Here is a 72,089-nt window from a genome sequence, read left to right as displayed (position 1 = left end):
GGTGGGAATGCAAACTAGTACAGCCACTATGGAGAACAGTGTGGAGATTCCTTAAAAAACTGGAAATAGAATTGCCATATGCCCCATCAATCCCACTGCTGGGCATACCCACTGAGGAAACCAGAATTGAAAGAGGCACATGTACCCCAATGCTCATTGCAGCACTATTTACAAGAGCTAGGTCATGGAAGCAACCTAGATGTCCATCTGCAGATGAATGGATTAAAAAGTTGTGGTACATATACACAATGGAATATTACTCAGCTATAAATGGAACACATTTGAGTCAGTTCTAATGAAGTGGACGAAACTGGAGCCTATTATACACAGTGAAATAAATCAGAAAGAGAAACACCAATTCAGTATATTAACACATATATATGGAATTTAGAAAGACGGTAATAATGACCCTATATGCAAGACAGCAAAAGAGACACAGATATAAACAACAGACTTCTGGACTATGTGGGAGAAGGCGAGGGTGGGACGATTTGAGAGAATAGTGTTGAAACACGTATATTACCATATGTAAAACAGATGACCAGTGCAAGTTTGATGCACGAAGCAGGGCAGTCCAAGCTGGTGCTCTGGGACAACCCAGAGGGATGGGGTAGGGAGCGAAGTGGGAGCAGGGTTCGGGATGGTGGGGACACATGTATATCCGTGGCTGATTCATGTTGATATATGGCAAAAACCACCACAATATTATAAAGTAATTGGCCTCCAATTAAAATAAATTAATTAATTTAAAAATATCACAGTGGGATATCAGTTCATACCCATTAGGATGGATATAATTAAAAACAAGCAAACAAAAAATAAGTCTTGCTGAGGACATGGGGAAATTGTAACTTCATGCACTGATGGTGAGAATGCAAAATGGTATAACCATGGAAAACAGTATAGTGGTTTCTCCAAAAATCAACCGATGAATGTAATTTAAGAAAAAAAGGTATATACATACAATAAAATAGTAGTCAGCCTTAAAAATGAGTGAAATTCTGACACAAGCTATAACATGGATGAATATTAAAAATAGTATGCTTACTGAAATAAGCCAAACACAAAAGTATTATTCCTCTATATTCATTTCAGTCATGTCCAACTCCTTGCAACTCTATGGACTGTAGCACACCAGGCTTCCCTGTCCATCACCAACTCCCACAACTTGCCCAAACTCATGTCCATAGAGTCAGTGATAACATCCAACCATCTCATCCTCTGTCGTCCCCTTCTCCTCCTACCTTCAATCCTTCCCAGCATCAGGGTCTTCTCCAATGAGTTAGTTCTTTGGCATCAGGTGGCCAAAGTATTGGTATCCATAATAGGCAAATTTATAAAGACAGAAAGTAGAATATAGATAACTAAGGGTTGGGGGAAGGGAAGAATGGGGAGTTATTGTTTAATGGCTGAAGTGTTTCTATCTGGGATGATGAAAAAGTTCTGAAAATGGATAGTGGTGATGGTTATACAACATTGTTAATGTACTTAGGGTTACTAAATTGTACTTTTTAAAATGGATAAAATGGTAAATTTTATGTTATGTATATTTTATCACACATATTTTAATGGGAGAAATTTGAAAAAAGTAGGCTGAGCAGTACTCTCAGCTAGTATTTTTGGCTGCCTGCCTAAGATAGCTTTAGAAAGTTAGGGTTTTAGAAAGTTTGATGAGCTGAGCTTAGTTCAAGGAATTCATCTTCTGTGTAAGTCACAGTGCCTGTGTGCTTTCCCTATTTTTAGTCCCTGTTTGGTTTTGACCCTGGACTACTGCACAGGTTCTTCCTCTTGCAATTTCACAGCTCTTACTGTAATGGAAACAATGTCTTAGCTTTGGCTTTCATCTTAGATGTCAATTCTCTCCCATAATCTTGCTGATCTTGTGACATGCTCCCTAGTTTTTCATAATATATAGCCCAAAGGTGATAAATCCAGTGTTACCACCACATGACATGATTGCAATAGTTCAGTGTTAGGATTCATAGAATTCACATTCATATAAATGTTGGTTAAAAAGCAATGTAAGTATAGAAAGAAAACTATGGACATAAAGCTTAGCAGTTTTTCTTCAGTGGACTCATGCAATCTATATCAAAATTTGAAACCAACTTAAATATTCCCATGAGTTTTTAATGAATGATACTTCATTATTCGATAAACACTCAGACCATTTCCCTGAAATGATGTTTAATTTTTTATTCTTATGTTGAGACCGAAGATCAGAGACTATATCTTATTCATCTTTGTATCTTCCAAGTTTAGCAAAGTGCTCAATAAGTCTTAATTGACCTATGCCACCTAATAAAAATAAAAATATTGTACGCTTTATACATTTTCACATGCATTACTTGTTTTAACTGTTAAAAGAACTTTGAAAGTTAGACATTATTATTATTTAGATATGAGAAAACTTGATCTTGGGTAGTTTTGACATCTTGAAGGTAAAACATCTGAACAGTAGAACCAAACTCTTACCAATAGCTTTTCATTTAAGAGTTGATGCATGTTTGGTGTGGAGAAGGCAATGGCACCCCACTCCAGTACTCTTGCCTGGAAAATCCCATGGATGGAGGAGCCTGGTAGGCTGTAGTCCATGGGGTCGCAAAGAGTCGGACACGACTGAAGCAACTTAGCAGCAGCAGCAGCAGCATGTTTGGTGATAATCGCATTTGCCTCCCCAAATAGCACTGTTAAGAGAGAACAGATCATCCATACTACTCATGTGTATTTTCACATTAAGGAAACTGAATTTATTCTGCCTCAAAGGAAAGACTATGATTCACTCGACTGGTCAATTTGAGGAAAAAAGAATAAAAATTAAGTATGCTCTTCTCGTTTTTCCTCTGGGAGCCAGATGCCGGCATATAGCACAAATTCTCCTCAGTACTTCTAACCTGTAAGTCTTACTCAGGTGCTTGAATGTGAAAGCGAAGTCACTCAGTCATGTCCGACTCTTTGCAACCCCAAGCACTGTAGCCTACCAGGCTCCTCCATCCGTGGGATTTTCCAGGAAAAAGAACACCAGAATGGGTTGCCATGAGGGCTTCCTCAATGGCTCAGCTGTAAATTGTCTGTAATTCAGGGAAGGCGGGAGATGTGGGTTTGAACCCTGGCTTGGGAAGAGTCCCTGCAGGAAGAAATGGTAACTCACTCAAGTATTCTTGCCTGAAAAATCCCATGGAGAGGACCCTGGTGGGCTTCAGTCCAAAGGATCATGAAGAGTCGGACATGATGGAGCGAGCACAAATGTGCAGTTTGGTTAGGTATCTCATTCAGGTCTTATGCCAAGTACATTCTCTGATAGAGTAATAAAGTAATATATACAATAATGAAGCTGATATTATGTTCCCCATCTGCCTTCCTCTTTCTTATCAATTTGTACACATTCCATGCAAGTTGTTTAATTAGACTGCCATAAAGGACACAACAAACTTTTTGAATAAGTCAGGCCATTTCAGGGATAGTGAGGAAGAATTCTGAAGCATATGTAGCTCTCCATCACAGGCATGGACATTAAATCAGGCAGTTCAGTTGCTCAGTCATGTCCGAATCTTTGCTACCCCATGGGCAGCAGTAAGCCAGGCTTCCCTATCCAATACCAACTCCTGGAGCTTGCTCAAACTCATGTCCATAGAGTCAGTGATGACATCCAACCATCTCATCGTCCTTTGTCCCCTTCTCCTTCTGCCTTCAATCTTGCCCAGCATTAGAGTCTTTTCAAATAAGTCAGTACTTCACATCAATGGCCAATATTGGACTTTCAGTTTCAGCATCAATCCTTCCAATGAATATTTAAGACTGATTTCCTTTAGGATGCACTGGCTGGATCTCCTTGAACTGCAAGGGACTCTCAAGAGTCTTCTCCAACACCACAGTTCAAAAGCATTAATTTTTCAGTGCTCAGTTTTTTTTATAGTCCAACTCTCATATGCATACATGACAACTGGAAAAACCATAGCTTTGACTAGATGGACCTTTTTAGGCAAAGTAATGTCTTTGCTTTTCAATATGCTGTCTAGGTTGGTCATAGCTTTTCTTCCAAGGAGCAAGTGTCTTTTAATTTCATGGTTGCAGCCACCATCTGCAGTGATTTTGGAGCCCCTGAAAGTAAAGTCTGTCACTGTTTCCATTGTTTCCCCATCTATTTGCCATGAAGTGATGGGACCAGATGCCATGATCTTCGTTTTCTGAATGTTGAGTTTTAAGCCAACTTTTTCACTCTCCTCTTTCACTTCCATCAAGAGGCTCTTTAGTTCTTCTTCATTTTCGCCCATAAGTGTGGTGTCATCTGAATATCTGAGTTTATTGATGTTTCTCCTGGCAATCTTGATTCCAGCTTGTGCTTCATCCATCCCAGAATTTCTCATGATGTACTCTACTTAAATAAGCAGGGTGACAATATATAGCATGGACATATCCTTTCCCTATTTGGAACCATTTTGTTGTTCCATGTCCAGTTTTAACTATTGCTTCTTCGTCTGCATATAGATTTCTCAGGAGGCAGGTAAGACAGCCTTGTATTCCCATCTCTTTAAGACTTTTCCAGTGTTTGTTGTGATCCACACAGTCAAAGACTTTGGTGTAGTCAATAAAGCAGAAGTAGATGTTTTTCTGGAACTCTCTTGCTTTTTCAATGATCCAGTGAACCTTGGAAATTTGATCTCTGGTTCCTCTGCCTTTTCTAAATCCAGTTGAACATCTGGATGTTCCATATACTGTTGAAGCCTGGCTTGCAGAATTTTGAACATTACTTTGCTAGCATGTGAGATGAGTGCAATTGTGCAGTAGTTTGAGCATTCTTTGGCATTGCCTTTCTTTGGGATTGGAATGAAAACTGACCTTTTCCCATCCTGTGGCCACTGCTGCATTTTCCAAATTTGCTGGCATATTGGGTGCAGCACTTTCACAGCATCATCTTTTCAGATATGAAATAGCTCAACTGGAATTCTATCATCTCCACTAGCTTTGTTTGTAGTCATGTTTCCTAAGGCCACTTGACTTCACACTCAAGGATGTCTTGCTCTAGGTGGGTGATCACACATGGTGGTTATCTGGGTTATGAAGATCTTTTTTGTACAGTTCTTCTGTGTATTCTTGCCACTACCTCTTCTTAATATCTTCTGCTTCTGTTAGGTCCATACCATTTCTGTCCTTTATTGTGCCCATATTTTCATGAAATATTCCCTTGGTATCTCTAATTTTCTTGAAGAGAACTTTAGTCTTTCCAATTCTATTGTTTTCCTCTATTTCTTTGCATTGATCACCAAGGAAGGAGTTCTTATCTCTTCTTGCTGTTCCTGGGAACTCTGCATTCAAATGGTTATATCTTTTCTTTTCTCCTTTGCCTTATGCTTCTTTTTTTTTCCCTCTGCTATTTATAAGGTCTGCTCAGACAACCATTTTGCCTTTTTGCATTTCTTTTTCTTGGGGATGGTCTTGATTATTGCCTCTTGTACAATGTCACAAACCTCTGTCTATAATTCTTCAGGACTCTGTCAGATCGAATCCCTTGAATCTATTTGTCACTTCCACTGTATAATCAAAAGGGATTTGATTTAGGTCATTCCTGAACGGTCTAGTGGTTTTCCATACTTTATTCAATTTAAGTCTGAATTTGGCAATAAGGAGTTCATGATCTGAGCCACAGCCAGCTTCCGGTCTTGTTTTTGCTGACTGTATAGAGCTTCTCCATCTTTGGCTGCAAAGAATATAATCAATCTAATTTTGATATTTACCATCTGGTTAAGTCCATGTGTAGTGTTTTCTCTTGTGTTGTTGGAAGAGGGTGTTGGCAACGACCAGTGCATTCTCTTGGCAAAACTTTTGTTAGCCTTTGTCCTGCTTCATTTTGTACTCCAAAGCCAAACTTTCCTTTTACTCCAGGTATCTCTTAACTTTCTACTTTTACATTCCAATCCTCTATGATGAAAAGTAAATCTTTTTTGGGTGTTAGTTCTAGAACTTCTTGTAGGTCTTCATAGAACTGTTCAACTTCAGCTTCTTCAGCATTACTGGTTGGGCATAGACTTGGATTATTGTAATACTGAATGGCTTGCCTTGGAAATGGAAGAGTGATCATTCTGTTGTTTTTGAGATTGCATCCAAGAACTGCATTTCTGACTCTTTTGTTGACTATGAGGGCTACTCCATTTCTTCTAAGGGATTCTTGCCCACAGAAGTAGATATAATGATCATCTGATTTAAATTTGCCCATTCCAGTCCATTTTGGTTCACTGATTCCTAAAATGTCAATGTTCACTCTTGCCATCTCCTGTTTGACCACTTCCAAGTTACCTTGATTCATGGACCTAACATTTCAGGTTCCAGTGCAATAGTGTTCTTTACAGCATCAGACTTTACTTCCATCACCAGTCACATCAACTACTGGGCGTTGTTTTCACTTTCACTCCATCTCTTCATTTTTTCTGGAGTTATTTCCCCACTCTGCTCCAGTAGCATATTGGGCACCTAACGACTGACCTGGGGATTTAATCCTCCAGTGTTCTATCTTTTTGCCTTTTCATACTGTTCATAGGGTTCTCAAGGCAAGAATACTGAAGTGGTTTGTCATTCCCTTCTCCAGTGGACCACATTTTGTCAGAACTCTTCACATGACCCATTTGTCTTGGCTGGCCCTACACAGAATGGCTCATAGTTTCTTCAAGTTAGACAAGGCTGTGTTCAATGTGATCAGTTTGATTAGTTTTCTGTGATTGTGGTTTTCATTCTATCTGCCCTCTGAAGGATAAGGATAAGAGGCTTATGGAAGCTTCGAGATGGGAGAGACTGACTGTGAGGGAAACGGGTTCTTGTTCTGATGGGTGGCGCCATGCTCAGTAAATCTTTAATCCTGTTTTCTGTTGATGGGCGGGGCTGTGTTCCCTCCCTGTTGTTTGACCTGAGATCAAACTGTGGTGGTGGTAATGAAGATAATGGTGACCTCCTTCAAAAGATCCTGTGCATGTGCTGCAGCACTCAGTGCTCCCAACCCTGCAGCAGACCACCACCGACCCACGCCTCTGCCAGAGACTCCTGGACATTCACAGGTAAGTCTGGGTCAGCCTCTTGTGGGGTCACTGCTCCTTTCTCCTGGGTCCTGGTACCCGCAAGGTTTTGTTTGTGCCCTCCAAGCATCTGTTTTCCCAGTCCTGTGTAAGTTCCTGGGGCTGTATGGTGAGGTTAATGGCAACCTCCTCCAAGACCCAGGTCTGCTGCATCCAGAGCCCTTGCCCCTGTGGCAGGCCGCTACTGACCCATACCTCTACAGGAGACACAAACACTCATAGGCAGGTCTAGCTCAGTCCCTGTGGGGTTTCCTGGTGCACTCAAGGTTTTGTTTGAGCCTTCCGAGCATCTCTGGTGGGTATGGGGTTTAATTCTAAATGCGATTTTGCCCCTCCTACCATCTTGCTGGGGCTTCTCTTTTGTCCTTGGATGTGGGGTATCTTATTTTGGTGGGATCCAACATTCTCCTCTTGATGGTTGTTCAGCAGCAAGCTGTAATTTTAGAGTTCTCACAGGAGATGATGAGTGGACATCCTTCTACGCTACCATCTTGACTTGCATGCCAAGGACATTAAATGGATACTCAAAAATAGTGTTAGGTAGCCAGGTGATCTTTATTCTTTCTAATAGAACTGAGAGACACAGGGCATCTTACAAAAGAAATTTATAATTTAGACATTAAGGTAAAGGAGAAGGTAGTGTTCTTTCCTACCATCCAAGCAATGGATTCCATGTACATAAAAATTACATTAGATTTTAGATGTTCATAATATCTGATTTTTAATTTTTAAACAAGCTGATGTTTTATTTTTATGAGAAAACACATAGAAAAAATCTAAATGATGTTCAGTGAATTTTTTCTTTTCTGTAGGAAATGATAACACATTGTCTGATCAGTGTTATGGATAAATTCTTCTTTCCTCTGACCATGACATTATTTCATTAATATTTTCTTTTTTTCATAAAGTCTCTTTCCAAAATACTAGTTGAGTCATTGTTCAGTCACTGTTGTGTCCAACTGTTTTTAACCCCATGGACTGCAGCATGCCAAGCTTCCCTGTCCTCCATTGTCTCTCAGTTTACTCAAGTTCGTGTTCATTGAGTTGGTGATGCTATCCAACTATCTCATTCTCTGTTGCCCTCTTCTCCTTTTGCCTTCAATATTTCCCAGCATCAGGGTCTTTTCCAATAAGTCAGCTCTTCGCACCAGGTGGTCAAAGTAGATTTATGAATAAACCAAGTTTATTTTAAAAATAAATACTAGACATGAAATCAGTTATCTAATTTTATAAAATATTACTGGTTTAATTTACCTGTTTTTTGCTAAAAATATAAAAATGTGGCCACTTCAATTTATATAATATAGCAAATTTCTTAAATTGCCATCTTAGTTCAAAATTGTCATTGTTTCTGAATTACTCAGTATATTTAATCCTAAACTTAATGACTGATTTTTCAGCAACAGGTTTTTCATTTGTTTAATATACTTGACTTGTAACTATCAAAGGAGTTAATTTAGAAACCCTGCCAGTTGAATGAAACCTTGCTGGGGACTTAAAACTCCTCATTTAAAGCTTAGTGCAGGTGACAATATATTTAAGCAAGTGCTTTTATGTACAGATATAAAATCTAAAAACATTTTTTTTCTTTCTGTTTTACTGTTATTTGCCAGGATGGACTCCACAGAGGTTAGGAGTCATTCACATATATATGTAATTTATAAATCAGGGTTTCAAATCTTTTGAATTAATACATTAATTGAATTTCCTTACTGCAGGACTACACAGAATTATTTATAGACTAATGCTTGCAGTCATTCTCTAAAAAGAGATAATTGTGGGGATCCTCCAAACTTTTTTGACCAAACGTCTTGAGAGACAAACCTTGACAAAAGTTATTTTAGAAAATACTGTTCTAAATCCTCAAAGAATGAGAAATATTGACATGTAAATCAAATTTGTTTATCAATTTCGAGTGTTTCAAGAAACACTTAAAAGCTAAGTGTTTAATTTTGAATTGTATACACTTAATGATGCTATTCTTTGGCATGGGAAATAGATGGGGAAACAGTGGAAACAGTGTCAGACTTTATTTTGGGAGGCTCCAAAATCACTACAGATGGTGACTGCTGCCATGAAATTAAAAGATGCTTACTCCTTGGAAGGAAAGTTATGACCAACCTAGACAGCATATTCAAAAGCAGAGACATTACTTTGCCAACAAAGGTCTATCTAGTCAAGGCTATGGTTTTTCCAGTGGTCATGTATGGATGTGAGAGTTGGACTGTGAAGAAGGCTGAGCGCCGAAGAATTGATGCTTTTAAACTGTGGTGTTGGAGAAGACTCTTGAGAATCCCTTGGACTGCAAGGAGATCCAACCAGTCCATTCCGAAGGAGATCAGCCCTGGGTGTTCTTTGGAAGGAATGATGCTAAAGCTGAAACTCCAGTACTTTGGCCACCTCATGAGAAGAGTTGACTCATTGGAAAAGACTCTGATGCTGGGAGGGATTGGAGGCAGGAGGAGAAGGGGACGACAGAGGATGAGATGGCTGGATGGCATCACTAACTTGATGGATGTGAGTCTGAGTGAACTGCAGGAGTTGGTGATGGACAGGGAGGCCTGGCGTGCTGCGATTCATGGGGTCGCAAAGAGTCGGACATGACTGAGCGACTGAAATGAACTAAACTGAACTGAACTGAATGATGCTATTAAATTTCATGATATGTTATTTATAGTTTGCAGAATTTGATAAATTCTTAAAGAATCTCAGCTATATGTTACCTTTCTCATTCCAGTTTTCATGCAGCCAAATCAAAGTTAGAGTTATAATGGCTTTTAACAAAAGAATAAACAATGTAATAAGAAAAATTCATTAAGGAACAAACTGATAAGAAAAGTAGTATGGTGACCAAAGAATGTACCCTAAATTTAATATAATATAAAAGCAACTAATCCTTGAAACTATTTTGCTTGATCTAACTTGATTACTTCAGACAGATATCTATGCCACTTTGTAAAGTATCTCTTACAAAATGTAAAAACCAACACAGTGGAAATACAACTACCATTTAAATATTTTGCACATTTCTCTCAATATGGTTTTTAACTATCTAAGTGTAGAGAAATGTATTTTTTTTAAGATGTTGTTAAACTGGCTTTTTGGGCAGGTTGTTTGCCCATAAATCTATTAGCAGATTAGGGAACAAATAATTATACATCTTATTAATTATGTGATAAATTTTTCTCCTAAAATAATTATGGCAAATAATTATGGAAAAAGCAAAGTTAAATTATTTTGTAATTTATTTTGATATAACTATCTGATAAATGAAGAAAATATTTTCAAATAACTTTCTACTTGTTCTCTGAGAAATGGCCTAAAAATTCTAAAATGTTACAATGTCTATTAATTGAAAAAATCTGGGGTAGAGAATTTATTTGCTTCCAGTTCTTACATACATGAAAATAAAAAAGTCTACACATCTTAGGCTAGTGCTATATTCCCTGTACTCTCATGAAATTAGAGGATAAATAGGAAAAGCACTTTATGGCTATCAAAATGCTTATTACTAGATATATATTTTTATAATATAAATGAATATGCTGTAAAAGCAAACAAATAAAAACACAAAATTCCCCTTATGGAATTCCACACTTTAAAGTAATTAAATACATTTTTAAAGTATAAGACCAAAGACCTAACAGCTCTTTAGTAGAAAAGTGAAAGTGAAAAGTGAAAAGTGAAAGTGTTAATCACTCAGTCAGGTCTGACTCTTTGAGACCCTATGAACTATAGCCCGTGAGGTTCCTCTGTCCATGGAATTCTCCAGGCAAGAATACTAGAGTGGCTTGCCATTCCCTTCTCCAGGGAATTTTCCCAACCAGGGATCAATCCAGGGTCTCCTGTATTGCAGAATTCTTTACCATCTGAGCCACCAGGGAAGCTCCTCTAAGAAAGGATAATAATTCAGAGCATATTCTTTGAGGCAAATACTTTTAGTTGCCAAGCCTGGCTCTGCTACCATGGATCTGTGTGACCTTAGGCAAGTTACTAACCTATTTGAGCCTCAGTTATTTCATTTAATACATTTAGTATAAAAATAGTTATACCCTTTCTTCAGATATTACTGTAAGGATTCAATGAGATTACAATAGTAAATATCAATCATACCATTTAATTTATAATTACTATTTGTCAGCCATTATTTAAGATATAATAAATATAAACTACTTAGCAGATTGGCATACCTATGATAAAAGAAAATTTATTGAAAGAATATGATTTAGTATACAATTAGAATTATACTCTTTCAATAGTGAACATGTTGAATAAAACAAATATCATGTATTGCTATCATTTAAAATACAACTATTCAGTTCAATAATTCCAAGTCTGGCTATCTACCCAAGACAGAGAAAATTAAAACAGGGACTCAAGCAGACATTTGTATACTATTGTTCATAGCAGCATTACGCAGAACAGTTACAAGGTGGAAACCACCTAAATGCCCATCAGCTGATGAATGGATAAACAAAGTCTGATGTATCCCTCTGTTCAATCTTGCTTCCATAGATATTGGAATCTGGCACTCCCTGCTAAACTTCTGATACTCTAATCTTCATCTATTCATTGAGAAAAAGAGAATACCTAAACAGTCCTAGGTCACTGGCATAAGGTCCTTGTTGAGACTGGATGCTGGGGAACTGCAGTGTTCTGACTGATGAGATGCCTGTTGAAGAAGAACATATAGGGCCAGGCACTAAATGGAGTTCTGGATCTAGTCCACAACGGTCCACTCAGTTCATGAACCCACCCAGTAATGTCCCCATTTTGCAATATTAAACTTGAAATGGATATATCTGGTAATCGGCACAACATCTATATCGTTTTCCCTGCCTGAGTCCTGTAGTAATGTGAAAAGTCAAGGGCGGCCTCTGAAACTGCTTTCCCAGCCAAGACTGTAAATCAAAACTGGTATCATTTTGCAGGAGAGATGGCAGAGATGAGTTCCCCTAAAGAAGGCAAGACTAGTGGTCCCAACCTATTTCCATTTAAATCTTAAGCCTGGCACCTAGAACATCGAAATGCTTCCTGGATGCCAAGAGTCAAACTCAGTCAAGCAGTAGCCCTCATTGCCGTTGTTATGTAGATGTGCTGTCTTTGCCAGTGCAGATAAACACAGCTGCAGGTCCACGGTATAAAGCCTTTGATCTGGAAAATGTGTTCCTTTTTAACCCCTTTCAGAAAAGAGGGACAGAAACAGTTATCATTCACTTGGAAGTGACGATAGTATACATTTGCAGTCTTGCCCCAGGGTTATGTTAACACTTTCTCCCTCTGTCAAAGAAATCTGAACTGGCTGCTTATCCTGAAGACTCATCCTGAAGAACATCCTGCTGGCACATTATACTCATAACCTCATGCTAATAGAACCAAATAAACAAGAAATGACAACTATGTTAGAGACTTTAGGAGACAAATATGCTCCAATGGACAAGAAGTAAGCAAAGTTTCAGGGGTCCGCTGCATCTCTGAAATTGCTAAAAGTCTGGTTGTCTGAGGAATGCTGGACAAACTTCTTCAAGAAAAAAAAATAATGATAACCCTTGCATCTTCCACTCCAAAGAAAGAAACATGATACCTGACAAGCTTCTCTCAGTTCTAGAGGAAGAATATGCCCCAGCTGGGATATTACTCTGGCCCCTACACTGGATGATGTGAAAAGCTGCCCATCATGATTAGAGCATAGAACAGCACAGGAGTTCACCCTAGACCCTGGCTGGAATGAAGGGACTGCTACTGCTTAGGACACAGGATCTGTAGACCCTGTGATATTGCAGGTATCTGGAGTGAGAAAAGATGATGTGTGGAGTTTATGACAAGCCACATAGGCTACTTACTGTGGCCCTCTTTGGTTCCGAAGCCACCTCAGAGGAGAATAGTTGTTCTTTTGAAAAAGAGTTCCTGGCGTGTTTCTGGTTTCTGATAAAGATGAGCTGGATCTATCAAGCCCACCAATTCCACAAAAGATAGTTGACTGTGATCATAAGAAGACATGGTTGTGATTATAATGTAGTTATAGGAAGAAATATGTTTATCACCTAGAAGGTCCCTTTGGATAACTCTTGGGTTATTAAGATAGTTCTTGGGCTTACCTGGTGGCTCAGCGGTAGAGAATCCGCATGCCCATGCAGGAGACACGGGTTCCATCCCTGATCCGGGAAGATGCTACTGCAGAGCAGTTAAGCCCCTGTGTCACATCTATTGAGCCTGTGCCCTAGGGCCCAGGAGCCATGTGCTACAACTACCGAAGCCTGCATGCCCTAGAGCTGTGCTCTGAAACGAGAAGCCCCCACGATGAGAAGCCCCTGCCCTTACTCACCACAACTAGAGAATAGTCTTCACAGCAACCAAGACCCAGCACAGCCAAAAATAAATAAATAAATAAAATTATTAAAAGAAAAACTTCTTCAATTCTAGCAGTTCAAGAACCATCATGACCTGTCCATAAGATATTCGAAGATAAGGTAACTTGTCAATAAGTGAACTGCTTAATTCATAGTAAAGCATTCTTTGGATTCTTTAGAATTTACATATAATAAACATTCCACTTTAAAACAATCAATGCTATCATCCTCTTTCATTCTGTTAGTTGGTGACAAAGCACAAACTCAAAATCAGATTTTACTGTGTTCAGGCAAAATTATAGTTAATATTTCTATTGTTATTATTAGTTACTGCTTATATTCCAAGCACTGGTTTAGGCATTACATGTGCAATAGCTTTAATCTCAAAATAACATAGCAAGAGACGTTGTTAACTCCAGTTAACATGGGTGAATACTGAACCTCAAAGAGATTAAGCACTTATACATAATCACCCAACTTGAAAATGGCAGAGCAAGTTGGAACATAGTTCTATAAATTATACAATCCTCTGAAATGTTCATTTCTTTTTAAAATAAAATTTTTTTCCTACCCAAAAATAACTGAAATAGTGCCATTAAAGCACAAAATTTACTTAGATTATCCAGATCAGCAGTTATGGTGTAACAGTAGAAGTAGCAAAAGCAGAACCAGATTATACAAAGCTAGAAAAAAAAACAAAAGATAGTGAAAAAGCTACAGCTTGAGTAGAAAAATTTTCCAAGAACTCTAGCTTTGTGGATATCATATGATAGCCAGAGAGGAATCTTGGGTCCAAGAAATCTATTTGTAGTTATGTGAGCATTTTGTTTTATATTTTGTAACATTAAAAAAACTAAGATTATGGCAACTGGTCTAATCACTTCATGGCAAATAAAAGGGGGAAAAGTGTAAGCAGTGACAGATTCTATCTTCTTACTTCCAAAATCACTGTGGATGGTGACTACAGCTACGAAATTAAAATCACTTGTTTCTTCAAAGGAAAGCTATGACAAACCTAGACAGCATGTTAGAAACCAGAGACATCACTCAGCTAACAAACATCCATGTAATCAAAGCTATGATTTTTCCAGTAGTCATGTACAGATGAGACAGCTGGACCATAAAAAAGGCTGAGCCAGAAGAATTGTTGCTTTCAAACTGTGGTGCTGGAGAAGACTCTTGAGAGTGCTGTGGACTGTTAAGGAGATCAAACCAGTCAGTCCTAAAGGAAATCAACCCTGAATATTCACTCCAAGGACTGATGCTAACGCTGAAGTTCCAATACATTGGCCACCTGATGCGAAGAGCTGACTCATTAGAAAAGACCCCAATGGGTTCAAGATTGGGAACACGTGTACACCCATGGCGGATTCATGATGATGTATGGCAAAACCAATACAATATTGTAAAGTAATTAGCCTCTAATTAAAATAAATAAATTTAAATTAAAAAAAGAAGACCCCAATGCTCAGAAAGACTGAAGTCAAAAGGAGGGCAGATGAGGATGAGATAATTGGATAGCATCACCGACTTAACGGACATGAATTTGAGCAAACTCCAGGAGATAGTGGATGGCATACAATCCTGACGGGCTGCAGTCACAAAGAGTCAGTCGCAACTTAGTGACTGAACAACAACAAACAGATAAATGGAGTAGACTATGCCTGAATGGTGATCCGAAGGATTTCCCAGTAAGTAAGAGATTGAAAAATAGAGAAATAGAAGGAAGGATTGATGAAACAAGATCTCTAAGAAGAAAGAAAGGATGGGATGCAGTATATCTTTGATTCAGAGTTAGACTTCATCACTGCAGTAGTTCTCATAGTGAGGGATCTAAACAAGCAGTATTAACATCACTTGGGAATATTAGCTCTGCAAATTAGCAGGTTTCACTTTCGTGCATTGGAGAAAGAAATGGCAACCCACTCCAGTGTTCTTGCCTGGAGAATCCCAGGGACGGGGGAGCCTGGTGGGCTGCCATCTATGGGGTTGCACAGAGTCGGACACGACACAAGCGACTTAGCAGCAGCAGCAGCAGCAGCAGCAGCAGCAGCAGCAGCAGCAGGGCCTCCCTGGTGGCTCAGAGGTTAAAGCGTCTGCTCGCAATGCGGGAGACCTGGGTTCCATCCCTGGGTCGGGAAGATCCCCTGGAGAAGGAAATGGCAAACCACTCCGGTGTTCTTGCCTGGAGAATCCCATGGATGGAGGAGCCTGATGGGTTACAGTCCACCGGGTCACAAAGAGTCGGACATGACTGAGCGGCGCGACTTTCACTTTCATCCAAGACCAACTGAATCATAGTGAGTAGGGGAACCCAGAAATCTAGGGTTTAACAAGCCTTCTAGGTGATTCTAGTAGACACTGCATTGTAACAAATAGATTAGAAAAATGGTTAGGTCAGACCTAAGTGGATTTGCAGATTTGGTAATAGAAAGTTGACATTTTCCTTTTATTATACTTCTTGACTTTCAGGCAGCTTCCACCTTAAGGATTTTCTCTTTCTCAACCTTCCCCACCAAAAAGGTAAGGATTTTCAGCTGACTCTTGTTTGAGAACAAAGACTGAGAAGAGCATGAGAGCCAGTCCTCATGGTCACTGGTAAAGCATTCAATAACAGGTTAGATAGGCACCAGGTAAATGGACAGAGCAGAGTAGATCCCAGACACCAAAGCAGGTGTGAGCACCACTTTTCCTTTAAAGTGATGCTGTTTTAGAGAGAATAGAGAAGGTCCCTTGATTGACTGGAATTCTGAGAAACTTTATTTAAAGAGAATAAACATTACATCTCTCTTTAACGAACATTACATCTCTCTTTAAATTTAAATAAAAACATTACATAAGCATCTTGTTAAATTTTGCTCAAATTAAAGTTAAAACCAGTTGGACAAGGTTTTCCCTGATTATCCCCAAAATAAGGACTTTTATGTTCAGATTGCAAGTGAGCAAAATAAAGGGACTGTGTTTTGCCTTATTTTTAAATTGTAGTGTAGGTATATTAAAGTGTAGTATACTTTCTTTATTTATTTATTATAGTATAGGTACATTAAAGTGTAGTGTGATACCACTTCACATATTAAAGCAAGTAACTTCTTATTAAATTAGAGGGTAATAAAAGAAAGTTTTATGCCCATTTTCAAGTTTATGCCCATTTTCACCATGATATTCTTAGCAAAACTATTAACATGAATTAAAGTTTATTGTATATTATTGTATACCTAATGAATACAAAAATCTTGTAGACAGTGAAAATAAATTTATTATTTTATTCTGTGACAGAAAGATAGGCAGTAAAATGTAGCAGAGAATAGAAACTGCCTAACTCAATGGAAGACATTTAACTTAGGTTAAATGATTAAATATTTTTTAACTTAAAAGGTTAAATACTCTGGGATTCCTTTATCTTGTTGCAATTATACAAAGCACAAATACTATGATATGCTTAACAAATTTGCTTATAACTAAAAAGCTTCATTTGTGTATTGTGATATTATATGTATATAAATAAATTTTCAGCATGGAGAACTATCTGATTTAGTTTACATATTTACACATCTATTGTATATATATCTGATATGCATATCAATTTAAATGGTTATACATTTTTAAATATTTGTAATGCATGTTAATGTATATGCATTTCTACACAGAGGTAAGCAACAGTGTTAAAACCGGGTCGATTCTATGAAATAGGCTATGAAACCTATTATAGGAAGGAAGAATGAATGCAAGATTATAAAATTTAAGGGATTGCCATTGCTTTAGAAAAATCTAGCATATTAAAACCGGAACCTTAAAAAAGATGCTTCTGTATCAGATTAGAGCATTTGTCTCTTGTAGAGGGTGAAAATACATTTCTTATTTAATTCTGTGACAGAAAGATAGGCATTAAAATGTAGCGGAGAATATAAACTGCCTGACTCAACGGAGGACATTTAACTTAGGTTAAATGGTTAAATATTTTTTAACTTAAAAGGTTAAATACTCTGGGATTCCTTTATCTTGTTGCAATTATATAAAACATAAATACTATGATATGCTTAACAAATATGCTTGTAACTAAAAAGCATCCACTCCAGTATTTTTGCCTGCAGACTTCCATGGACAGAGGAGCCTGGTGGGCTACATTCCATGGAGTTGCAAAGATTCCAACATGGCTGAGAAACTAACACTTTCACTTTTCATATTATTTGAAACCCAAAGAGTAGGAGAGAAGGCAACATTTCATATACAACTTGACCACCACTTATTTTCTAAACCCTTCCTTCCCTTCAAATTAATTTGCTACATTTGATTTTTTTTTAACCAACTTGGATGGATTTATAATGCATTTATAATTGCATTTGTGATGTAATGGGTTGAGGAAATTCTGATAACAGAAAAATTACACTATCTAAAAGAGACAATAAAATTATATGTTGTTAATACCCTGCTGCAATCTTATATCAAGCCCCTTTGAGCTACACATGCAACTCCTATTACCACTAATTGCAGTTTCACTACACAGGAACATCAAAAGAAAAGACACAGACCTTCTTTGTGCTGTGGATTTTGTAATTCTTTTATATTTTACTGAGATCCAAAACTACTCTCACAGTTTGGATACTGGATGCTTTTTTTTCCCAATATTTACCCATTTCCAGTTTTCCCCTTCATTCTTTGAAACTCCTAGGAGTGTTCAGATAGATGTATTAACATGAAAAGAGCTAATTATATTTTTCAAGATATTATTCTTGATTCTAAAATGAAAAGAAAAATTCTTGTGAGATTATATGTCTTTTTAATCTTTAGGATTAGTATAGTTAGTATAGTGGGAAAAAAAATAGCTGGAACTTGAGATTTATGGAGGAATTTATTTAACACCATAAACATTTTCAGAAATTAGTTCAAGATTTGTAGTTATAGGGATGTAGCCTTTTCTAGTAAAAAAAAAAAAAATACTTATTTAAAATGAGCAATATAATGGTTCCTATGCAGAGTGGACTGAAGTGAAAGCACCTAGACTCTGTTGGGGCTCTGCCCTAACCAAACCTTTCAAGGAGGTTTGTACAAGGAGATATCCCAGTACACAGAGGAGGCAGAGATCCAGGCCACCCCCTTCTCTGCTCCTCTGCCACGATCCCTGTCAGAGATAGCACCAACACCCATTCTACTGCACAGTCTAGGACCCTGAGAGGGCTCCCCACATCACCTCCTCCGTCCTGTGAAAAAGTGAAAGTGTTAGTTGCTCAGTCATGTGCAACTCTTTGCGACTCTATGGATTGTAGCCTGCCAGTTTCCTCTGTCCCCAGAATTCTCCAAGCAGGAATAGTGGAGCAGGTATCATTCCATTCTCTAGGGGATCTTCCCACCCAGGGATCAAACCTAGGTCTCCAGCATTGCCGGCAGATTCCTTACCATTTAAGCCACCAGGAAAGCCTCATATTTCCTCTCTATCACAAACTCTGGGTAGTTTTCTCCTGTAAAGAGCTCATGAGTTCAACAAATTTTCTTACTGCTATCATCCAAGGTCATCCAACATCTTTGGCCTCATTTCTAGATTATCTCAGAGACCTTTAACCAGGATCTCTGCATATACTCTGTTCCTTTCCTCTCTTCTCTCCATATGAAGAAAGATCTTGCTAAAAATGCAAACGTCATTATACTTCCTTCCTGGTTGAAATATTTCAGTGGCTTCTCATGGCTCACCAGATAAAGTCAAACTGCTACAAGGCTCTGGCCCAATCTACCTTTCTTGCCACACTTTGCATTTAAATCACCTTTGGCCTTCTTTCGCTTCTTTTTTTGGCATGTTATGTTGGACCACAAAGCTTTGCACACACTCCCGGCTCTTTGTAAAACTCCCTGTTTCCTCCTTCCTACACAAGCACACACTCTCTCTCTCCTTTAACATCTCATTCATCAAATTTGCAGTTCAAGTAAGACTTCCTCAAATATCTCTGATTTTGCCTATCAGGTAAATAAAACACATTTTCACTGCACTCTGTACTTCCCCTCAGAAGCCCTTCTTCCTTCCTCTCTTTCAACAAACATTTAATGAATAATTAAATTATAGGATAAGCAGGCGTGATTCTAGGCATTTGGGAATAACAGTCAATTAGTCAGATAAGATCCCTGCTCTCAAGAGCTTCTATTCTAGTGGGATACAGGCAAAAAAAAAAAAAAAATGCAAGTCAACAAACAAATAATTGCTATGAGGACATTCTAATAGGGTGGTGTGCAAGAGACTGCTGAAGGGAGGAGGCCACGCCTTTAGGGAAGATGCAGAGGGGTTTTCTAGGAAGACATTTTGCTGGTGAGTCAGTTACATTTTCTCGTTTGATTACTAGATTAGTTTCTGTATTTCCCACTCAGCTGAAAACTCCATGATAGCAACAACTACAGCAATTTTGCTCAGAAATTCTATATCTTAGAAGATCCTCTAGAAATATTTTGAATAAATAAGTAAATATAAATATCACAATTTTAAACTCAAACCTGTTTGAATTCAAATCTTTGTTCTCAACTTCAAATTGGGCACACTATTAAAACTTCTAACCTTCAATTTCTTCATCTCCTAGTGGGGAAAATAACACCTATTTATCAAATAAAATTTTATACATATATCAATAGTCAACTTGTGGTTTTAACTGCCACAAATCCAAAGGTGTGGAGCCTTCATGTGGTATTACTCCTCTTAGGTCTGAATCAAGAATATGATTATTAAAAATTTACTGAAAAGTTCTGGCATTTACTTTTCTCCTTTGTTAATTAAAATAACGATACCTATGTCTCATGGTTCTTTTGAGAAATAAATGAGGCATTAACCTAGGAAAGACCTTAGTTCAGTTTCTGGAGTGTTATATTTTCATTTATATTACTATAAAAACTTTTCAGACTACACAAGAGGAAAGACACCATATAAGTTCACAGAACTGAATTATGTTCAGACAAGAGTTTTAAAAATGATTTTGCTGTGAAGAGAAGAAATTGATTTATATTCTTACAGTGTATGTGTATTTATATTCTTACAGTACATAGATAAGTGTATGTGTCTTAATACACATACATCTGTATGTCTGTGTTCCTGGGCAATATTATTCCTGGGCAATATTATACATAATTAACATTTACATAAATTACTGTTTACAAAACACCTCTGTGAATATTCTCTTGTTAAACTCAGCAACAAACCTGTGAGGTAGGCAGTACAAGGTATAAAGAAACCTCACGTGGAAAGAGCTAACAGGGGGTGGCCAGGCTCTCAGGTTACACACCTTATCCTGTTACTAACAGTATGCGGTGCCCTGATATGTCGGCAGGTGTTAGTAGAGAGGGCTCCAACTCTGAGCTGCTGAGGAGGCAGAGGAAAGCAGAGGTAACCTCATTGCTAATGCCAGAGTATGGCATTGGCAACATGATCAGTTGGTGGTGGAAGATAGATTATTTTACCCTTATATTCTTTTAGTCTTTTACAGTTCACTGCCTAAGCCTGCTTGGAACTCTACATGTATTTAATCCTTCCAGCAGAGAACAATCACTGTGAGTTTCCCCACTGACATACTTTTATTTGCTGAAAGTTCATTCTTTGCAGGTTGAGCACATAAAAATTTAAAGAGATAGTGTTAAAACTAACATAAATCACCTATCCTACCCATGGAAAAATAAAGTACCCCACCTTAAAGAATATTCTCTTTAATAACTGAACACTTAAAGGAAATAAAATCAAGAAAAAAGCTAACCTTGCATTTTCACTTATCAAAATGTTCATTCAAGTAGTAGTTTCAGAAAAATAGCTGAGTGTCTATGACCCAAATGATGCTACATTCATCATGTTCTCCTCAGATCTGAAATAGAAGGGTTGTGATGAGAGTAAAATTGTCTGGTTGACCTCATTTTGAGTTTCTGTGATAATGTCAATAAAACTCAATTAATCTCTAGTTTTAAGCACTTTTAAATAATACCATTTAAGACTGAATGCTTACATATCTGAAAAAATTTTGGATAATGGAGAACAAATTGCATTTGTAAGTAGAAGGAATTGGACTAATGCATTTTTCTACTTTTTCTCTAATATTTCAGTGATTTTATAATACCTGGTCATGTGATTAAATTTTACAAACTTTTATGGTTTTGATATCTCAGTTTAAATAAAGTATTAGAAATGACAATAATATTGTAATATTTTCTACAAGTTGACATCAGAGGGGAACTTTGGACAATTTTCTCTTGGTTTAGGCTGAATTTAAAATTCCATGATGAGAATATGGCAAAGGTGAATGGATTTTACAGGTGTAACTAAGGTCCCAAATTAATTTTGAGTTAATCAAAAGGGAGATTATTGTAGGTGGGCATGGGTTAATCAGTCAAATGCCTTAAAGAAAAGCTATCTGACAGCCTTGAAGAAGCAAGTTGCCATGTTATGAAAGGTCCTGCTGGCAGCCTTTATCAGATGAGAGGGGGTCCCCAAGAGACCAAAGCAAGAACCTCAGCCCTACAACTGCCAGCAACTGAATTCCGCCAGCAGTCACTTGGAACAGCTTGGAAGTGGTCCCTGAGCTCTTAAAAAGAGTGCTGCCCACTCACACTTTGTCACCTGATGAAGCCCATAGCAGGAGATCTATGTAAGCAGTGCCTGGACTCTGACCCACAGGAACTATCAGAAAATAAACATAGGTTGTTTTCATCTTTAAAAAAAAAAAAAAAATCAATGAACTGGGATTCTTCCATGAGTTACGTCCACATTAAAATCTTATATTTACTTACCTGATATTTACTAAGTAGCCATTGTGTTTCAGGCAGTGTGCTAGGAATAGACAGAGTGGTAGATACTGAAGACTCCCTTTCTGGGTTTAAGAGAAACTAGAAAACAATAAGCATTTCCTTTCTGACTCAGATGAACACAATACAAACATAGCAGTGTGATGTAATAAGAAATATATATTTGGCTTCTGCCCCTGATTCCTGGCTCAGAGTTCCTAAAACCCTTGTAATTTCCTGTTTGAAAAGGGTGCTGGGAGCATCTTTGTTTTAATATTTGGTCCTTGGCCCCAATTTGAATCCTGATACAGAGCTCCTAAATCTCTTGGAATTTCCTGGATGATAGGAGAAAGTTTTGTTCTAGTGAGGAAATGTCTGATGGGCCTATGGATGAAGGCTGGGCACCAGAAAGAATAAGCCATGATTAGAAGTTTGGAAATTTCAGCCTCACTCCCACATCGTCCTTGGGGAAGGGAAGAAGGACTGGAATTTGAGTTAATCCTCCATCACACCTGCATGATAAAGTCTCTATTGCCCTAAAGGACAAGGTTTGGAGAGATTACAGGTCGGAGAGCACGTCCATCTGCTAGAAGGATTCACATTCCAACTCTGTGGGGACAAAAACTCCCACACTCAGAACCACTCTGGACCTTACCCTATGTACCTCTTCATCTGGCTAGTCATCTGCATTCTCTATAGTAGCCTTTGCAACAAACCAGTAAATACAAGTGAATGTGTCCCTGAGTTTTATGAGTCATTTAGGGAGCAAATTATCAAACCACAGGAGGAGATTTTGAGAACACCCAATTGAAGCCAAGTTCAAGAGTGTGTGGGTAATCTGGGGATCTACTACTTGCAGTTGTCTGAAACGGGGGGATTCTGGTGGACATGAGCCCTTAATATGAGGCATCTGTGCTCACCTGAGGCAGTGTCAGGATGAACTAAACTGTGGGACACACAGTTGGTGTCACAAAGAACTGGAGAAGTGTGTGAGGTGGAAACCCCTTTAATTAGCCTCTGACTAATCTCTGCTCATCTATCCCTACTTCACGCCCAGCACATCTGAGTTCTCTGCCCTGGCATCATGAATGTCTACCTTTGGGACTTTTTTACTTTGCTTCAATTATAAACAACAGGAAATATTTTTAAGGGGCAGAGCTTGCATCCTGGATCACAACACAGACTTTTTACTATCTTTTCAATTTCTTAGAGGTTTACATGTTAAAAATGCTCACAGGAATCTAGGATACCTACTTTTTTTTATCCTAATGTAATTTACTTCCTTGATTTAAAGAGTTGCTTTTTGCACTAATGGCTCAAGACTTCCCTGAGAAATTCAATCTCTTTCCTTGGACAGAAAATCTTACTGGTCGAGTCCCCCTGAAGCTGACTTCCTGTCCTGGGGCCCCCTTGTTAACCTGTCCTTTTGCCTCTTATGCTGCCTCCGTGTTAAAGTCTATTAACATGAGTCATTCATTCCTCAGTCCTTTGTGGCTTGTCATTAGAAATTGCTTGCAGCATTTATAGGAGATGGGAACCAGATATATCTTAGTTACATCAGACATTTCTGCTTATGAAACTAATTTTGAAGCAACTTCAGCATAGTATTTGAGTTTGGTCATTTCTCTAATAACATGGGGGTTTTGAAATAATAACAAGTTTTGCATTTTTTTTTCTTCCCTATATTTCCCCTTTCTTCCTTTTGCCCTAATCACCCCAAACATGGGACCCCTGTACTTCTTTGCCCTAGCGGGCATTTGAAGCAGACTAGGAAAAGAAAAAAAGAGAGAGAGGCATGTACTTCCCTTTTAACTATTTCCTCTGAAAGCTTAAGACCATACTGGAATTTCTGCACATAGTATTAGGAAGATAAAAAGGCTTTGTCTACACTAGGAAGAGATTTTTTCAGGGTTGAAGTGAGGAGAGCTAAGAAGGCAAAAACTGTTAGTCTTGGGAGCAGAGGGAACACTTTGCAGTGCCACCAGGAAACTGGTCTGTTCTCAGTGAGAACTGTGTGAGCAAAGGCATTTGGTAGATGGGACCAAAAGCAGCCACACAAACTTCCTGTGCTTGGAGAGCAGCCTAGAGGCACAGGGTTCAACCCCACCTCCACCCAGTCTTGACCAAGCTCTTCCACCTACCTTGAATGTCCTGCCTTCTATTAGACAGTGCATATCCCTCTCCTCTTCAAGCCCCTCCTAATCCACTAAGCCTTTCTCTTAACCTCATGCCCTTGTGTGCGATCCTCCATTGAACACTCCCCCATTTTATCAGTGTCACTCATTCAGCACTTAATCCTACTGCTTTCTAGCCTGCCATCTGATGCCCTGTATTAGTTCACTTTTCATCCATTCATTTATTAATCAGAACTAAATTACAAATACTTTGAGTTAGGAACAAGGTTTTAAAAATCTCTCTTTTTTACAGTAGTACCCACAAGCAATTTATGGACATAATGTACAATGAAAGAATATTAAGGATGTTCTAAGATGGGAAATCACACTATTCTAGCTCCTAAATCAATCTTACACTATCTATAAAATAGAATTTTAAGGTCAAGATATAATTATATTAGGGTTTCAGACATAACAATACAATATTACAGAATCTTATCTAGTGGTATGAGATGGAGCAGAGGGGAATTTGGGGACAGTGAAAACATTCTGCTTGATATATGGCAGATACATGGCATTATGCATTTCTCAAAATCCATAAAATTGTACAACACAAAGAGTGAACCCTAATGTAAACTATGGACTTTACTTGAGGACAGTATATATTGATATTGTTTTAACAAATGCACCACACTAATGCAAGATATTAATGACAGGGAAACTGGTGTGTGTGTGTGTGTGTGTAGGTGCATGGGTGCATGGAACTCTCTGTACTCTCTGCTCAATTTTTCTGTAAACTTAAAAATACTCTATAAAATAAAAGTCTATTAAGATAAAAAATACACTACAGAAATCACTCTGCTCTAGAGGAACACTATTCCAAGAATGTATAAAATCCAATCACATAATCTTTTAAAAGCAGCAAAATCTGAAAATTGTGTATCATGATTTTTTTTCCATTTTAGATGGCCCCTTTTCTCTCAGTGTTGAAATGGATCTTTTTATTAAAACAGCAAGATAGCAGCAGTTGTTCACTCATGGACGACCAGATGTGGACTACAGTGGGATCATCATATCTTATTTTTACTTAAAAATCATGCCTATTACCTGCTAATTGCCATGTATTGATTTACTTAAGCATCCATGGTTGCTGTATGAGAAAGATAACACTTGGCTCTAGGGGGCCTGGAAATTCTTTACACTGTCAGTGACCTTGACAGAAAAGGGTAATTAATCTGAACCTCTGGATGGAATTAAGAGACTTAAACCTTTCATTGTTTATGAAAAGCTTCATCTTTAGCCATGTGAGCACACAGTTCTATTTACTGAGAAAACATCTTATATTAACTTATCTCCTTCTCTTTTATGATCAGCTACCAGATTGCAGGTTTTCTATATCGAAGGAAGAGAAGAGGAGACAAAAAAGACTTGTTTATACAGCAAAGAATTTGAATTTTCTCTCAGTCTGTGTCTACTCATCCACTAAGTAGCCCCATGGCAATGAACAGGCCATTTTATTTTCCTGCCTAGATTTTTCATTTGCACAATGAAATAATAAAAGTTAGTACTTTTATGAGACTAAAATGAAATAATAAATATTAATTTTTAAAACTGTGTTATAGATCCAGGGTGGTTTTTTGTTTGTGTTGTTTTCACAGGTACAGAGGCTGAAGGTTAAAATATATCTAGGATATAGATATAATCCTTCATTTTTTAGTCCTCATTTGTCTCTTGGCTTCTTGCAAGAGATATCAGACTGTGATGTCAGTATGAAAAAAAATTTCACACTGATAACAAATCAGACAACATACCTATACTTTTAAAAAGGTAGAAATGTTTTGAGATAACAACTGTCCTTTAATGTGTTCTAGTGACTGCTGATGCTGAGTAGGAAAATGCAAATATAATTTTTCTTTTGGTAAGTGTTATGTATATACCTTTAGTTCAAATGATAGTTGTAATTTGTTAAATGATGATTGTCTTTCAGTATAGAATTACTGATTGAATTGCTTCTAGTCAGGCAAAGGAGGCATAGGGGACATTGTAATGTGATACCTAGCAGGAAATGTCTTGACTTCCAGATCTTCTCAGGCAATTTACTTTAGTCAAACTCAAGTGCATTCCTACTCATTTTCTTTACTGATCAGCAAGCTACCAAGCTAAACGAGGATTCCATAGCTGTAAGAATTCTGGAATAAGACATCTTCCTCTCTATTGTGTATTTTCCTTTGTAGAGCTGACACTTCTGTTTCTTTATCAAGTGCCACTTCTAGAACTGCTCTCATCTTTTCTCTTTTTATTTCCCTCAGGGCTTCCACAAGAGTGTATTTTTGCACATGTTCGTGTACATGTATAATTTTTCTCTTCCATAATAAGAGTAAATAGCTACCAATGGATAGTGGGACTAATTTCCTATGGAACAGCCTAACATACTCTGTACCTGTAGAAAACACACTGACATTTATGTTGCATTGCGTGACTGAACAGTGAACATCAGAGAATAAGGTTATGGGAAATGGGAGCATAAGCAGTAGGCTACCAACAGTCTCAGTTTTTAAATTCAGCACATTGTTAGCAGGTAGAACTAGGTCCCTTTAAATGTTCCATACATGAGTTGAGGACTGCCAGACATCGGTGAGCCCTTCCTTTTCCATCTGTGGTTCTTTCGAGTGAGGGGAGTAATGGAGGACGGAAAGGGTGGAGGTACGCCAGAGGAGGCAATCACTGAGACAAAAGTAAAGATGCAATAGTTAGGCAGTCCTCAAAGGAGACCTCTGCTCTCAGTCTGTCTTACATGTTTCAGTTTGCATAGCCTTTGATTAGCTTCCTCTGTACAGATTGCTAATGTAATAAAGAAGAGTAAATGCCTGTGTGGAGAAGCACAAGTGGGATAAGAAGAATCCTGCTTCTCCACAATACCTAGTTTTTATATCATTCAAAGGTAGTAATTATCAAATTTATTATATCATGTTACAGGGGTATAATCATTCATTTTAACAGAATTTTTAAATGAGTTTGAAAATCATAAATTCATGGGATCCTTTTTTAGTTCTGCAGCACCCTATACTTGCATCTTAGTTAGAAATATATACATATATATAAAAGTTTTGCAAAATTCTTTTGTTCTTAGTCAATACATAGCTCAGTTGGGTGAGATTAGAGGATATGAGATTATCCCTTAGAACAGATGATCTAGGCCAGAGTAAAGTACCTCAAATGTGCTAGCAGGCAACTCCTACTAAATGTTTTTTTGGCCCCTATAATATAGTTACCAATACATATAGGAATTGTAACAGTCACATTTATTGATAAAAGAATGAAATTATAATATTCTCTAGTACCATACTGGAGAAGGCACTGGCAACCCACTCTGGTACTCTTGTCTGGAGAATCCCATGGACGGAGGAGCCTGGTAGGCTGCAGTCCATGGGGTCGCTAAGAGTCGGACTCGACTGAGCGACTTCACTTTCACTTTTCACTTTCATGCGCTGGAGAAGGAAATGGCAACCCACTCCAGTATTCTTGCCTGGAGAATCCCAGGGATGGGGGAGCCTGGTGGGCTGCCATCTATGGGGTCACACAGAGTCGGACACGACTGAAGCGCCTTGGCAGCAGCAGCAGCTAGTACCATACACAAAAATAAAATCAAAATTGATCAAAGACCTAAGTGTAAAACCAGATACTATAAAATTCTTAGAGGAAAACATAGGCAAAACACTCTTTAACAAAAATCATGGCAATATCTTTTTCAATACACTTCCTAGAGTAATGGCAACCCACTCCAGTACTCTTGCCTGGAAAATTCCATGGATGAAGGAGCCTGGCAGGCTACAGTTCATGGGGTAGCAAAGAATTGGAGATTACTGAGTGATTTCACTTTCCTAGATTAATGAAAATAAAAGCAAAAATAAATAAAGCCTAGTCAAACTTAAAAGCTTTTGCTCAGCAAAGGAAACCATAATCAAAACAGAAAGACAGCTCTCAGAATGGAAGAAAATATTTGCAAATAAAGCAACTGACAAAGGATTAGTCTCCAAAATATACTAACAGCTCATGTAGCTCAATATAAAAAAAAAAAAAAACCACAACCCAATCAAAAAAATGGGCAGAATATATAGATAGACATTTCTTCAAGGAAGACATACAGGTGGCCAAAAAAGCAAATGAAAAGATGCTAACATCACTAATTATCAGATAAATATAAATCAAAACTACAATGAGGTATCACTTCACACTGACCAAAATGGCCATCTGAAAAAGTCAAAAAGTCTACAAGAAATACTGGAAAGGATGTGGAGAAAAGACAGCCCTCCTGCACTGCTGATGAGAATGTAAATTAGTACCGCTTCTATGGAGAACTCTGGAGGAGGAAATGCAACCCATTCCAGTATCCTTGCCTGAAAAATTCAATGGACAGAGGAACCTGGCAGGCTACAGTCCATGGGGTCACAAGAGTCGAACATGACTGAGTGACTAAGCACTATGGAAAACAATGTGGAAGCCTTTAAAAAACTAAAAATTGATCTACCATGTGAACCATCAATCCCACTCCTGGACATATATCTACAGAAAGCCATAATTCAAAAAGTACATGTACCGGAGTGTTCAATGCATCACTATTTATAATAGCCAAGACATGGAAGCAACCTAAATGTATATCTACAGAAGAATGGATAAAGAAAATATGGTACATATATACAATGGAATATTCTTCACCCATAAAAAAGAATTAAACTATGCTGTTTGAATTTATTTATGAAACAAAAACATACCCACAGATTTTGAAAACAAATTCATGGTTACTAAAGGGAAAATATGGGTGGGGGGATAAATTAGGAGTTTGGTATTAACATACACACATTACAATTAACAAAATCGATAACCAACAAGGATCTACTGTATAGCCTAGGGAACTCTGCTCAGTATTCTACAATAACTTATGGGAAAAGAATCTGAAAAAGAATGAATATATGTATATGTATAACAATCATTTTTTTGTTCACCTGAAACACAACATTATAAATCAACTATATTCCAATAAAAAATACATATTGGAATTGTAAAAGTCTTTTTAAAAAATGTGAAAAATAAGATGAAAGGAGGGAAATATGGACATAAGTGTCTGCTTGTTTGAGAAGTTCCCAGAAATTGGCCTTTACCAATTTGATTCATTATAGTCAGGGTTTGATCTGCATAACAAAAGAGAATTTCTCATCTTCTCTCATTTGTAGAAATAGGCTCATATTAACCAGCACACATAAATTGATACATGAAAGGATATCAATACGTTACTTTACAACCATTAATTTGACCAGAATACTTAAATTGGCCCACCATAGTAGTGAGATTGGCATCAGAACAAAAATCAGTTTATCTTAAGTGAAGTTTATTAACAGCAAATGTAGCCTGAGTTCTTTCACCTACTAGAGGGATGCTCTTGCTCTTCATACTTGAGTCTGCTCAGCAAAGATCCATTCCATCCACAGCAGGGAATGGATGCTCTGCCAGTGTTTGCTTCTGAGACTTTCCTTTTCTCATGCTTCCATGGCTCAACACCTCTTCTGTTCACAGTCTTTTTCCAGATAGGTTCAGCCAGTTCCATCTCCATGTGGTAGACTGAAGATTCAAACAATGTTGCCTCTGAAGTGATTCTCTGATCTCCTTTGTTCTTGACATTAACACACAATTGATGGACAGTATTTTTGATTTTCTAATGCAGATGGCTAATCATAGCAGTTTTATTTCTATTTGATGAATTGTACTCTTCTGAGGGCAATCTTGTTTATAAATACTGGGAATGTCTCACCAAAACCCCAATTATCCTAACTGCAGTACGAGTTGGCTGAAAGTTATTTTATAAAATTTGCAAATGTGAACATAAATGTAGGAAAAAGCATAAACGCATATGTATGCTGTTAAAAAAAATCACACTCAACCCCTAGAAGTCAGGTTAGTACTGAGAGAGAAGCATGGGCTTTGGCATCTGATGGAAATTTTTATCATACCTCCAGTACTTATTAACTCTACGACCTCTGCCAGGCTATTAAACTCTCCATGTCCTCCTTCTAAACCAGGTGGTAGTGGGAATAATAGTTGCTGCATAGAATCGTTGTTAGGATTCAATGAAGCTCATGTTTTCTGACAAAAGTAAGTGCTGAATAGATAGTGATAAATGATAGTAGTGATGAATAGATAGTAGTTCTTCCTAATTATGAATAAACTGGTAATGATCAACAAAAAGTTTGCTGTCTTTAAAAAAAATACAGTTTTATGGCTCTAGTCAGAAATTCTGGTTCTTTATTTCCATTCACCATTCTCAACAGTGTCTTGATTCCAAGATGTTTTTCCAAGATGTGACGATATATTAATAATAAATAGATAAGGATCTAAAATGACTTTATTCTTTCTCATAAGAAAAGGGTTTATCCAGAAGTAACAAGTGTTCTAGAGGAGTGTAACTATGTCACATTCTCCAAGCTTTTAGATCCAAATTATAACTTATTATTTTACTATCTATACTGGTTGGGATTATTACAAGAGGAAGATGAAGAGTACACATTACCAACATTACTCCCCATACTTTACATGAATCTTTTCTTGTCCTCCCACCAACAATTAAGAAGAATCACCAAGTAAGTACTTTCTTGTCAAGCAAAGTGGCCTCTAAACTCAGTGTACTAGGTTACAAGAATTCTATAGGAAACCCTAAGACCAAACCAATTGGTAAAATATGGACAAAGAGTTTTGTGTTCTTCTTCTCCTGATTCCATATTCTGAATTACTTCCCAGAAGAAAGAATTGCTCTATAACAGGGTGAACTTAAGCGGTATCATACAATGTGCCTCATCTCCCCCACTGCACCAGTCATCAAACTCCAGAAAATACTGAATTGCTAGGAAACTGGATTTCAGAGACCTAAAGTTTCCATGATTCATTTCAAGAAAATGACACTGAAAATATATTAACAGGGCTAGGTTCAAATTCTGAATAAACAAATAAATGACTCCAGGAAATAGTGAAGGACAGGGAAGCCTGACGTGCTGCAGTCCATGGGGTCTCAAAGAGTTCAACACAATTGAGCAACAACAATGGATAATTTTTAGATACATTTCTTCACCTACTTGGAATGTAACACATATTTAATGTCATTTTCTTAAGAATACCTCCTATTAACCCTACAGACTATTTTATCCATGTTTATAGGGCCCATGATTCCTGTCATTTTTCTTCCATGGCATACATTATAATATTCATGATATGGGTAGCATCTTAGTTGTATGTATAATCTTTGTTAAAACTCAAGTTCTTCAATTGAAACTAAAATGGGAAAGTATTAGTAAGATACCAGTATTTTCCAAGAATAAAGAGAAGAGCTAATCAAGTAATTTTCAGAATAGATGGATACAGGATAGTTGTGGAGATCACAAAAACTGGAGCTTGCCTATCTTTTTGTAGGCATTAGTATGAGCAATTGAGCTTCAAATACCTTCTAAACAGGGCTTCTCGGGTGGCACTAGTGATAGGAACCTGCCTGTCAATGCAGCATGTATAAACAAATATGGGTTTGATCCCTGGGTCCAGAAGATCCCTGTAGAAGAGCATGGCAATCCACTCTAGTATTCTTGCTTGGAGAATCCCTTGGACAGAGAAGCCTGGCAGGCTACAGTCCACGGGGCTGCAAAGAGTTGGCCATGAATGAAGTAACTTACTACACACTCATGCACCTTCTAAACATCCTCAGAAAGGAAATCATTGGTCCATTGCCTCCTCTACCTCTCTTTAGAAAATGATAATGTCTGACCAGAATGTAAACAATTATGATTGGTTTATCCTAGGGTAAACTCATGGAGATAAATGAGGTAGAAAATGTACTGTCAGACCAATGCAATTGCTTCACTATGAGTGAAGTCCATAAGAATAGCAATTGTGTGTGTTTGTGTGTGTATGTGATCTCACCAGTAGAGCAGATACCTGTTATATAAAGCATGTCCAATAGGTGCTATGAAATGAATTAAAGAAACACTTATGCACAAACCATGGGTATCATTATTCACAAGCAAGATAGGGACTCCTCTATATATTCTTCCTTCCAAAAATAGCTTCTCCTTGGATGCCTGAAAGTCTACTATTAATAAGGTATTCATTAGGTTATGCATTGCTTCCCTCCATTTGCTTCTTAAAATTCACATTCACCTTTAGATGTATTTTAACCAATCCCCTGACATCTACTGTCAATTTATTCATCAGAACTTTTTTCTCTGAAACTGAATATTTATTTGAGGCAGCAGAGTCTCAGAAAAGGATGAGAAAATGCTAAAAATTGAGGTTAGAGAGAACAGAAAAAACAAATAAACAAAAACAGCTTAGAATTCGGCCCCAAAGCTAATTGGTATAAATATCATATATTTATGGATTTGCATGGTCACAATTAAAGATAAATTCTTAGATAATAAAAATTTTTCATTTAGACCTGAAACAGAATTATTCTGGGCTTAATGATATTCCAATTAATTTTCCCTGGTATGATTATTCCTAAAAATATATAATTAATACTGACATATCAGGGAACATACATTTTCCAAAATTACAGTCTAGTTTTGGCTGTTGTTGAATCTCAGTAGCTGTGCCTTCTACCATGCCTTGTCAAGTCCATGGCCCACTTTTCTTTGGCAATAATGTCTGGAAAGTGTTCTCTCCTCAGATCAGACTCCAAAAGTTATAGAACTTTGTAGCTCATAAAACAAGGAAAGAACTTAGTCATAACATTATGGACAAGGAACTTTGATCCTACATTTCTGCCATGTCCTAGTTAAAGTGTAAGAGGCAGAGAAAAACTGAGACTCAGATTTTCATCTTCCTTATACAGAGCTCTTTGCTTCCCTCATGAGCAAGATGCCATCTTATCTAGATGGATAGATTACACATAAATTCATTTTCTGGGTGAGTGTTCTTGTTCACTGACATGGAAAACTGAATGATTGATTTTTATTAAGAGAAAGTTTATGGTATTTGCCAGTGATGACCACAGTGAAGTTTTGGATGTTGGTTTTTTTTTTTTGTTTTTTTTTTTTTTATTGCTTCTAATGATTCTGTGAACCAAGAAAAAAGCTCACATATATTGTTAGAAGAAGAAAAACTGGACTTCATTTATTTCATTACTATCTTTAGGTGTCATCATTTCCTGGGAAGAAAGCTACATTAGATGTTGGAGAAACTTTTTGCTATTTCAGATTCAGTCTCTGAGCTGTTAGGATAACTTCAGAAACATGTGTTCAGATTTTAAAATTTTCTTTAACATTCTCCCAATCCATTGGTAAACAATGAAAAAAAAAAGCCTTAGAACTATTAAAGTGAATTAGAATATTTACAATACTTGAATCAAGCAGATCTTTTTTAACTTGCGACTATTGACATTTATTAGAAAAGGCAGAGAAACCAGATCAAATTGCCAACATCTGTTGGATCATAGAAAAAGCAAGATAATTCCACAAAAACATCTACTTCTGCTTCATTGACTATACTAAAGCCCTTGACTGTGTGGATCACAACAAACTCTGGAAAATTCTTAAAGAGATGGGAATACCAGACCACCTGACCTGCCTCTTGAGAAATCTATATGCAGGTCAGGAAGCAACAGTTAGAACCAGACATGGAACAATGGACTGGTTCAAAATTGGGAAAGGAGTAAGTCAAGGCTATATATTGTCACCCTGCTTATTTAACTTATACACAGAGTACATCATGCAAAATGCCAGGCTGGATGAAGCACAAGTCTGAATCAAGATTGCTGGGAGAAAGACCAACAACCCCTGATATGCAGACAATACCACCTTTATGGCAGATGCTGAAGCTGAAGCTCCAATACTTTGGCAACCTGATGGGAAGAGCTGACTCATTAGAAAAGACCCTGATGCTTGGAAAGATTGAAGGCAGGAGGAGAAGGGGGTGACAGAGGACAAGATGGTTGGATTGCATCACCAAATCACTGGACATGAGTTTGAGCAAGCTCCAGGAGATGGTGAAGGACAGGGAAGGCTCACTACTACAGTCCGTGGAGTCCCAGAGTTGGACACGACTGATGACTGAACAACATAGCAAATGTGAAGTAGGTTAATGACCTCACTTGCTACTACAAAAATGTAAGAGAGCTGGGTTCGACTCCTGGGTTGGGAAGATCCCTGGAGAAGGGCATGGCAACTCATTCCAGTGTTCTTGCCTGGAGAATCCCATGGACAGAGGAGTTTGACAGGCTACAGTCCACAGGGTCTCAAAGAGTCAGACAGTACTGAAGCGACTTAGCATTCACACAAGCACATGAGAAATAAACTAGATTTGCTATAAGGATATTGAAGTATGCTGCTGCTGCTAAGTCACTTCAGTCGTGTCCGACTCTATGCGACTCCATAGACGACAGCCCACCACGCTCCCCCATCCCTGGGATCTTCTCCAGGCAAGAACACTGGAGTGGGTTGCCACGTCCTTCCCCAATGCATGAAAATTGAAAGTGAAGTCGTTCAGTCGTGTCCGACTCTTAGGGACCCTATGGATTGCAGCCCACCAGGCTCCTCCGTCCATGGGATTTTCCAGGCAAGAGTACTGGAGTGGGGTGTCATTGCCTTCTCTGATATTGATGTATACTGTTTAAAAATTTATTTTCAGTGGAGTAAGTTGCTTCTGCTTTATTAACTATGCCAAAGCCTTTGACTGTGGATCACAACAAACTGTAGAAAATTATTAAAGAGATGGGAATACCAGACCACCTGACCTGCATCTTGAGAAATCTGTATGCAGGTCAGGAAGCAACAGTTAGAACTGGACATGGAACAACAGACTGGTTCCAAATAGGGAAAGGAGTATATCAAGGCTCTATATTGTCACCCTGCTTATTTAACTTATATGCAGAGTACATCATGAGAAATGCTGGGCTGGAAGAAGCACAAGCTGGAATCAAGATTGCTGGGAGAAATATCAATAACCTCAGACATGCAGATGACACCACCCTTATGGCAGAAAGTGAAGAACTAAAGAGCCTCTTGATGAAAGTGAAAGAGGAGAGTAAAAAAGTTGGCTTAAAGCTCAACATTCAGAAAACAAAGATCATGGCATCTGGTCCCATCACTTCATGGCAAATAGATGGGGAAACAGTGGAAACAGTGGCTGACTTTATTTTTCTGGGCTGCAGAATCACTGCAGATGGTGATTGCAGCCATGAAATTAAAAGATGCTTGCTCCTTGGAAGAAAAGCTATGACCAACCTAGACAGCATATTAAAAAGCAGAGACATTACTTTGCCAACAAAGGTCCGTCTAGTCAAAGCTATGTTTTTTCCAGTAGCCATGTATGGATGTGAGAGTTGGACTATAAAGAAAGCTGAGCGCCGAAGAATTGATGCTAATGAACTGTGGTGTTGGAGAAGACTCTTGAGAGTCCCTTGGACTGCAAGGAGATCCAATCAGTCCATACTAAAGGAAATCAGTCCTGAATATTCATTGGAGGAACTGATGTTGAAGCTGAAACTCCAATACTTTGGCCACCTGATGCGAAGAACTGACTCATTTGAAAAGACCCTGATGCTAGGAAAGATTGAAGGCAGGAGGAGAAGGGGATGACAGAGGATGAAATGGTTGATGGCATCACTGACTCAATGGACACGAATCTGAGTAAACCCCAGGAGTTGGTGATGGACAGGGAGGCCTGCCGTGCTGCATTCCATGGGGTTGCAAAGAGTCAGACATGACTGAGCAATTGAACTGAATAGTTGCTTTACAGTGTTGTGTTTGTTGCCATTAATGCATACTATGTTCAATTCTTTAAAGATACTTGTATGGCCTATGGGCTTGTACTCAGAAGCACTCGAGTCTCACTGGTGTCCACCAATTGCTTTCACAGGATATAATAAAATCCCTCTGCAGGCTGGCGGAAGCTTTAACCACAGCAGAGCCTTCAGAAATGTCTTTTACAATCACTCCTGTATGCTTTTCACCCTTATTGATATGTGTACTCCAGAACTCATTCTGCTAATGGAAAATTTACATAAACCATGCTCATTATAAAATAAGTGGGACTTCACCAAATCATCGAATTGTTCTCTCCCTCTCCTGCTCCTACCCTGGAGGATATCTTAACATCCTAAGTATTTCAGGTCCATCAGCCTCAAGGGATGTATGATATCACAGGTGTAAATTGCCTGACTTGAAAAATAAAATCTAATTAATTAACTATACTGAAGGAGACCTTAACAGCTGGGAAATATGACATATGGCTACTATCAGAGGTATATATTCTTATAGCTTATTCCTGCTGAGGTAGGGAAAATCCTATTATTTACCCCTTGAAACCTGAAAGTTTCAGCTAGTCCTTTTCTGACCCTCAAAAACAGATGCAAGCACAGGTGCAGGTACTCTAAATCTGCAGTATGGATTTTTAGTATTCATAAAATGTTTCTTAATCCTTTCAGATGGAAAAGCTTCATACTCTGTATATGCATACGCAGGTAATTGATGGCATGGAACAATTAAATTGAAGAGACTTCTGAGTGACTTTTTCTGTGTACAAGGATACACTCTAAAATCTGTGAGAAAATGACAATAAATGGTCCATGTGCATAATTCATATTTACTGCAAAAACAGGATAAATGAGATAACACTTTATCTTGAATCTTTTTTTTTAACATTTTATTTTTTTATTTTTTATTTTTTCTTAATTTTTTTTTAAATTTTATTTTATTTTTAAACTTTACATAACTGTATTAGTTTTGCCAAATATCAAAATGAATCCACCACAGGTATACATGTGTTCCCCATCCTGAACCCTCCTCCCTCCTCCCTCCCCATTCCATCCCTCTGGGTCGTCCCAGTGCACCAGCCCCAAGCATCCAGTATCGTGCATCGAACCTGAACTGGCAACTCATTTCATACATGATATTTTACATGTTTCAATGCCATTCTCCCAAATCTTCCCACCCTCTCCCTCTCCCACAGAGTCCATAAGACTGTTCTATACATCAGTGTCTCTTTTGCTGTCTTGTACACAGGGTTATTGTTACCATCTTTCTAAATTCCATATATATGCGTTAGTATACTGTATTGGTGTTTTTCTTTCTGGCTTACTTCACTCTGTATAATAGGCTCCAGTTTCATCCACCTCATTAGAACTGATTCAAATGTATTCTTTTTAATGGCTGAATAATACTCCATTGTGTATATGTACCACCGCTTTCTTATCCATTCATCTGCTGATGGACATCTAGGTTGCTTCCATGTCCTGGCTATTATAAACAGTGCTGCGATGAACATTGGGGTACACGTGTCTCTTTCCCTTCTGGTTTCCTCAGTGTGTATGCCCAGCAGTGGGATTGCTGGATCATAAGGCAGGTCTATTTCCAGTTTTTTAAGGAATCTCCACACTGTTCTCCATAGTGGCTGTACTAGTTTGCATTCCCACCAACAGTGTAAGAGGGTTCCCTTTTCTCCACACCCTCTCCAGCATTTATTACTTGTAGACTTTTGGATCGCAGCCATTCTGACTGGTGTGAAATGGTACCTCATAGTGGTTTTGATTTGCATTTCTCTGATAATGAGTGATGTTGAGCATCTTTTCATGTGTTTGTGAGCCATCTGGATGTCTTCTTTGGAGAAATGTCTATTTAGTTCTTTGGCCCATTTTTTGATTGGGTCATTTATTTTTCTGGAGTTGAGCTGTAGGAGTTGCTTGTATATTCTCGAGATTAGTTGTTTGTCAGTTGCTTCATTTGCTATTATCTTCTCCCATTCTGAAGGCTGTCTTTTCACCTTGCTAATAGTTTCCTTCGATGTGCAGAAGCTTTTAAGGTTAATTAGGTCCCATTTGTTTATTTTTGCTTTTATTTCCAATATTCTGGGAGTATCTTAAATCTTAAGTTGACACTCGAATTGAGATATCCCATAGAATTGCCATTAAAAAAAAATAAGCTTGGCTAGTAACAAAAACTATGATTGTCTTTGAAGAGAAGAATGACAAGTTTCTCTCTTCATTTTTCTTGTTTCATTTAAGACATTTTACATTTAATAACCTCATTATTCCTTATTTCCATTGTAATGGAAATCACACAGCAGGCTTTGTGATCCACACCTGGCTAGATGCAAAGATAGCGATAGGTTCGCCTAAAGAAGTGTCACGCAAAACTAATACAATTATGTAAAGTTTAAAAATAAAATAAAATTAAAAAAGAAAAGAAGTGTCACAGTACTTCTATAAACATTTAACAGATTCCCTCTTAAGACAAAGACAGGTTTTTCTTCAAACCCTGGAAGCGTTCGCTATAAACAACAAATCTTAAGCATCTGTTTAGGCAAAACCTATACAATTTTGATAGCGTGACAGATGTTGAGGAATGCTCAGGATTCATTAGATTTGTGGTTTTCTCTCTTTTCTTTCTTCTTAATAATGGTACTTTAGTTATTCCTCTTACTGCTCCCTTATCCTATCCTCATTTTAATCAGTAATTATTTACCATTTTTTAATAATTCTGAGGAGTCAAGGAAATACAGATAAGTTCTGTGAATATGAATTGTTCTAGTGGCCCCCAACAAAAATAAAACTAGCTTCCTCAATTTTCCTGAATGATTTCTATACTCCTAATTTCAAGAAAATAAATAGTGCTACTTTGGGGGGGACTGTATAACCAACATTCTTGGTGTGTTTTTCTTATTTTTTTTAGATAAATATGTTATTCATAATATGGATTATTTGTTACTAGTTCCCTCTACAAAATCAATGACTAAGTATCTTTACTACATGTAAGAATGCTGGCTCTGTAATTAAAGTCCCTAGTGGTCATGGACTCGATTTTAACAGAGGACATTTCTTTTTTAGTTTCTAAAACTTCCCATTATAAGATCCAGTTTATTAACTTTCTGACACCACATGACTTAGACCTTTGTGGTATTCACAATGCCGATGATGATTTTGGAAAAAGAAAGTGCAACAGGGAGAGGAAGAACAAACTGTAATGAATCTGTGTATTTAAGTCTTGGCTTTGTGACTGAATATCAAATTATTCAACTATTTTTAACCTCTTAATTCATTAACGGTGGTAATAATAACCCTCATGTTTTCTGAGAGGACTGTTTTACAAAATAAGTGAGATAATATGTAAAAATGATTTTTTTTAATTGTTAAAGGATACACAGATATAAAATGGCTTCATGATTCTGTATTTCCATAAGAGACAAAGTACATATAGTTTGACTAAACATTCACATGTTCAGGAAAAGTTGGGTCTTAAATTATTGAAGTGCAGTCAAACAGGTCGGACTCTATTAAGCTGCATAATAAACTCAAATCACAGAGATTGAAAACAAAAGGTTTATTTTTCTCTCAAGGTACATGTCTTTTGAGAATTGTCTGGGAGCCCCAGGGCAGTCAGCACCGCTACCTTCTGGAACACTATATGATCAGGTCAAAAGGAAAGAGGACAACAGAGAACCTTCTATGCTCTGACTTAAAATTGGCACACACAATTGATATTCACATTTCTTGGCCAAAACTAGTCATATGATTCATTCAGCTAGTATCATCACAGGACATACACTCTTATGAAAAGCCTAGAAACTAGACAGCAGGAAATATTTACCTCTAGTAATTATCTTAGGGTCTTTCCTGGTGGCTCAGCAGTAAAGAATCTGCCTGCATTGCAAGAGGGTTTGATCCCTGGGTCAGTGCCAGGAGCCGGCATATTGCATATGGAGTGCATATTGCATATTGAGTGCAGCACCTTCACAACATAATCTTTCAGGATCTGGAATAGCTCAACTGGAAGTCTGTCACTGCCAGGAGCCAGCGTGAGGCACTCCGCCCGTGGCAAAGGTCATGAGGAAGGAGGTTCGGCATACGCAAAGGCGGGATCGAGCCTCAGGAGTACCCCTGAAAATTCTCGAGCATCTACTCCCAAAACCAGAGTGTGCCTACTTTCTGCTTTGTGCTTTCACCTACACCTCTGACTTTACAGGGGGCTGTCCCCCACTACCTGTCTCTGAAAAAAGAGTTAACTTACAGCTCCAGTTAATAAAGTTCCTGGTGTGATAGTGTTTCAACCTACAAATTCCTTTGGAAGTCCTCTAGCCTGCCTGAAGAGGTTTTTCCGGCCACATGAGATTGCTCAGAGCCTCCCAACTGTGAGAAGCATGAGATGTTCTAAACTGTCTAAATACAGATTCCTTTGAGCAGTTAAAAGATTGATTCGAAATTGTATTGGTGAAGGGATTTTCACTTTTTGGGCCAATGTTTGCTGCTAAGTCTCCATATCCCTTACCTGCTGTGTCCCTGGCAGTGTATTGATTAATATAATTGGTGTAAGTAGTAGCTTTAATGTTTGTAACCTGGGACCCTTAAGTTAATTCTTTTTCTTGTTATAGCCCACCACACCTTTGCTCTGTAGGAATGCAACTTTATCTAATGCTTTTGGAGGGTGGCTCCTGACCAATCACCTTTAGAGAAAAATAAGTTTTCTGAAGAAAGGGTCTTAAAATGTTAACAGGCCTCCGGGCCAGAAGATGATGTAAATCACCTAAGCTTTTGCATATGATAAGTTTGGAGGAAGAAAGCCTGGCTTGCTGCAAGACTCTACCCCTTCCCCCATTATCCTCTATGCATAACTTAAGGTATAAAAACTACTTTGGAAAATAAAGCACGGGCCTTGTTCACCGAAACTTGGTCTCCCCATGTTGTTCTTTCTCTTACCTTCTGGCTGAATTATTCAGCCTCTTTTCTTCACTGAATTTTCCTACTGAGCTATCCTTATTTCACCACTCTTTATATCTTTAATTAACATTTAATTAAGCAGTTGTTTCCTGATCCTCACTGACGCCGTCCCCGCTTCGAATTCCCTGGATCCACCGGGGCTGGACCCTGGCAGGTCAGGAAGATCCTCTGGAGAAGGAAATGACAACCCACTTCAATATTCTTGCCTTGGAAATCCCATGGACAGAGGAGCCTGGTGGGCTACAGTCCATGGGGTCACAAGGGTTGGACATGACTTATAATAACATAAACACACAGGATGATAGAAATATGTTAATGAATTCTTACTCTCTGCTCTTAGGAATCTGGGAATTTCTTGAAGGGGTATTTTTAAGCAAGTTAGTTTCCCCTTCACAGCCCAGTTCAGTTCAGTTCAGTTGCTCAGTGGTCTCCGACTCTTTGCAACCCCATGGACTGCAGCACGCCAGGCTTCCCTGTTCATCACCAACTCCCAGAGCCTACTCAAATTCATGTCCATTGTATTAGTGATGCCATTCAACCATCTCATCCTCTGTCATCCCCCTCTCCTCCTGCCTTCAATCTTTCCTAGTATCAGGATCTTTTCAAATGAGTCAGTTCTTTGCATCAGGTGGCCAAAGTATTGGAGTTTCAGCTTCAGCATCAGTCCCTCCAATGAATATTCAGGACTGATTTCCTTTAGGATGGACTGATTGGATCTCCTTGCAGTCCAAGGGACTCTCAAGAATCTTCTCCAACTCCACAGTTCATAAGCATCAATTCTTTGGCACTAAGCTTTCTTTATAGTCCAACTCTCACATCCATACATGACTACTGGAAAAAACATAGCTTTGACTAGACGGACCTTTGTTGGCAAAGTAATGTCTTTGCTTTTTAATATGCTGTCTAGTTTAGTCATAGCTTTTCTTCCAAGGAGCAGATGTCTTTTAATTTCATGCCTGCAGTCACCATCTGCAGTGATTTTGTTGAAGCCCAAAAGAATAAAGTCTGTCACTGTTTCCACTGTTTCCCCATCTATTTGCCATGAAGTGATGAGATGAAAGTGAAAGAGGAGAGTGAAAAAGTTGGCTTAAAGCTCAACATTCAGAAAATGAAGATCATGGCATCCAGTCCCATCACTTCATGGGAAATAGATGGGGAAACAGTGTCAGACTTTATTTTTTTGGGCTCCAAAATCACTGCAGATGGTGACTGCAGCCATGAAATTAAAAGATGCTTACTCCTTGGAAGGAAAGTTATGACCAACCTAGATAGCATATTCAAAAGCAGAGACATTACTTTGCCAACAAAGGTCCGTCTAGTCAAGGCTATGGTTTTTCCAGTGGTCATGTATGGATGTAGAGTTGGACTGTGAAGAAGGCTGAGCGCCAAAGAATTGATGCTTTGAACTGTGGTGTTGCAGAAGACTCTTGAGAGTTCCTTGGACTGCAAGGAGATCCAAGCAGTCCATTCTGAAGGAGATCAGCCCTGGGATTTCTTTGGAAGGAATGATGCTAAAGCTGAAACTCCAGTACTTTGGCCACCTCATGCAAAGAGTTGACTCATTGGAAAAGACTCTGATGCTGGGAGGGATTGGGGGCAGAAGGAGAAGGGGACGCCAGAGGATGAGATGGCTGGATGGCATCACTGACTCGATGGACGTGAGTCTGAGTGAACTCCGGGAGTTGGTGATGGACAGGGAGGCCTGGCGTGCTGCGATTCATGGGGTCGCAAAGAGTCGGACACGACTGAGCAACTGAACTGAACTGACTGATGGGACCAGATGCCGTGATCTTCATTTTCTGAATGTTGAGCTTTAAGCCAACCTTTTCACTCTCCTCTTTCACTTTCATCAAGAGGCTCTTTAGTTCTCTTTCTGCCTTAATGGTGGTGTCATCTGCACATCTGAGGTTATTGATATTTCTCCCGGCAATCTTGATTCCAGCTTGTGCTTCATCCATCCTGGCATTACGCATGATGTACTCTGCATATAAGTTAAATAAGCAGGGTGGCAATAAACAACCTTGACGTACTCCTTTTCCTATTTGGAACCAGTCTGTTGTTCCATGTCTAGTTCTAACTGTTGCTTCCTGACCTGCATCAGATGTCTCAGAATACAGTCAAGTGGTCTGGTATTTCCATCTCTTTAAGAATTTTCTAGTTTGTTGTGATCCATACAAAGGCTTTGGCGTAGTCACAGTTCAGGTCACAACAATTAGTTTGCCCCTTTATGAAACAGGATGTTCAAATAGATGTGTTCAATTTTCATCATTATTTAAAAAGTTGAACAGCACTACTCCATGGATTTGTGAAGGGGTCCAGGAGTACTATTCTGACTGGGAGCTTGGAGGTTACCATTTCAGGAAGTCAATTAAAATACTGACTTAATAGAATAAGAAGGTAAAATGAAACAAAGTTACTGTTTTCATTCATTTGCTCTTATGATGGTTCACCTAAAGTGTTGTGGGGTTTTTTTTTTTCCCTTTTTTGCAAAATAGACTTTTTTCTTTTACTGTTTTATTTAAAAATAGTGTACACTTGATAGTCTCTTCAAAAACATAAGCATGTAATAGCAATTTGTTTCATAATAAACAACCTCTTTCACACTTTATAAACCTTTGTGAGTTTTCAAAGTTGAACATAAACAATCTAAGCACAAATAATATTTGTAGAAAATTGTTCAAGATGAAGAATGATTATTTTTTATCCCAAGTAATATGTAATATGGCAAGAGTCTCCCTACTTCCTTGGAAGCAATGGCAGTTGATTGGTATACAGGATGGTAGTCTCCAGGGAGACTCTGGAGCCTCTCAGATAACAATTTAAGAGAACACACAGTTTTACAGGACTAGGGCAATTGAAGGCAAAAGTTCACAAGTTAAACATGATATGTAATATTTTTAGGTAAGTTGGGAGTGTAGGGGTGGGACAAATATTATGACTCAATGAACATACATGACAGACACAATAGAAAATGTTTAAAATGAAGTCTCTCTGCTCCTAAATAGCAAATCAAACAAGGATAACAAGTGTTCACCTCTAGCTTCTATTTTCAAAGTCTAGCTTCTCATTTCATATTAGTTCAATATGTAAGTTTGCATTTAAATTTTTATTTTTTTTTTATTGAAGTATAGTTAATTTACAATGTTGTATTAGTTTCAGGTATACAGTAAAGTGATTCAGATATCTATCTATTCTTTTTTCAGGTTCTTTCCCATTATAGGTTCTTATAAGATATTGAGTAGAGTCCCCTATACAGTAGGTCCTTGTTGTTTATCTATTTCATATATAGTAGTGTGTATCTGTTAATCCCAAACTCCTAATTCATTCTTACTTCCCTCCCCTTTGGTAGCTAAGAATTTGTTTTCTATATCTGTGAGTCTATTTCTGCTTTGTAAATAAGTTCATTTGTATCTTTTTTCTAGATTCCACATGTAAGTGATATCAAATGATATTTTTTCTCTAAATGACATACTTCATTCAGCATGATAATCTCTAAGTCCATCCATGTTACTGCAAATGGCATTATTTCATTCTTTTTATGGCTGAGCAATAAACAATATGTTACTGGTACAAAAACAGACATATAAATCAATGCAGCAGGAGAAAATCCCAGAAATAAATCCACTTATCACTAGTTAATGTATAACAAAAGAGGAAAGAATATACAATTGAGAAAAGACAGCTACATATAAAATAATGAAATTAGAACACTAACACCATACACAAAAATAAACTCAAAATGGATTAAAAACCTAAATGTAAGACCAGACACTGTAAAACTCCTAGATGAAAACATAGACAGAACCCTCTCACATAAATCAAAGTGTTTAAAAATTAATAGGATTGCTTTTAATCAAGATACATCTATGTTTAATTATTTATATACAATTTTCAAATTTCTTAAATGTCTAAGTTTAGCATAATGCCAAAAAGTTTGTAAAGAGAAGAGCTCTCATTTTTACAATAAATTCTTTATTTTATTGCTGTTAGTATTGAGTACCGCATTACTCTTTCAGCTTTGTAGATCCCTAGGAGCTCTGTGCCAACCTGATGTTTTATTTAAAGTACTTTTGTTTGCTTTATGGTGAATAATTTAAAAATTAATATAAGCATACTCTATCATATCAGAAGACACCTAATGACAAAGTTCATGTCTATCATCTTGAGAAGTTAAATTTAAATTATCACAACATAGAAATGATTAGCTTTTATGACTAATGATGTAGGCAGAGGTAAAGTCAAAGGATGCTTCCTTGGGAAAGAAAAAAAAAAGTGATAGCCAAAGGGGATAAAAAACATGCTGTTTCTCATTCCAAACTCCAATGAATTAACTCACTACTTCTCCTGGGGGAAGAGTTAATGTGAAGATAGAGAAAGGCTAGTAGCGTTATTACTCAGTATAGTTTCCTCCAAACGACAAAAAAAAAAAAAAAAAAAAGGAAAAATAACAGATAGAGCGAAAAAGCACTAATCACCACCACATCCAAACTTCATATTAAAAATGAAAAAGAAAACACCAATTTGAACAATTTTTTGTGCATGAAAATATCTTACCAAGAGCTATGAATACAGGTAAGGGATTATACCACCTGAGTGAAGCATAGAAATAAGAGAAGATGTACTGATAAAGGTAGGAAAGGTAGTTTAGCCCCACCATCCCTCCTCCAAGCCCAGGCAGCCCAGTGCAGAAGCAGACATTCTCCCGACGGGAGAAGGAGAGTGAAATGGGCACCCAACTTCACCATACAGCCCAGCTCTGGCCTAGGCTAGCCAGGGACTAGCAGAGGTGGACTGTTTTAGAAAACAGTATGAAGTTTCCTCAAGAAAGTAAAAATAAAATTATGATAGAATCCAGCAATCCTACTTCTGGGCATGTAAAGTAAATAAAATTACTACCTTGAAGAGGTATGTGAACCCCCATGTTCACTGTAACATTACTCACTGTAGCCAAGATATGGAAGGAACTTTAATGACATACAACAGAAGGTGGATAAAAAGTATGGGGTATATATCCAATGGAATATTATTCAGTCATAAACATGAAGGAAACCCTGCCTTTTATGACAAAATGAATGGACCTTAAGGGCATTGTACTAAATGAAAAAGTCAGAGAGAGAAAGAAAAATATTCTATGATCTCACAGATATGTAAAATCTAAAAAATCCAGACTCTTAGAAAGAGGAACCAGAGGAGGGAGGTGTGTGGATGGGGAGAGGTTGGTCAAAAATTACAAACTTCTAATTCTAAGATAAATAAATTCCAGGGACTTAAAGTACACTTTGGGGACTTTAGTTAACAATATGGTACTACATACTTGAAAGTTGCTAAAAGAGTATATCTAAAATGTTATCACTATAAAAAATTGTAATTATATGAGGTGATAGAGGAGGTTTAACTGTATTAAAATAATAATACTGCAATATACATATGAATGAAATCATCACACAGCACACCTTAAACTTACATGTATATGCTGTATGTCCATCAATTCGCTCAGTCACTCAGTCATGTCTGACTCTTTTGTAACCCCATGGACTGCAGCACACCAGGCCTCCTTAACCATCTCCAACTACCGGAGCTCACTCAAACTCATGTCCATTGAGTTGGTGATGCTATCCAACCATGCCATCCTCTGTTGTCCCTGTCTTCTCCGGCCTTCGATCTTTCCCAGCATCAGGGTCTTTTCCAATGAGTCAGCTCTTCACATCAGGCGGCCAAAGTATTGGAGTTTCAGCTTCAGCATCCGTCCTTCAAATGAATGTTCAGGACTGATTTCCTTTAAGATGGACTGGTTGAATCTCCTTGCAATCCAAGGGACTCTCAAGAGTCTTCTCCACAGTCCATAATCATCAATTCTTTGGCACTCAACCTTCTTTATGGTCCAACTCTCACATCCATACATGGCTACTGGAAAAAACATAGCTTTAAATAGGCAGGCCTTTGTTGGCAAAGTAATGTCTCTGCTTTTTAATATCCTGTCTAGGTTGGTCATAGCTTCCAAGGAACAAGTGTCTTTTAACTTCATGGCTGCAGTTGCCATCTGCAGTGATTTTGTTGAAGCCCTAAAGAATAAAGTCTGTCACTGTTTCCACTGTTTCCCCATCTATTTGCCATGAAGTGATGGGACCAGATGCCATGATCTTAGCTTTCTGAATGTTGAGTTTTAAGCCAACTTTTTTCACTCTCCTCTTTCACTTTCATCAAGAGGCTCTTTAGTTCTCCCACTCTTTCTGCCATAAGGGTGGTATCATCTGCGTATCTGATGTTATTGATATTTCTCCCAGCAATCTTGATTCCAGCTTGTGCTTCATCCAGCCCAGCATTTCGCATGATGTACTTTGCATATAAGTTAAATAAGCAGGGTGACAATATACAGCCTTGACATACTCCTTTCCCTATTTGGAACAAGTCTTGTTCCATGTCCAGTTCTAACTGTTGCTTCTTGACCTGCATACAGATTTCTCAGGAGGCAGGTCGGTGGCCTGGTATTCCCATCTCTTTCAGAATTTTCCACAGTTTGTTGTGATCTACACAGTCAAAGGATTTGGCATAGGCAATAAAGCAGATATAGATGTTTTTCTGGAATTCTGTTGCTTTTTCAATGATCCACTGGATGTGGCAATTTGATCCCTGGTTCCTTTGGCTTTTCTAAATCCAGCTTGAACATGTGGAAGCTCACAGTTCACATACTGTTGAAGCCTTTCTTGGAGAATTTTGAGCATTACTTTGCTACCATGTGAGATGAGTGCAATTGTGCAATAGTCTGAATATTCTTCAGCATTGCCTTTCTTTGGGATTGGAATGAAAACTGACCTTTTCCAGTCCTGTGGCCACTGCTGAGTTTTCCAAATTTGCTGGGATATTGAATGCAGCACTTTCACAGCATCATCTTTTAGGATTTGAAATAGCTCAACTGGAATTCCATCACCTCCACTAGCTTTGTTCCTAGTGATGCTTTCTAAGGTCCACTTGACCTCCAATTCCAGGATGTCTGGCTCTATGTGGGTGATCACACATGGTGGTTATCTGGGTCATGAAGATCATTTTTGTATAGTTCTTCTGTGTATTCTTGCCACCTCTTCTTAATATCTTCTGCTTCTGTTAGGTCTATACCATTTCTGTCCTTTATTGTGCCCATCTTTGCATGAAATGTATCTCTAATTTTCTTGAAGAGATGTCTAGTCTTTCCCATTCTATTGTTTTCCTCTATTTCTTTGCATTGATCACTGAGGAAGGCTTTCTTATCTCTCCTTGCTATTCTTTGTATGTCTGCATTCAAATGGGTCCCATCATTTCAAATGCATACAAAAGCAAATTTGAATTCAAGATTCAAAGAAAACCTTTCCTTTTCTCCTTTGCCTTTCACTTAGCTTCTTTTCTCAGCTATTTGTAATGCCTTCTCAGACAACATTTTGCCTTTTTGCATTTCTTTTTCTTGGAGATGGTCTTGACCACTGCCTCCTCTACAGTTTCTTCAACCTCCGTCCATAGTTCTTCAGGGACTCTATCTGTCAGATCTAATCCCTTGAATCTATTTGTCACTTCCACTGTATAATTGAAAGGGATTTGATTTAGTTCATACCTGAATGGTCTAGTGGTTTTCCATTTCTTCTATTGAAGTCTGAATTCATGATCTGAGCCACAGTCAGCTCCTGTTCTTGTTTTTGCTGACTGTATAGAGCTTCTCCATCTTTGGCTGCAAAGAATATAATCTATGTGATTTCAGTATTGACCATGTGGTGATGTCCATATGTAGAATCTTCTCTTGTGTTGTTGGAAGAGGGTGTTTGCAATGACCAATGCATTCTCTTGGGGAAACTCTGTTAGCCTTTGCCCTCTTTCATTTTGTATGCCAAAGCCAAATTTGCCTGTTACTCCAGGTATCTCATGACTTCCTACCTTTGTATTCCAGTCCCGATAATGAAAAGGACATGTTTTTTGTTTGTTAGTTCTAGAAGGTCTGGTAGGTCTTTATAGAACCATTCAATTTCAGCTTATTCAGCATTACTGGTTGGGGCATAGACTTGGATTACTGTGATATTTAATGGTTCCTTGGAAACAAACCTCAGATATGCAGATGACACCACCCTTATGGCAGAAAGTGAAGAGGAACTAAAAAGCCTCTTGATGAAAGTGAAAGAGGAGAGTGAAAAAGTTGGCTTAAAGCTCAACATTCAGAAAACTAAGATCATGGCACCTGGCCCCATCATTTCATGGGAAATAGATGGGGAAACAGTGGAAACAGTGTCAGACTTTTTCTGGGTCCCAAAATCACTGCAGATGGTGATTGCAGCCATGAAATTAAAAGACGCTTACTCCTCAGAAGAAAAGTTATGACCAACCTAGATAGCATATTCAAAACCAAAGACATTCATTACTTTGTCAACAAAGGTCCATCTAGTGAAGGCTATGGTTTTTCCAGTGGTCATGTATGGATGTGAGAGTTGGACTGTGAAGAAAGCTGAGTGCCAAAGAATTGATGCTTTTGAACTGTGGTGTTGGAGAAGACTTTTGAGAGTCACTTGGACTGCAAGGAAATCCAACCAGTCCACTCTAAAGGAGATTGGTCCTGGGTGTTCTTTGGAAGGAATGATGCTAAAGCTGAAACTCCAGTACTTTGGCCACCTCATGCGAAGAGTTGACTCATTGGAAAGACTCTGATGCTGGGAGGGATTGGGGGCAGGAGAAGAAGGGGACGGCAGAGGATGAGATGGCTGGATGGCATCACCGACTCGATGGACGTGAGTTTGAGTGAACTCTGGGAGTTGGTGATGGACAGGGAGGCCTGGCGTGCTGCAATTCATGGATCGCAAAGAGTCGGACATGACTGAGAGACTGAACTGACTGACTGGAAACAAACAGAGATCATTTCATCGTTTTTGAGATTGACCCTAAAAATTGCATTTTGGATTCTTTTATTGACTATGATGGCTACTCCATTTCTTCTAAGGGTCTCTTGTCCACAGAAGTAGATAAATTGGTCATCTGAGTTAAATTTACCCATTCCAGTCTAGTTTAGTTCACTGATTCCTAAAATGTTGATGTTCACTCTTGTCATCTCCTATTTGACCACTTACAAGTTACTTTGATTCATGGATCTAACATTTCAGGTTCCTGCACAAAATTGTTCTTTACAGCATCAGACTTCCATCACCAGTCACATCAACAACTGGGCGTGTTGTTTTCACTTTTGCTATGTCTCTTCATCTTTCCTGGAGTTATTTCTCCACTCTTCTCCAGTAGCATATTGGGCACCTATGGATCTGGGGAGTGCATCTTTCAATGCCTATCTTTTTGCCTTTTCATACTGTTCATGGGGTTTTCTTGAACAGTAGGGGACCGGAATGCAAAAGTAGGAAGTCAAGAAACACCTGGAGTAATAGGCAAATTTGCATTGGAGTACAGAATGAAGCAGGGCAAAGGCTAATAGAGTTCTGCCAAGAGAATGCACTGGTCATAGCAAACACCTTCTTCCAACAACACATGAGAAGACTACACGTGAACATCAGGAGATGGTCAACACCAAAATATGATTGATTATATTCCTTGCAGCCAAAGATGGAGAAGCTCTATACAGTCAGCAAAAACAAGACCAGGATCTGACTGTGGCTCAGATCATGAACTCCTATTGCCAAATTCAGACTTAGATAGAAGAAAGTGGGGAAAACCACTAGACCATTCAGGTATGACCTAAAGCAAATCCTTAATGATCATACAGTGGAAGTGAGAAGTAGATTTCAGGGACCAGATCTGATAGACAGAGTGCCTGATGAACTATGGTTGGAGGTTCATGACAGTGTACAGGAGACAGGGAGCAAGACCATCTCCCTACAAAAGAAATGCAAAAAGCAAAATGGCTATCTGAGGAGGTCTTACAAATAGCTGTGAAAAAAAGAGAAGTGAAAAGCAAGGAGAAAAAAAAAAGACATACCCATTTCAACGCAGAGTTCCAAAGAATAGCAAGGAGAGATAAGAAAGCCTTCCTCAGTGATCAATGCAAAGAAATAGAGGAAAACAATAGAATGGGAAAGACTAGACATCTCTTCAAGAAAATTACAGATACCAAGGCAACATTTCATGCAAAGGTGGGCTCAATAAAGGACAGAAATGGTATAGACCTAACAGAAGCAGAAGATATTAAGAAGAGGTGGCAAGAATACACAGAAAAACTGTACAAAAAGATCTTCATGACCCAGATAATCCCGATGGTGTGATCACTCACCTAGAGCCAGACATCCTGGAATGTGAAGTCAAGTGGGCCTTAGAAAGCATCACTAGGAACAAAGCTAGTGGAGGTGATGGAATTCCAGTTGAGCTATTCCAAATCCTGAAAGATGATGCTGTGAAAGTGCTGCACTCAATATCCCAGCAAATTTGGAAAACTCAGCAGTGGCCACAGGATTGGAAAAGGTCAGTTTTCATTCCAATCCCAAAGAAAGGCAATGCCAAAGAATGCTCAAACTACCATCCAATTGCACTTATCTTCAGTTCAGTTCAGTCGCTAGGTCGTGTCTGACTCTTTTGACCCCATGTATTGCAGCATGCCAGGCCTCCTTGTCCATCACCAAATCCCGGAGTTCACCCAAACTCATGTCCATCGACTCGGTGATGCCATCCAGCCATCTCATCCTCTGTTGTCCCCTTCTCCTCCTGCCCCCAATCCCTCCCAGCATCAGAGTCTTTTCCAATTAGTCAACTCTTCGCATGAGGTGGCCAAAGTATTGGAGTTTCAGCTTCAGCATCAGTCCTTCCAAAGAACACCCAGGACTGATCTCCTTTAGAATGGACGGGTTGGATCTCCTTGTAGTCCAAGGGACTCTTGAGAGTCTTCTCCAACACCACAGTTCAAAAGCATGAATTCTTTGGCACTCAGCTTTCTTCACAGTCCAACTCTCACATCCATACAAGACCACTGGAAAAACCATAGCCTTGACTAGACGGACCTTTGTTGGCAAAGTAATGTCTCTGCTTTTGAATATGCTATCTAGGTTGGTCATAACTTTCCTTCCAAGAAGTAAGCGTCTCAATTTCATGGCTGCAGTCACCATCTGCAGTGGTTTTGGAGCCCAGAAAAATAAAGTCTGACACTGTTTCCCCATCTATTTCCCATGAAGTGATGGGCCAGATGCCATGATCTTTGTTTTCTGAATGTTGAGCTTTAAGCCGACTTTTTCACTCTCCTCTTTCACTTTGATCAAGAGGCTTTTTAGTTCCTCTTCACTTTCTGCCATAATAATGGTGGTGTCATCTGAATATCTGAGGTTATTGATATTTCTCCTGGCAATCTTGATTCCAGCTTGTGCTTCTTCCAGCTCAGCGTTTCTCATGATGTACTCTGCATAGAAGTTAAATAAGCAGGGTGACAATATACAGCCTTGACGTACTCCTTTTCTTATTTGGAAGCACTCATCTTACATGCTAGTAAAGTAATGGTCAAAATTCTCCAAGCCAAGCTTCAACAATACGTGAACTCTGAACTTCCAGATGTTCAAGCTGGTTTTAGAAAGGGCAGAGGAACCAGAGATCAAATTGCCAATATCCGCTGGATCATGGAAAAAGCAAGAGAGTTCCAGAAAAGCATCTACATCTGCTTTATTGCCTATGCCAAAGGTTTTGACTGTGTGGATCACAACAAACTGTGGAAAATTCTGAAAGAGATGGGAATACCAGACCACCTGACCTGTCTCTTGAGAAATCTGTATGCATGTCAGGAAGCAACAATCAGAACTGGGCATGGAACAACAGACTGGTTCCAAATTGGGAAAGGAGTACGCCAAGGCTGTATATTGTCACCCTGCTTATTTACTTATATGCAGAGTACATTATGAGAAACACTGGGCTGGATGAAGCACAAGCTAGAATCAAGATTTCTGGGAGAAATATCAATAACCTCAGATATGCAGATGATACTACTCTTATGGCAGAAAACAATGAATAACTAAAGAGCCTCTTAATGAAAATGAAAGTGTGGAGTGAAAAAGTTGGCTTAAAGTTCAACATTAAGAAAACTAAAATCATGGCATCCAGTCCCATCACTTTATGGCAAACAGAGGGAGAAACAGTGGAAAGAGTGTCAGACTTTATTTTTCTGGGCTCCAAAATCACTGCAGATGGTGACTGCAGCCATGAAATTAAAAGACACTTGCTCCTTGGAAGAAAAGGTATGACCAACCTAGACAGCATACTAAAATGCAGAGACATTACTTTGCTACCAAAGTCCATCTAGTCAAGGCTATGTTTTTTCCAGTAGTCATGAATGATTATTAGAGTTGGAGTATAAAGAAAGCTGAGTGCCGAAGAATTGATGCTTTTGAACTGTGGTGTTGGAGAAGACTCTTGAGAGTTCCTTGGACTGCGTGGATATCCAACCAGTCCACCCTAAAGGAAGTCAGTCCTGAATTCATTGGAGGGACTGATGTTGAATCTGAAACTCCAATACGTTCATCGCCTGATTCAAAGAGCTGACTCATTGGAAAAGACCCTGATGCTGGGAAAGATTGAAGGCAGGAGAAGAAGGGGACAACAGAGATGGTTGGATGGCATCACTGACTCAGTGGACATGAGTTTGAGTAAAATCCTTGTGTTGGTGATGGACAGGGAGGCCTGGCTTGCTGCAGTTCATGGGGTTGCGAAGAGTTGGACACGACTGAATGACTGAACTGAACCGATGGGGTTTTCAAGGCAAGAATTTCAAGTGGTTTGCCATTCCCTTCTCCAGTGGACCATATTTTGTCAGAACTTTCCACCATGACCTGTCTTGGCTAGCCCTACAGGGCATGGCTCATAGTCTTCCAGTTAGATAATGCTGTGTTCCATGTGATCAGTTTGATTAGTTTTCTGTGATTTTGGTTTTCATTCTGTCGGCACTCTGAGATAAGAATAAAAAGCTTATGGAAGCTTCCTGATGGTAGAAACTGACTGTGGGGGAAATTGGTTCTTGATCTGGTGGTCAGGCCATGCTCAGCAAATCTTTAATCCTGTTTTCTGTTGGGCAGGGCTTGTTCCCTCCCTGTTGTTTGACCAAACTATGGTGGAGGTAATGAAGATAATGGTGACTTCCTTCAAAATATCCTGTGCATGCACTGCAGCACTCAGTGGCCCCAACCCTGCAGCAGGCTAATCGATGCCTCCGCCGGAGATTCCTGGATACTCACAGGCATTCTGGGTCAGTCTCTTGGGTCAGTGCTCCATTTTCTCCTGGGTCCCGGTGCACACAAGGTTTTGTTTGTGCCCTCTAAGGGTCTGTTTCTCCAGTCCTGTGTAGGTTCTGGGGGCTCTATGGTGGGGTTAATGGTGACCTCCTCCAAGAGGGCTTATGCCACCTCCAGGTCTATTGCGCCCAGATCCCCTGCCCCTGATGCCAGCCACTGCTGTCCACAGGAGACACTCAAAGGTAGACCTGACTCAGTCTCTCTAGCTCAGTCTGGATATATGTTCATTATTTGTCAATAAAGTTGGAGGAAAAGAATTTCCTGCACTTACATATTACATTCTAATGAGGTAATTTTTTCCAGTGACTAAAATATTTGTGTGTGTTGTTCTGTGTTTTTCTTTCCCAGTGCAAAGGTACTAGGAATTCTAAGTTGGTAATCAAAATGTTGCTTTGTGAATATTGTCTGAAAAAACAAAGAGAAATGATGCTAAGATTCATTTCATTTAAGCCATGGGTAAAGTCTAAGAAATTATGTATTCTCTAGAACAAGTGTACTCCCTAATGATTAGTTTAATGATGTCCTTTAGGTTTAGATTTCACTATCTTAGTCATCGCTGGATAAAAACGTATGGCCAAATCCTTGCAGATCCCTCTATTTGGGACCCAGCTGAACCGTTTCAATTTTAAGATCCTTTATTTTTTCCTTTATAGCATTATAACAATTGTAATTATTTATTTGTGTTACAAATTGTTTAATATCCAGCTCTTTCACTTAACTCTGTGGACCATGAGGATGAAGACTGTCTTTTTTGAATTGTATACTCAGCACCTGGCTCAGTTCTTGACACCTAGTAAGTTTATATTTAATTATTCTCAAATAGTAATTAAGTGAATTTATCTCTCACCCAGCTTTAGGGAGAAAATATGTAGTAGGCAGTGCTAACAGGCCTCCTTGTGTCAATCTCAAATTTATAAAGAAAGATGAAAAAATATTTTTCATAGGTAAGTCAGATGTCATTTGTATATTTGAGGCAATATGTAAATTAGCCACAATAACTTTTCTAGAACTCGAATAGAAATTGCACATATTACCTGAATTATAGCTTTTACTTGTATCAAATATATGTCTTATACTCTCCTGATTTCAGTTACCAGAAAATTTCTTTTATTCCTAGGAAGTTGGAATAATATGTTCTCTTCTATGCTGTCAGAAGGGGCTGATTTTGACAATGGAATGTAAAGAATCTATTTTTATTCTTCCAGAGCTTATTTCTAACCCCTGGCAATACAGCTAGCTTTAAAAAAAATGTTAAGCCTTGGTAATAGTGTTTCCAAGGAGCACATCTAAACTGTTTAACAGAACAAAATCTAAAGATGTTATTAATAATTAATAAGTCATGATAAATGAGAAAGTGTATAAATCATTCCCTTTTATCTGTTGTTAGTGCTTCTCTGGACATTAGATATCACTTTGTTAACCTACTTTTTATATCTATGTGAGCACAATAAAACCATAATTCCTTATAATATTTTTCGTGATTCAAAATTCCATCAGTTTACTGTTTTTCCTCTTTCACTCATGCAAATTAGTAAAATTTTACTGTAATTTTGCTACTAATTAAGGGCAAGATAATAATGATAATTTTATTTCTGTATTTATTATATCATGAAATTATTAAAGACAATAACTATGATTAGATTATCGAGAAACTGTTATATTAAACATAGGCTTCATAAAAATCAATAGATCAAATATACATACAGTTTAGAATTATTTAAATTGGATTTTAATAAGCTGATATTTATCTTTCATAGCATTTGCTATTAGCCAATATTTTATTTTAATGTACATATATACATAAGTGCATATATATAATATACAGATTAAATATTAATTAAAACATCAACTGGTTATATGTCCCATTAAAAATTCTCTAGTAGGACTTTTGTGTCTTTCTATGTCAGATAATCAAAACAGACATTTTCAATTTTTCATGACTATACTAAATAAATGAGGTTCACACTAATTTGTTCCATGTAGTCAATTAGCCTAGTTAAATTTCTCATGGATAATAACATGAGATTTATTGGAATGTTCTAAAAGATGCATATAGGGTTGCATATAAGAACATTCTTAAGTTTTTGCCCTACTTGATCATGCTAGTGACAAATATAATAGTTTAGCAGTCAGGGCTTTGTGGCAAAAAACAACAAGACTATATATTATAATCTAGTTGAAATTGTAAAATTGCTAGTTTCCTCTGATTAAAAAATTGTAAGCTTGTTTCAGCTATGGGGAGGTAAATGCTGCTCAAGTCAAGAATAGCAATCCATGAAAGTATAATAAATTTTCTAGACGCAAATAAATTATCCTTATGAGGAAACATTCTTTTCGTTGTTTTTATTTATTATTTCACTTTGTAATGAGTACTATAGTCAATTTGCTTGCAATGTAATGAACAGTTTTATAATACCAGTGAAAAGGATACAGGCACAGTTTTTAAAAATGTAGTTTTACATAAAATCTTTTATTGTCTAGAAATAAGAAACAATTTTTCAGCTCTAGAATTTATCACAAATCTCTAGAAATTTAGCCTTTTTCACCTTTCAAAATACATATGCAAGTCTGCATTTTGTTGGGTGTTATAGTATTAAAATGTTTGCAGTGTTTGCAAGGTACCACTGTCTCCTGCTAAAACATTAATGCTAAGTAAATATACAGAAGAGTAAAAGCACCGAGTCATTGAATTATGGTTGTAAATATGCCTTTCACAGGGGAGATATGGTCAAGAAAGCTGCTGAGATTGAATATGTTCTTATTAAATCTATATGGAATAAAAAATGAATGCTATGATTGGGTTAGCTTGAACTGTGTCTTAGTCCTTTTGAGCTTCTATAACAGTCCAAAGTATCTTAAACAGTGTGTCTAATTAACAAGAAACCATGTATTTCCCACAGTTTTGAATACTGGAAGTCCAAGATCAGGGTGTCAGCATGGTCAAGTTCTGTAAGAGCTCTCTTGCTGGTTAACAGACTGCTGTCTTCTTGTGTTCTCAAGTGGCAGAGACAGACAGACAGAGAGAGAGAGAGAGAGGGAGAGAGAGAGAGAGAACAAGCCCTCTAGTGTCTCTTCTCATAAGGGCACTAATCCCATCATGGGTGCCACAGCATCATGACCTGATTTAACCCTAATTACCTCCCCAAAGACCATCTCCAAAAACCACCACAGGTGGCTTCAACATTAAATTTTGAAAGGCATAAACATCCATCCCATAATAATGATATAGTCCAAGGAAATTGTTTTAGCAAATGACATGTGTCATTTAGAGAGAGAGAGAGGGATTGAGAAATGGATCTTTGCCTTTTATAATGAAGGATGATTCTATTTGCCAGCAATTAATACCTCTCATCAATAACAATGCAATGTCAGGTGATGCTAGATATATATATTTCCTGCCTGATAGAAAAGGTACTGAGATTTACTAAATAGGAAATTCACAAACTTGTATCAGCTGTACCATGTAAAGGGAAGTCATTAGTATTTTAAAATAACTAAATTTTTTTTTTTACATTTTAAAAACAATATTTCTAAATTAATTATCTACTCCATGGATTACTAGCAGCAACACTCCTTAACAAGATCTTAAGACCTTTTTATCCTAGCTTTTAAAGTGACTGGAAATAAATATAACAACATTTTTTAATAGAATTTTGAACTAGAATGACTTTATTATCTAGCAGGAAGTTAAGACTTTCATATACACTTGAAGATGTTAATTATGCTTTCCAAGAGTCTTTTCTTGTTAAAGAAGTAGGGAAAATAGAGCAGTGAAAAATAGCCCATGGAAGAAAAGAGATCAATTGGTAATAAAGAGGAAAACAGGCAAATGCCAAGAGAAAGAACTTTCCCATAAATTATAATTTTTTTCTTGTCTGAAAACTAAATAAAATCAACTTGTGTCTTCGGATTCTTTGCCTTAATTTCTAAGAAAATATTAGAATTCTGAATAGGCATCTGGTCATGTGTATTTGGCAAGATTATTATAAATTATATTATTACTTAATGGAATTTAGTGTTCATTTAGTGTTCATTTAATTTAGTGTTTCAATATGTAATTTTCTTATAAATCAAAAAGTAGCAACGTTACGCAGTTATGCAGTTTTATTAAATGAGCTTGTCTTATGTTGACCCATGTTTGTTTTTCTCAGGTTCAGAATAAATTCTGTTCACATATGGATTTGCTATACTGGAGACAATATGTGGTAATCTATAGCTTTACTTTCCAACATTATTATATTCTGGTTTATAAAATGGTAGACTTTATGTGACTGGAGATCAACTAAATGAAATTCAACAAATTTAAAACAAAGATAGAATTCTCTTAATTATATTGTAGAAGACATAGTAATTATTAGTAATAGCAGGACTGTAATGTAACTTTTCAGTTTTCATTTAAAAGTGTAGAAAAATTAGGAATATTGGACAGCTTCCCTAAAGAATTAGTATGGTCATATTTCCAGAATTGAGTACTATATTTTAAGATAAAATATTTAGAATGAGACAAAGAAGAGAAGCATTCCAGCTGTGATTTTTATGTCTCATGTAGCTGTGGCCCACCTGCCCCAAGCATCAGTGGTTCAAACAATGGGCTTTCTTGGCTCTGTAATATATTTGTTGGAAAAAGCTGAAGCAATTAGCAGAGGCAATTTCAAATGAGAAGACTCAAGAGAACTATGTCAGTGAGGCTATTGAATAAAACATATCTTTGGTTATATTTTCTGTATAATATTAGCACAGTTAAAAGAACTTGCTCAGTTTTGCCTGGAGTGAGCTATCTTTAGTCCCTCAATCTCTATTCCAATAGTTAATTATCATTATTTAATATTTCCATAACAATATATGCTTTTTAACATAAGTGCTTTCTAAAAAGTTTTTTAAGAAATTTCTCTTCTCTGTGGTTGATGAGGCAAAAGTTAATTCACATAAGATTCACAGGAAAACAACAAATTATATGGATCCTATGTCTCAGGTGGAAACCACCTGCAGTTAGCTTTGACACAAGTCAACAGATTGCAGTTCATGCTGATTGAAGGGAAAGGTAACTAATTTATGGAAGGTCACCTCTTGGAGTGAGCCAAAAATCCAACACAAACCTCTGTCCTTATTCCCCATGATCTTGTGCCCCCCAAACAATATTATAAAGATTAGGATCCAATTGGCAATAAAACTGTAATGTGAACACATACAATTGAATGTAGTATTAAAACTGCCAGCTATCACTAATCTTTCTTAATGTGCGGCAGCCAGGACACAATGAGAAGTGAGATCTGATCCCCAAAGGTCCACCGACACCAGAGCCTTAGCTCCAGGATTGAATAATGTCCTGTTGAGGATTGACTTTCTGTTACCTGAGTCAGGTTAGATTGTTAAAAGCAACAGACTGCGTCTCTGGTGGGATTTCTAATACAAAATTGAAATAGCAATAATCAACATACATACATGCCAATGGCTGTTTAAAAGTCAAGCTCATTCAATTAAAAAAAAAAGTCTCACAACTTAGAAATGTGACTTAAAAATCTCGAGGGCAATTCCTTCCCACACTCACAACTATTTGCTCTCCCCTATCAACTTCTCTCTTTTATCTTTACTTCTCAGAAGCTTTCAGGGTGCTAAGTATTTCCTGAATCATACGCTCTCCCAAAAGACCTACTTTGGCTCTCTTTTTTCTCTCACTTTACATCAGTAGGAAAGATTTGCCTATATACATAGGATAAATCTTTAATCGCTTTCCTTTGCTTTTCACTTTAATGAGAAACACTGGGAGACTAGGAATTATATAGTGATATTCTAGCTGTTATTTTCTCACTGAAAAATACAATTTTGGAAATCATTTAATTTTTCTTTGTTTTCATACAAAATGCCCCATTTCTGGAGAAGGAATGTGCTCTATCTAGGAAGCAAAATGTGCTGAGTAAAGCAGAAAGTAAGGTATCTGGGCTTGGCATGTACTAATATCACCCCCTGTTCTAGTCACTAAAAACTGAAAACATTTAAAGATTCCCACTCTCATAATTTTCTAATGGATTATTATAAAAGATACTAATACAATCCATAATAAAATGGAAAGAAAGGGAGGAAAGAAAGATGGAAGATAAGCTAATATAAACTATTCAAGCCCACAATCATTTTAAAAAGCTGAATTCAGCAAAGGGCTGTTGACCTATGAGACATGAATCTGTTTTCAAAGACATCTTTCATGTCCCACACCTTAAATTCTCAGCTGCCATTACCACTTGGCCTATTGTTTTACCCATCTTTACACCTTTTATCTAAAATACAAAGAAAAGTTTCCAATTTGACAGAGGATTGCCAAACGCACGTAGAAAGTAGTCAAGGACGGTGAAGTTCTTTGAGTTCAAGGCCTCCTGACAGAATCTCCAGGACCAGTCCTTCTCTGCATCAGAACCCCGAGCAGGTGTTTGCATACAAGCTTCTGTTGGTCCTAAACATACCCCAGTAATGACCACTGTTCTCCTGAACTGCTTCCTTAATTCTCTTTAGTACCAATCAGACACAACACCCAGAACCACCAAGGAAAATGCTTCTGTATGTGCATAGTTCTCCCAAATCCTAGTATCCTCTTCCTTTTTACAATGATAAGGTTGAGTTCTACTGCTGCATTTCCACTTTGGTCTCTAAGTTTTCACTAATTTCACTCATGATGCCTCCCTTGCTTTGAGGGACTGGAACTCTGTTTAGGTCTAATGATTGAGAACTCCTGTTTCCTGCTTCTCACCAGGTCTGGAGAGTGAGGTGTTACCAAGTCCCCTACCTGGGACCTTGACAAATGGATAGACTTTCTAAATGGAAATACCTGCCACTGAAATTCTGCTGAGACTCTTGTTATTATTAATTATTATAGTATTATATAGTATATTATAGTATATTTCAGAATCACTATTCCAGGTGAATTGTCTCATAAATAAGATAGCTCTCTGATTCCCTCATCTGATTTGACACAGTCTAGACTATAAAATTCTTGAAATAGAGAATATAGCATTCATTCTTTTTTATACTCCAGAGCCTGGCATAGTTAATACTGTAGCTAGAGGCAAGAATGAATTAATTCCTCTACACAGCAGGCTGAATCATGATTCTCCAAAGTTGCCCCTGTTCTAATCCCTGGAACCTGTGAATATATGATGTTACATAGAAAAGGAGGAGTTTGCAGATGTCATTGAGGCTATGGACCTTAAAATAAGGAGAGTAATTTAGATTATCCAGGTGGGCCCAGTCTAGCCACATGATCCCTTAAAAGCAGCAACATTCTCTGGCTGGAGTAGACAGATACAGTGGAATGAGGAAGGCAGAATAGGAGCAGCAACAGGGAAAGTCAGAGAAGGATTTGGTGTAGGTGGCTGTTTGCATGAACTATATAGGGGCTTCTAGGAGCAACCTCCAGGAACTGAATTTGGCCAACAACATGAATGAACCTGGAAGTGGATTCCTCTGCAGAGCATGCAGTAAGAAATGCTACTCTTGTGAACTTCTTGATTTTAGCCCACGAAGAGCCATGTGAGAACTTTGATCTATAGAAGTTGTGAAATAATTAAGCTGTGACCTTAAGCTTATGGTTATTTTTTTATAAATCCATAGAAAACTAATACACCTCTACATTCATAAGTTTCTCTGGTGTAGTTCCCTGGTGTGGATCATGTCTCACATCTATTCTCCTCCATATGTTCTTGAATACCATGCCTAGGAGGAATTGCTATTAGAGCAATTAAAGATTTCCCCAATGCAGGCCAATTTAATATAAAATATTTCTTTCCTTTGAACATACTCATAGCAGATGAAACTCAGATTCTCTAAATACATCAAATTCTTAAAGCATTCACTCCTTGATTCTTTAATTCCAGCAGTTGTCAAAATTTTAAGTATACAAAAACCACCTAGAGGGCTTGTTAATATAGGAATTGCTGGGCCCCAATCCCAGTGTTTCTGATTCAGTAGGTCTGGAACCAGAGATGTTTATTTCTAAAATAAGCGCCGAGGTGATGCTGTGCTGCTAGTTAGATGAATATCCTTTGAGGACTACCATTTACTAAAGTCAAGTGATTTCTTCTGTTCATAAGATATTAATTTATTTTATTCATGATCCTTCTTAAACCTATTTATTTACATAGGAAATATTCATCTCATCTAGGTATGAATGTCTTATTCTCTTCCATAGGAGAGTAGAAAAAGTCAAATCAGCAAATTCTTCTGATGACAAAGCAGATTATTGAGGTCCCTGGTTAAAGTAGGGACCAGGGACTTGGTGGGTTAAAGTAGGTTAAGAAACCCATCTACCAATGCAGGAGACACTGGTTCTGTCCCTGGTCGGGGAAGATCCTACATGCCTTTGAGCAACTAATCCACAGTGACACAACTATTCAGCTTGCGCTCTAGAGCCCTGGAACCGCAATTACTGAGGCCGTGGACTACAACTACTGAAGCCTGTATGCCTAGAGTGTTGCTTCAGAGCAAGAGAAGGCACCACGAGAAACCACACAAACATCTAGAGAGTAATCCCTCCTTGCCGCGTCTAGGGAAAGCCTGCAAACAGCAACAAAAACCTGCGCAGCCAAAAAATGGGTTACTGAAATTTGAAGATTACTCATGCCAATGTTTCCGAAGAGAGAGGCTCTTGTAATGTAAGTTAGGATAATTCTACACTGTGTCAAATTTTACTGAAGTCCAATGTACTACTTCTGGTTCTTGTCCATATATTGCCCATAGCATTCCCCGGTCATTGTGATAACCAACAGTGTTTCCACACATTTCCAAATGTCCCTGTAGAGGATGTACAGCACAAACTGAGAACTATAAATCTATGTTATTAATGTTTACATGCTATTCTTCCCTAATACTAGTAAGGATTTTCAAATTTTATTCTGTTTTATTCATAAGTACTGGTTATTCTAGATACTTTAATTAATAGAATATATTATTATGTTAACTCCCTGAGGCCACAACCAAGAAAAATATGTGGCTGGTACCATGAATTGGCTCACACAAAAACCATACTCCTTTCACTTGTAAGGATGCAGAGGCCGGAAAGTACAGGCAACCATTTACCAGAGTTCCTGAAGTTTCCCTGTGTGATTTAAATTCCACCAATCATTGGATCCTCTTGACCTGGAATCAGAAAAAAGACATCTATGAAGAGGAACTAAGCAAGAAACATCTATTTTAGTCATACACATTATAGTAATAGTGATATATTTTGAAGTCAGAAACTGCAGCAATAGCTTCCAAATTTACTAGTCAACTTCCTGACTCCACAGATTCCCACCATTTTCAAGCTAGTAGACTCCTGAACTATCCAGTTCTACTGCATAGCTTTAGGACACTTTCCTGGAAGCTATATGACTTTAGGACTCAAACCTCAAAGTTCAGCCATAACTCAATTTCTTTAGCATTCCCCCAAATTCCGTAAGCCGAATCATAGTCAGGAATAAATCCTCTTATATTCAAACTAGCTAGCAAGGGGGTCTTCTCTCTATCATAAAATACAGATAAAATCTCTACTCAATACAGAATACAATTAGAAGTAAATAATAATCAAAATAAAATGGTTTTTTGTTTGCTTGCTTTAAAATCTAGAATAAAAGTAATTCAGAAGTAATTCTTCCCAGATGTATGAATGAAACAAAAAAGTTATAGTAGGTACATAATACTTTTGCTGGATGGAAATCTAGTGGCAGTTCAAGAAGACAAAAATAAAAGATATCTGACTATCGATGGCGTTCGAATTACAGATAAACAAATTAGTTTTTATCCTGGTAGCTTCTCTTTATTCCCTCTCTACTTCAAGCTGTCAAAGTGGAACATATTTTGTCATTTTATGATCTATTTGGCTTTTCTCAAAATTTTCATTCAAAATGCAGTTCTATAGAATTTAAAGACTACCAGGTAGAATTTACCACTTTTTACCAGTGTCCCATATGGAAGAAAAGAGTTGCATGTACGGATTAATAGAGGACGCTGAACTAATCACTAATAGTGAAAGTTTGGTGCAAAGGTAACTATGAGAGCTTATACAGCCCCGGTTGCCTCAGCTTAAAGCAGACACACATCCACAGCCACACCTCTGGCCTCAGGGGAGGCAGAGACATTCTGGTGGCATTGTTGAACATTCTAAATATTGTAAAACTGATTTATCAGCCAATCTATCTAGTGTTTAATGGCCAGGCTTATGCCATGGTGGTGTCTGGTTTTCCTTTCTTAATCAAACCCAAAATTTAATGCTGGCTTTCCCATAGGGAGCCAACATCAGGGAAGCATTATGTTGTATATTTTTTTTAATGTTTAACTTAGTTACTTTTTCAATTTTTCATTTGATGTTCCTCATATTTTACTAGTATTTTAAATTCATCATTTAAAATATACACATCTATCCATGTCTAGCTATTCCTTTGTTTCCAATTTACACACTCAAACATATTGCACATAGGTGAACCACAGTTAGCTCACAGAAAGCCTTTCTGTGAATAAGAGATCACAAAAGATGTGGAGCTTGAAAATTTTGTATTACATTATTGCAGTACAAACTAAATTGAATATTAAATATAATTTCTTAAAATCTCTATAGGTATTTCCAAAACTCATGCCTTCAGTTCAGTCACTCAGTCATGTCTGACTTTTTGTGACCCCATGAATCACAGCACGCCAGGCCTCCCTGTCCATCACCAACTCCTGGAGTTCACTCAAACTCATGTCCATCGAGTCAGTGATGCCATCCAGCCATCTCATCCTCTGTCGTCCCCTTCTCTTCCTGCCCCCAATCCCTCCCAGCATCAGAGTCTTTTCCAATGAGTCAACTCTTCGCATGAGGTGGCCAAAGTACTGGAGTTTCAGCTTTAGCATCAGTCCTTCCAGTGAACACCCAGGACTGATCTCCTTTAGGATGGACTGGTTGGATCTCCTTGCAGTCCAAGGGACTCTCAAGAGTCTTCTCCAACTCCACAGTTCAAAAGCATTAATTCTTCGGTGCTCAGCTTTCTTCACAGTCCAACTCATATCCATACATGACCACTGGAAAAACCATAGCCTTGTCTAGATGGACCTTTGATGGCAAAGTAATGTCTCTGCTTTTTAATATGCTATCTAGGATGGTCACAACTTTCCTTCCAAGGAGTAGGTGTCTTCTAATTTCATAGCTGCAATCACCATCTGCAGTGATTTTGGAGCCCCCCAAAATAAAGTCTGACACTGTTTCCACTGTTTCCCCATCTATTTGCCATGAAGTGATGGGACCAGATGCCATGATCTTCGTTTTCTGAATGTTGAGCTTTAAGCCAACTTTTTCACTCTCCTCTTTCACTTTCATCAAGAGGCTTTTGAGTTCCTCTTCACTTTCTGCCCTAAGGGTGGTGTCATCTGCATATCTGAGGTTATTGATATTTCTCCCGGCAATCTTGATTCCAGCTTGTGTTTCTTCCAGTCCAGCGTTTCTCATGATGTACTCTGCATGTAAGTTAAATAAGCAGGGTGACAGTATACAGCCTTGAGGTACTCCTTTTCCTATTTGGAACCAGTCTGTTGTTCCATGTCCAGTTCTAACTGTTGCTTCTTGACCTGCATATAGGTTTCTCAGGAGGCAGGTGAGGTGGTCTAGTATTCCCATCTCTTTCAGAATTTTCCACAGTTTATTGTGATCTGCACAGTCAAAGGCTTTGGCATAGTCAATAAAGCAGAAATAGATGTTTTTCTGGAACTCTCTTGCTTTTTCCATGATCCAGCAGATGTTGGCAATTTGACCTCTGGTTCCTCTGCCTTTTCTAAAACCAGCTTGAGCATCTGGAAGTTCACGGTTCACATATTGCTGAAGCCTGGCTTGGAGAATTTTGAGCATTACTATACTAGCATGTGAGATGAGTGCAATTGTGCAGTAGTTTGAGCATTCTTTGGCATTGCCTTTCTTTGGGATTGGAATGAAAACTGACCTTTTCCAGTCCTGTGGCCACTGCTGAGTTTTCCAAATTTGCTGGCATGTTGGGGGCAGCACTTTCACAGCATCATCCTTCAGGATTTGAAATAGCTCAACTGGAATTCCATCAACTTCACTAGCTTTGTTCATAGTGATGCTTTCTAAGGCCCACTTAACTTCACATTCCAGGATGTCTGGCTCTAGGTTGAGTGATCACACCATCGTGGTTATCTGGGTCATGAAGATCTTTTTTGTACAGTTTTTCTGTGTATTCTTGCCACCTCTTTTAATATCTTCTGCTTCTGTTAGGTCCATACCATTTCTGTCTTTTATCGAGCCTCCCACCATTCTGGTTGACTTTCTTGTTGACTCTTTTGCTGTTGTTCTGCTGTTGCTCTGGTTCTCCTTCCATCTTTCTCTCTTTCTAGATCATTCTTCCTTTTTTTCCCTCCTTTTTTCTTTAGTGTTCCTTCCCTTTCTTCTCTGCCTCACTCAGAGCCCTCTCCCCCTAAACCAAACACTAACCATAAATCCTTACTTTTCTTACTTATGCCATTCACTTTGGTTCCTACTCTTAAATTCAGCAGACTCTGCATATTTTAAGAGTGTATCTAAAGAATTCCAAGATCTTCATCTTCTATTCTTTGATAATTGGGGTTGGGAGGTTGGAGGGTTGGAGGGCTGTGGATGGTGTAGAAAGATTCAAGGAACATGTCATATTTTCCAGTTACATAAAGATTTATCTTTCAGTTATTGGTGTTGGAATAAAATAAATATTTGTAATTTCTTGGTGAGATTAAAGTGAAAGTGAAAGTTCCTCAGTCATGTCTGACTCTTTGCAAACCCATGGACTATAGAGTCCATGGAATTCTCCAGGCCAGAATACTGGAGTGGGTAGCTGTTCCCTTCTACAGGGGATCTTCCCAACCCAGGGATTAAACCCTGATCTCCTACATTGCAGGCAGATTCTTTACCAGCTGAGTCACCAGGGAATAAATATTTCAAATTAGAGAATTAGGGGGAAGATATATAATTATAAGCTTTATATTGCAAAGGCATCAAATTAATTTTAGCTGATATTGGTTGACTGATTTCTTCCATCATATATCTTTCCATTAGCAGCTGCAATTAAATCTTGATAACTATATGTATATGTTCTGAATATATGTTTCTGTATCAAGTAAATTCTAAAAGGATATTAAAATCTTAATTTATTATTGTAATACTCTAATGCTTTTTACCTGCTTTATAAAATTTAGTTTTTTTTTCTAGCTTCTTGCTTCACTGTATCTATTGCTGTCCTATAATTTCTCATGACTTACATTATTGCCAAAATCATTTTCTGTTTCCTAATCACACAGCTTGACAGTACTGTTACTCTTCCTCACTTCAATACTCCATTCCAGCTGCATTTGGAATCCTCACAGATAACAAACATGAACTTAATAGACATGCTCCTCAAGACTGGTAATGAGAAGGAAAAATGAAACTATCTCATTCAGGAGCTGAAATGATTAACTCTGAATTTCCTCATTTGTCTCACTTAATGTGGTAATTCATGTGCTAGCACATTTAAAACTATAGAGTGTTATGCAAATATTGGTTATTATTTACAATATTAATAAAAACAAAATACTTTCTCTTCCCTGCCTCCGTAGTCTTCAGAAGCTAATTCAAAGCATAAATGTTATGAACTGTGATTTCACTCACTAAAGGCTGGTCAGAAAAGAGGCTAACAAAAGCCTAGTTTTGACAGTAAAATGTAGTAGAAAATGCATCTATGGATGACAGCCATTTACAAGGATTTTTGAGATCCTGGAAGATACTTCCCAGATGAAGATGTACACATAAACAAATCATAAGATGGCTACTCAATGAGAAGACTTGCTTCAGACTTACATGAGAGAACTAGTTGCCATAACTCATTTAGATGGAGTCATAACACAGAATTTACAGTAGCAGACACATTTGACTTTTATTGTATTTTCAGAGGAAAAAAAACTATTTTATCTGTGAAGTGAAGCAGGGAAAAAGTAAGTTGGTATGGAAAGCAAGCAAATATTTATCTGAAAACCTTCAAAGTTGCCCCCAAACCTAGAGGTATCTGGTAGGGTCATTGGCAAGAGGTTGGTAGGAAGGGCAGAAGGCTTGGAAGAGGAAGTTTGCCAAGAAACTCACAAAAATGTCAGGGAGAAGTGTCAAAGCATAGTTTTCCATCTCCTGGGACTCACCAAAAGTCAAGATAGCACACTGGCAAAGTATGGTGAAAACAAACAAATAATCAATCAAAAAGTCTTCATGATGCATTTCTTTTCCTAAAATAGAACAGTTAATATCTATAAGATAAAGTATTTCATAAAGACCATAATATGTCTGATCATTCCTTAATTCATTAATTCTCTTGGCAGGGCTTTCACTTTATTTCTGGTACACGCATAAAAGTAGAGCCAAATACCAAGACTATGGGCAAAACAGCAATAAGAACAACAGCAATAACATAACATGGCTGAACGGTAACAATCTGGCCAGTATTCTACCTAAAAGATCTTTGTGACTCTGAATGGGCAGTTTATTGATAGTTGGATTTTTTCCCTCTCTTGGTGATTTTCCTCTCTATTGTTTTGTCAATATGTTACTTCAGTTTCAATATGAATTTTAGGTACATGTTATATCCTGAAATCTACTGTTTGACTCGCCTCAGTCCTTAAATCTCCTTTAGAATGTTATGAAAGCTATTTAATATGATTATTTCTGATCTAAACACCTACAGCATACAAGCTTTTTATGATCTACTCAGGTACAGCTACGCCCTGGTCTTTTAAATATAAATTGACTTCAGTTGCATAAAAAGTTATAAAAAGATTAAGGCAATCAATAGAAATAAACATAGCTAGATCAGGGAAGAGAATCAAGAAAGGGGAGGCTCATAGATACATGTAGGAAGTAACAAATTAACAAGGATTTTTATAATGGCATAATTAATGAACTGCAATTTTACATTAGTCTTCAGCAAAAGAAATATGGAGAAGGAGTAAGGGTAATTATGCATTAATGAAGACTATGATAATAGAGTAGCAATACTAGAGAGCTGTAATGGAATTCAATTTTGTAAAGGAAAATTCCAGAAAGACAGTTGATAAAGCAACATATTGATATGAGCTAGTCAATTGTTCTCAGAAAATTACACTTTCTACCTTAACTACAGTATTAAAATTTCAATTTTACTTATAAAAGTACAAAGAAAAAGAGAACATTATCATAATATAAATATATTAGTCATTTCTATGTATAATTGAATTTTTGTTATTCTTTTAAAGGCTTTTATTTTTATTTTAAAAAAAATATAAGTATTTATCCCAAAACAACTATGAAAAGAGTTACAAAGCTAGAGGCTCAGAGGAATTAAATAATTTTATAAATGTGCACTCGTCTATTAAATAGAACCAAAGCCACAGATAGCACCTGGAGTGTTTCTCTTGATGCTAACTTGTTTTACATCACCACCTAACCTCAGCTCTGGGTGTTAACCTGAATAATATCTTTCTATTTACACTTTCTTTTTAATTGTATTTAAGATGAATTTATTCCAACATTGCCAGACTTTCTACTTTATGCCATGCAGAAAAAAATTCACTTTTAAATACAATTTATTTGTCATTAGAAATGAAGTCAATAAAGATGATTTACTCTAGTACTGCCTTTGGGTATTTTTCCTTTTCTATTTCTAGAAGTAAATAAATCATCACTTTTTGAAGGAGGTAAATTGTAACTAGAAGGAAGTCAGTGATACGTGACTGGTTCTTTCAGTAATACAGTGGCCACTCTTCACATATATTCCTGCTTGTACTAACATAGTTTCTCTCTTTATAGGTAAGGATCGTAATACGAAGTTTGTTGGCTTTTGGGAGTTTGCTTTGGTAAAATAAAAATATAGAATAGAAGAATAAAATTTAGAAAAATGAGATACAGTTAGCTAAGCAGATGAGGCCATTTGCTATTTTAATTATCAATTCAGTTCAGTTCAGTTGCTCAGTTGTGTCCAACTCTTTGCGACCCCTCGGACTGCAGCATGCCAGGCTTCCTTGTCCATCAACAACTCCGGGAGCTTGCTCAATTAATTATCAAAAGTTTTCAAAATAAAATTGCACTTTAAAATGAGCTAATGATACAACTTCTTTGTACAACTGTTTTCTTGATTAAGATTTTATAGTAAGTAATAAATGAGAAAATTCAAGAATACGATGTATTGTTATTGAAACATACAGGAATTAGAATTTGAAGTGAGTCTTTAATAAGTGATTATTTGTCATCATACAGGCTCCTTGAGGTAAATGGTTTATATATTAAACTAGAAAAGTAATGAAAAAGAAAAGCTATTGTTTTTCTCATGCAATCAAAAAGAAATAAAATTTAACAATATGGACTTTTCTCTTAGGTACTTACAATAAAAGACCTTGACTGTCAAAATGTCATTATCATTGAAAGGAAGACATTAGTCAAAAGAAACAATAGTATTTGAGCAAGTTATTTCTTAGCCTCTGTGACTACTTCTGTAAGCATTTTAATTTTTGGATTAGCTTTTCTCCAAAGACTTTAAGACAACATACATAAAAGTAAACAGACCTTAAGCATTATAAAATTTAAAATATTGAAACAAAAAAGGGAAATAGGGAAGAAGGAAAGTGATAAAAAGCAACCAGTATGAGACATAGTAGGCAAGAACCCTACTAACCTGGTAAAGATCAGTAAATAAAGCGCTGCCACTGTCTACTTCCTGAGTGAATATGTTTTATGTGAATATTGCTTTCAGGTTCCTCTCAGGCAAAAGGGTGGGTGAGAGACTCAAATTATACACTGCTCTGTGCCTAGTAGCTTCAGTCATGTCCGACTCTTTGCGACCTTGTGTACTGTAGCCTGCTAGGTTCCTCTGTCCATGGGATTCTCCAAGTAAGATTACTAGAGTGGGTTGTCCTTCCCTCCTGCAGGGGACCTTCCTGACCCAGGAATCAAACCCCCGGCTCCTGCATTGCAGGCAGATTCTTTACCACTAAGCCACTGGGGAAGCCCCACTTTAACTCTCTTTGAAAATGAATTGGTCAATACAATCCTCCTTTGTTTATTAGGAAGAAGGGAAGAGGTCAGGCCTTTGAGCAGAAACAAAAGCAGATGGTAGAGTCAACAATTCCCTTTCCTCCCCCATCCCCTTAAAGAAGATTTAGGAAAGGTGAGGAACGTATGAGTTCTCTTGATTTCAAATAGTTTCTATACCAGGAGAAACTGGTGTAAAGACGCTTTATAAATGTTACAGGTGTTTGCATTCAAGTGTGATCACACAGATGCTGGCTGTGTTGGGTTGCAAGTCATCCTCAGAAGTAACGTGTCACAGATTTTCCCTAAATCCCCAAGCCGAACATCAGCTGTGGCTAAGCTTTTGCATTTTTCTTCCTGGATATGAAGATCTCTCAGCTCATGCCCATGATTATCACTTTGTTACTTGAATCAATTTAAAGTAAAGCTGGAAAAAATAATCATCAGAAACTGATTTATTGTGAATAAGGCTTGTCATACTGTGGACAAAGAGATAACCAGTTCTATCAGGCCTATTTCCACTGGCTTAATCGCCTTAGAATTTGGGGCCTCCAAGTCCACTCAAAACAGTTCTGCCAAGTGCAGCCTAAGGGAAGACCTATATCTGCCTTAATCCAGACAATTTTTATGCTAAGTATTTCTTCAGCATAAACACAGTGTGCAAGAGACTATTAATGCCCACTTCTTGCTGATCCTAAAATGGAAAGCTGACTACTCTCTGACCACCCTGCATCTTCCTCTGGATTCTTCTCATATGTTTTATTTCTGGGGCAACTGCTCCAAGAAAACATAAATTTCAAAACATATAAAATCTCCATCTGCTGCTGCTACTGCTGCTAAGTCCCTTCAGCCGTATCCGACTCTATGC

General features: G+C 37.8%; 1 long non-coding RNA gene across 1 annotated transcript; it reads left to right on the top strand.

Moving 5' to 3' along the window:
- The first annotated feature begins 54,274 nt into the window (after window positions 1–54,274).
- Window positions 54,275–59,006, top strand: LOC129657460 (uncharacterized). Its single transcript, XR_008716741.1, has 3 exons — window positions 54,275–54,398; window positions 54,922–55,009; window positions 58,368–59,006. It is a non-coding gene; the product is annotated as an uncharacterized LOC129657460 (long non-coding RNA).
- The last annotated feature ends 13,083 nt before the right edge of the window (window positions 59,007–72,089 follow it).

This window comes from Bubalus kerabau, chromosome 7 (assembly GCF_029407905.1).
Source record: "Bubalus kerabau isolate K-KA32 ecotype Philippines breed swamp buffalo chromosome 7, PCC_UOA_SB_1v2, whole genome shotgun sequence".
NCBI classification, from domain to species: domain Eukaryota; kingdom Metazoa; phylum Chordata; class Mammalia; order Artiodactyla; family Bovidae; genus Bubalus; species Bubalus kerabau.
This window is presented reverse-complemented; position numbering and strand designations above follow the sequence as displayed.